This window comes from Rhea americana, unplaced genomic scaffold (genome assembly GCF_003343005.1).
Source record: "Rhea americana isolate MKP2758 unplaced genomic scaffold, rheAme1 scaffold_57, whole genome shotgun sequence".
Taxonomy (NCBI): Eukaryota; Metazoa; Chordata; class Aves; order Rheiformes; family Rheidae; genus Rhea; species Rhea americana.
Window position 1 is genome coordinate 669,322 of NW_028186723.1, and position 72,089 is coordinate 741,410.

The window sequence follows — 72,089 nt, forward strand, 5'->3', positions numbered from 1 at the left end:
TATAGTTTACTGAACTGTCTGTTACTCTTAGGATAACTTTGATCCAATAGTGCCAAAATACTCCCAGGTCACCTTTCACCAAAAACGGATGGCAGGACTCTTGGATCTTAGGAGCCTACACCAGCACTTCCTTTGCAATACAGTAGCAGTAGTAGTGTGYGCCTGAACAAGCCATTACCAATGTGCTGTGGTCACAGCCTTTATGTGATTGCTTTAGTCTGTAGTCCAATCAACACATTCACTATTTGTAAAACAACACTGGCTTATGGTTTAGGAACGGATATTCCTTCCTACAGGAAGGAATAGATGGAAAAGGTTCACTTTTAATATAGTTTGTGTATTTGTTTTAATATATTAATAGCAAACATTTAATAAGAATAGCTCTTAAGCATAATATCTCTGTTGGGGTAAATGTTTTAGGGGAATGACAGTGAGATTCATATGCAGAGATTCAAAGAGAACAAGGAATATACGGTTTCCTGAACATGGAGCAGTTAAATCTGAAATCTTACAATAAATGCTACAGTGAAAAGTAAGGCCAGATCCTCAGCTGCTATCCCAAGTTGACCACTGAAATCAATGAATAAATGGTCTATTAGAACCAAATATGAAGCGGTCCACCTTTGAAGAGYGATCACTAGAAGCAAGAGAAAGCCAGACATAAATTGGCAGATAATATTTATCTATACTGCCTACYGAATATCTGTAGTCATGCACATCTCATGTTCTGTAAAGATATTTACAGATCCAAGAGAGGCTCCTCTTACATATTCYATACGGGTTTTCTCCTAGTATCACTTAACATATTTCACTGCATGGAGAAGAAAGCAAGGTACCTGACCCAGTAAATCAGTAATGACAGAACTTTATGAAGTCTAGTCCAAAYGCAAGGTTAAAACTCTTGCACCATGCAGCTGGTGCCAGCACAGATTTCTGCTGACGCCAGTGGCTTGCCATCACTGTCATATGGGACTTGGTTCTTTGTAGGTGGGAGCACACTGAGCGTCTGTCAATGCCTTGAGGCAGGATCAACTATAGCTTGGATAAGGTGGTCTTAAAGTTTATTTAGGCCAGTGTTTAAGGTGAGAGCTAACTTTGGGCTTCTTAGTCTCTCAGGTCAGGGACGGAAAGACAAGGGAACAGTCTGAAGAAACTCAGGGGGTAAAGGTTATAAAGACACTAGAACCACAAGCCGAGTTGTGACTATTCCCTAAATGTTGGATTAGTTTTTAATTGAATTCTGTATCTATATTAAACAGATTACCTCCATCTCTCCCACTCTTTCTCTTTTCCTAATGCTTCAGTGAGACCACAAATTAGAATATCCCTAAACTGCTAAAGCTCTGAATTTAAAAGATGATGCTTTGTCATATTTGATACGCAGTGTTTAAATACAGTGGTAGCAGAAAGGAGATGGATAAGTATGTACTGAAGGTCTCCAATTACTAGCATCATCTGTTTCTAGGATAGAGATTTCTAAATAGCATTTCTCACCACCCACTTGTATACTCTGAATCCAAATACTAGTTTATATGCCTGTCAGCAGTAAAATAAGTAATTTCATTATCCACAAACAAGAGAAGCAATTATTTAGGGCTATCTTTGTAAGTATTAATTTATTCTCTCCAGTAATTTGTTGAAAAACTATTAATAAATGTTTAACATTTCTGTAGTTGTTTAAAGTTCAATTATTCACCATCCACTTAAAATATAGGGAAAATAACTATTAATAAGCAACGAATACTATTCAGAAAGCATTTTAGACATCATCATAACTGTTGTTCGATTATGGCTTCCTGTTCATTAATGTATTAAGATCCTAATTTATTGGTCTTGTGAAATTCTAATTACTGTATCTTACACAGAAATAACACTTAAGCATCTGCTTAACTCTAAGTCTTTAGGACATCTGCCAGGAGTGTTCACAATGCGGCTGAGCTGATAGCAGAATATTCAGCAACTAGAAAGACATCATCCTATTTAATGACTGTTGCTTAAGCAAGAAAGAGACATCAAACTCATTGTAAAGTATTAACAAAAGTAGAAATAATTAATACCCCTAATATTCTCAGTAATAGTATTAATCTCCAGGGAAACCATTTGGCAGAAGAAAAGATGCTTTATGCGAGTCCACAGCATCCTGTGAACAAACATTCGCTTTGCTCTGACATAGTTATCTATCAAAGGAGTCCTCAAAGCTCTCAGGATTTTCTCAAGTGTCTGAAACACCTCAAGCCAGCAAGGTTTTTGTGGAGGAGGAGTGAGGGAGAGGAAGGGGGCTAGGAAGTAGCTATTTGTCTTGGGAGAGATCTTTGGCTCCCTCTTCTTCTCCCTCACCTCTTCTCCCTCTCCCGTCATTGGCAGCAGCAGGATTTGCCAGCTCAGGCAAAACTGTTGCCTGATTTGCCTGCTACCTTGAGTTAGCTCATTAGTTTTGCATCTAAAAGATGCTTTGCTCACATAGGCAAAATTTTTAAGGACTCATGCTGACTAAACCAATAGATATCAGTGCATCAACCGGTACAAGATAACAAATGACATAACTCCATGCAATTAGCTTGATTTTGTGCTTGACTGCATTAAACAAGGTGATCAGTTTGGCATGAATCATACCTCTGCCGCTGGTGAAAGTCAGTGGCAAAGTTGTGGGTTGTAATGGGAGAACCATCAGGACTGTAGTGAGACTGGAGGCAAAGGTTAAAATCACAGACATTTCCTTTCACTAGCTGTGTTCTGTAGAAATTCACCTCTTCTGGTTTTTAATGTTGTTGTTGTCTCCAAACCATAGACAAGATAAATATTCTTGTCTTTGTTAATCTCAAAGCCTGGAAATCTGCATTGTCTGGAATAAGATAGTAGATAWATAGTTGAAACAGATCATCTAAACTCCTTAGAAGGGGCTCGTTAAAATAAGATTGTGTTTCAAGCCACCCATCCTGATTTTGCTGACATTTGGCAAGTCCAGTTTTCAAAACCAGTTATTTTACTCAGAGTGTATTTTGCTGAATAATGGCATGATTTATTTGGTTAACCTTACGCATCTCTGCTACAGGGGCACAGCCTATTAGCTTTCATTTTGGAAGTAGAAAAACATTCCTCTTATGCTTATTTCTCCCTACTTCTAAACATACAYAGTCTCCATAGAGGAGAAGACAAGTGCGTTAATTTCATTTAAAAGTATCTCATTTTTTTTTTTCTCTTTTCCTAGCCAGAATGCTATGGCCATACCTGTAAGAGCAAACAGAATCAATGGAAGCAAAAAAATACAGTTCACTAGATTTTCTTAAACTCTGTTCCTGTTGTTCAATCTCAGTCTCTCTGTGCAAGCTAACAATCAACCTGAAAACCATCATGTTGAATGTTCAGAAGAAAGATATTTTAAAAAGAGAGATATCTTTGGTTATTTCTTTAGCAACTGTTTCATAAACATGAAGTAAAAAGAGGAGAGCCAACATCATTCTCTTATTTCACTTGTGAGTTCTTACCATGAGCAAGAATATATTCCTTCAGCATTTCACAGGAAGGGTTGGACTTCACCAGTGTGATGAGCGGATCAAAACTTACATGCTGCCAATGCTGTATTTCAGCTCTTCTGACTCAAGCAGACTCCTGAAAATACAGRATAGTTCTCAAAAATAACTGCAGCAACAGCAACAAAATGCCTTAAACACAGGCATTCAAAATATAATACTTACTTTGATATGTGTAAAAAAATCTGCCTCTCTGCCTCTTATCCAGTTGTTTCTCCTGTTCCTGTCACACTCACTATCATGAGAGTAAAAAAAAATCTACTAGCATGCCAAAATTCATGCGACACTAGGCCTTGATTATGAATAACTCAGATTGCACATAGTGAGAATAAGCCAAAATGCCCTCRGAGTCGAGAAAGACTGGAACAGCTCCCAGAATGCCTGAGCAGCTGATATCAGGCAACACTTCCATAGGTAATTAGCACTCATCAGATCAAAGTAGGAAAACAGCCTGGAGTTATATAAAATACACAGAAATGGAAGATATTAATAGATCCTAGTATGTAGAGAAAAAAATTTAAAAGGAAGCTGGAAAGTTGATAAGCCAGGATACAGCTCAAAAACTACCCAACCTCCCACTGTGAGATCCCTGGTTGAGAGTGAAAACAGATCAGCGAGGTCAGGAAAGCACACGCACCTGTGGCTGCGAGTCGCAGCAATGAACGGGTCAAAGGGGCCAGCTCTCCGCGGAGAGCTCCCACAAAGCACACTGTCTCCACAGCTGGCTTTCCCTGCACTCAGGTCACGTCAACAGCAGGTGAAAGACTCAAGGAGCGTGACAATATAATGTGCCTCTTAAATATGGCTGTTAGGAACAGGCAGTAAGATTGAGATGGATGCACTGTGCACGTATGGGCATTTCACACCGCTGATAGGAATTGTCCATATCCACAACAGGGGCTTTCTACCCACACGGTGTCCCTTAACTCTGATTTCTGGCAATCATCTATTCATCTGCCTATCAGCCTGATGGAAAAAATTGGAATATTTTGCTATTGTACTGATGAACTCTGATTTAAAAGATTTGATACACATATAATCATACAAGATAGAGTTAATTTGCAGGTTCATACATTACAAAGCCAGAAGGGATGATGTGAACATCCAGTACAGCCTCCTTTATAGCACAGGCTAAAAGACCTGAACTGATTTCTGTTTTTATCAGTGCATTTCAAGTAAAGATGTGGTTTATTTACATCACACACCTCCCCATCTTTTATACATGTGAGTGTTATAATTTCATAGAAATTACTAAAGTGATGGCAGATTAACAAACCTATAATGAGACTGGATATCACTCTCACTCTTTTAAACCAACTCGATGTTAAACATACTGTAGGACTTTTAGTTTCTTTGCCAAGCTCCTATTGTGTGATCTGGGGAACAAATTGAAAAGCTAAGCCACAACTTAAGCAATTATCTTTGAAACTATTAATTAGCCTTCACTCCAGAAGAGCTGACCATCCCAAGATATTTGATAATACAGACTTTGTGCTTTAGAACCAGTGTAGGACATTTATTAAAAAAGGAAAGGTATGATTAAATCACCTTTTTTGGACTCTTTTTTTTTCCCAGTTTCAAAGAGCTCTGTTATGCATTTGTAACACACAAGAATTGCTTACCTATTTCTGGAACAGCTTGACTGCCCTGACAGAATACAGTTTGACCCCTTTCCCAGTTATCTTTCCATAAATGAATGTTCCACAAAATTCAACACTGTTTCCAAAAACATTACTGCAATGAATTAGATTAACTTATTCCTAGATTCATGCTTTTACAGTTCTTTTTATAGAGTCCCAAAGTTTACTTCATGTAACTAGATATGCACCAGTGTTGTAGAGCAACTAAGGAGAGATAAAACCAGCTGAAAAACTGCTGCCTCTTACCTATCTGTTTGATTCCCCATGATGGCTGAAACACAGATGGTAATTAATTAAAACACACTTTGTCAACAGGTCATATTATTCACTTTAAATATAGTACCTAGAAGGCAGTTCCTGATTCTACTGAAAGAAGAAACCTATATTTCAGCAAGATACTTTACTTTTTATTTCTTCACTAGATTCTCTCCTTTCCATTAAAATGACTGCAATGATTCAAACCACAAACACATCTACTGCAGAACCCTTTATAAAGTATGTTTATAAAACACAAGTCAGTTAAGCCTTTGCTATCACCATTTGAAAAGAATTTGAAAGATAATTGCTTTGTAAAGTGGTGAACAGAGAAGATAATTCCTCTGACCTCCCAATTGCTCTTCCTCATTTCCCTGTATGATCTTGAGCTCTTAGATACCTGAGTCTTGTCCTTTCATGTAATTAGGGAATTCGGAATGGTTTGCTTTTCAATTATTGCCTGCATATTAAATTATTCTTAAAACGGCACCATATCAAATAATCCCAATAGGGTTTGCACTCTGAAAATGAAGGGTGTTGTCACAATACACTTTCTTGTATTAGACACTGTCACAGCGCTCCGTTGTGTTGAGGTTCTGACTCTAAAGAGGCAAGAAATGCTCTAATTTGGTAATTTCAAGGAGAATTATTTGAGCATAGGGTAGGAGAGAAGGTCAGAGGCAACAGATAAACAGGAAAAAATAAGGACAATGAAACTTTAGTAACTAATTGATATAAGGAAAGGAATAAGAGTGGAGTTTTTGTTTAAAGCAAGACCAGGTGCCAAAAAAGAATTACCTTGTAGTTCATAATTCTGTATGCAGCAATTACTGAATGCAGCAGATGTTGTCTATGTGAATGCAGTATATACTTTCATTTAATCTTTTCCTGTGTTTTTTAGTACAGACATGGAACATCTGTGTATTTTTAATTGGTCAGGGCTCCCTTGAAACATGTATATCAAATCGTGAAAACTCACAGATGACAAGCAGCAAACCTCTCACAACAGCTCATCTTTTCCCCAAAGTATCATGACTGAAAGTGGTAAAAATGTATCTTTAAACTGCCCTTTGATTGAAAACAAACTTTAAAAGTCATGGGTATTTTAATAGAAGATGAACAAAATCTCTATTCAACGGAAAGTGTTCTCTGCTTTTTTAATTTAAAATGTTATCTAGTTTGTTCTTATTTTTATGAAAATCTAAAAAAGGGGAAAGAAATATGCAAAATAACAATGAAAACTATGTCTATAGAATATTTTCAAGGGTAAAAAATTATTTCTCACCCAGATCTACGGATCACCAGGTAACCAAAACACCACAACTAGCAGTCTAACCAACAAGCTACAGGTAATACTATTTTCTTTTGGAATTGCCTAATATCAACGCATAATGGAAAACATTTTTCTAACTTCCAACATACATCTATGGCCAGCTCATTACTACTCACCACTTCCCACATGCTCACCTTGCATTAGAACTTTTCTTAATTTAACTATGTCTTTTCTTTGGTGTTCACATAAACCTTCAATTCACTTCAACTGCTAACACTCTTACTGGGAATAGCCACCTATCTCTTCTCAGTTTCCATATCGTTGGGCTAAACAAGCCAAGCTTATATAGTCTCCTGAGACAGAGTCTTTCTAGCAACACTTATCTGTGCCTGTTTTACTCAGAATCCGTCTTTCCCGAACCCCGGTGACTGGCTTGTATGCTGCATTGCATTTGAAGTTTCAGCGCCAGCTCGACAAAGCAGAAATAAAAGAGAAGTCTTCCTTTATCACACTGGTGTTTGGTGGGCTATTTGAATATGATAGTCCCCTTCCAGTCGCCGTGAGGAAGTCTCTGTCACAGAAAGCACAACTGTGGGTGCTAACTGACCTGATCCCTGGCTTTCTCGGCAAAGCAGGACTAGCTTGTTAAAAAACAAGCAACACCCCCCTCCCCTACATCAAAAAGCTGTCTTATAATTCCTACAAGCCTTTCTTTTTCATTGTAGCTGACAAAATATCATGGAGGAGGAGACTGGAAGGAGTGCATTGCCAATGCCAGCTATGTTTGTTTGTACGTATGTATGCTGGAAAGGTTCCATTACTTAGGGACACCCATTTATTATGCTTGTAAGCATTAAGGTCTTGATTTAGCAAATTTAGGAAACACATGTTCAGATGTAGATATATATACCTGACATGCGCTGACTTCCACAGGCTGCCCCACCTGCTTAACTAAAGAACAAACAGACAAAGAAATCCTGGCTGCTCTTGAAACATGGTTATTTAATTTAACCTACTTGGGAGGCCATTATGGAGTCTAACATATTGCATTTGGTTAAATATCAGTCTTTCATAGCTGTGTGACTCTGTACCTTTGGGGAGAGATGCAAAGGAGATTTTTATTAGAGTTCTAGGTAGTCATGAAAAACTTTACTCTGACATCTATTGTAAGCATTTACCTAGTTTTCCACCAGCAGGAAAAATAAGTGCTTCCTTTTTCGATTGTTCACTGGTACCTACAAGAAAGATATGGGCTGATCAGGAGTACGCGATGGTGGATAGTGTGGATACAAGTCTGGATCTTTTATTTTCTTCACCAGCTTGCCTCAAAGAAAGAAAGGTCTAGAGGGTAATCATGGTATAGACAAGCCCCTTAGTGGGAGCTGAAGATAAAAGATGCAGTGTTTTTTACGTGTCTGCAGAGAGCTGGACAATAGTTCTTGAGTGAAGTACCCCATTTATTTCAATGAGGTGTTAACTCAAATACCTAGGGATAATAATGTGATGTCACCATGGTAAACTATTTCATTCTTCATGAAAGCAGATTTGAACAATTTATTGTGACATCTCATTTTTCTCTCAGACTGCAGTCTGTTTTATGCAGACTGTCTTGTTACTCCCTTCAGCTCTGTAGTACCTGAGTGCCTTCCTACACTGCAAGCAAGGCCTTCCTGCAAAGTCCAGTTCCTCTCCTTTCCCCTCCCCTGTGGTGGAGAACACATATCACACTGCCATGCCAGCTGTTAAGGCACTCCAGCTATGCCTGGCTGGTTTAGATTGTATCCTTGCATCATGCCCGTGGTCACATCAAATTTGCRTTCCCATTTGACAAATTAGCATATACTAAGCCTGTCTGCATTGCTGAGCCAGATACAGCATTGCAGCAGAGAGGAAATGGCTTCTTAACCCACCTCACAGCTGCAATCAGCCCTGTGAATGCTCCCAACCCCTCTCCTGGGAAGTCAAGTAGGTGGGCTGAAATCGCTTTCAGCAGTGTCGTGTTGGGCTCTGAGCACTGTAATGGGCACACAGTTATTCATGAATTCTCTGGCAGAAGTCAGTTCCTAACCACTTGCAACTTCCTAACCAGTTTCTCAGTTATGGCCGACTGTGCGAGTGCTTTCACTGCAAAGTCAAACAGCTCAATGCTAAAGGTGCTTTAGGCTGGGTTGAGTGCYCTAAGTCAGAGCAGAAGAGCTTGAAGAGTCATTTAACCCATCTTTGGTCTAGAATGACCAACTGGCAGAGAGTAGRTAGTACATTTTTTTTAGGTATTCTCAAGTGTTACTGACTAGCTGAATAYTTCTAGAGTGCCTTGGAGAACGGTCAAACAAATTAAAATAAACTGATTTCACTAGACTTTAAACTGACTTACTTTGTTTTACCTTGAAATGTCCACACGCTCTGCTCTCTCCACCCAATTGAATTGTGGCTGTTTGCTGAGCACAAGACATTATGGAAAGATGGTATGAAGCGCTGCCTATACTACATCTAGAGACTTGATTTATTATCACCTGTTTCCTCATCCTAGCAGATATGAGAATGTTCATATGTGGCCACAAGCCAAGTGGAGGCAGTAGTATGGGATCAAGACAAAACTAGCATGATCCTGGGAATGTATTTTACTACCCCTTCATAGACCAGATGTATTTTATATCTCCTTCRCTGTGCTAACGGAAGGAGCTGTCCCTCATCATGGAAAATGAGATCACCTAGAGAAGTCCAAGCACGGAGTACCTTTAAAATACAGCCTAAGTCATAGATACTGCAACCAAGCCTAAAGAACTCCATATAAGTTCAGTATGCTCCCTGCTGGAGGAGAAGGAGAAGTCAGGAAGCCAGCCCAATTCTCCTTGGCAATTCTGTATAAGGTACCCTGAAGAGTTTGTGGGAATGGCAGTTTTGAATGGACGGAGCTTAATTTGTGGGTTAAGCTCAGATGAATCGTACTAGTGTCTCTTCCACAGGCTGCTGCCTATTCTCAGATGGAGAGCTCTACTCCTGTCCTGTCCCTATGACAATATTGTATTTCTTTTCAGTGATAAAAATGAGAATATGTATTTTCAACAGTTCTTTTTTTCTCACTTGGCAGAAGCAGATAGGAAAGATAAGTCCACGTAAAAAAAGAGAGTAAGGTGTTACCCCTACAAGACCTTTGAGGGAAATGGCTTTTAGAAAGGCCACACTACACTCATTATTTGTCTCATTTTTTTCTCAAAGTCTAGCAAAGGGCTTGAATCAATAATAAGTTGCAAACAACAAGCTAGACAGGTTAAGTAGACTTAGAACTCTTGTCAAAATACATGACATTAATTAACATCATGAAAGCAAGTAATAATAATACCCCATAAAAACTGCATTACAAAGAAGATAGAATAACACAGGTCACTTTAACTTATTACAGAAAGGAAAAGAAGGGATAACATTTTTTTTCTGGTGAGAATTAGGAAACTAYGTCACTCAGTGTTTATTAAGTGGAGACAAGCATCTTAGGTCATGGACCTCAGGTGGGTCCAAATAGGCAAACCAGTGTACTCAGGTGAAGTTCCACTGAATAATAGTGGGAGCTACATGGATGCAGGATTTTGTTGGGCTAAATCCTGTTGTGATGCTTGGGTTTTGATGCTTCCCTTCATTCAGAAAATGAAATGTGTTTTGAAGTGGAGAGAGGCACATTTAAACTAGGCAGACTTGTGCCTGCCTCCCTTCCTTCCTCCCTTCCTTCTTTTCTTCGATATCCAGTGATCATGAACCAGCTGGAAGAAAGGGAATAAGGAGTGAGGGAGAGAGAGGAACCTCATGGTGGGTGAMGTTCTGCTGTCTTGTATACTGCCCTCAGTCCCACTGACTCCCTGAACACTTTATTCCACACAAAGCAAATGCAACAGTGTCAGAAGTTTCCCATGCCTGTGCCAGAGTTAAMTCCTGTCTGTGTTAGATTGACCTGTTTTGTGACCTATTGCTATGACCTTGTTGCYGATTTATAGCTTCTTGCCTAAGACAGTGCATGCAGTCATAAAAAGAGTTTTTTTCTTTTAAATTCCATACTGCTGCCTTTTATAGCTCCTCCTTGGATGTGTTGTTCAAATTTATGAAATAAAACAACTCCCAGGCTTCTCRACCCTTATATTTTTTTTCCTTTCACTATCTTTTTGTGCCATGTAGGAACCATAAAAGAAAAAAAGCCCAGAAAACTCTCCTACCAGTTCATGATGCACTGTAAGTACATTTTTATAGTAAGTTTAATGTTAATGAGCACCAATTATTCTTGGAAATTATCATAAAAGGCATAAAAAGGCTGATATTGTACATTTGATCTGCTCYGGAGGCCAGCTCCAAGGTGCAAGTGCATTTTTAAGAGAATCATACACAAATTCCCGCTGAGAGGGGAAAATAATTTCTGGGTACATGCTGCTTTTGTGGTTTGGGCATGCATTATACTTACAGGAGTGCCAAACCATTGCTTGGAATGCATGGTTTGAGAAGATGGAATTTGCATCCTATATGAAATAGGRTGTAATAAAAAATCACTTGATTCAGAAGTCTCCTAAAAACTATTACTGTAAAATCATTCTTGAATGATGAATATTGTCAGCAAATGAATAAGGAGCTAATCAGCCTCTCTTCTAGTGCTTAGTTGTGCAGACAAGGACTCCATATACAAAACAATTAGAGTGGCAGAATGTAAATGGGGCCRATAGTTCTTTTACTGCACTGCGGGCAATAAGAATTGTAATAATAATTCTAATTATTAGGCTCAGCAAGCATAATTTCTTGACGGTAATTTAGGCCACAGTGAAGTCAATGTGACTTTTCAGGGTTGTAAGAACCTGCTGAGCTGCTAATGTTTATGGGACAATCCCATAAACATGTTGTGAATTGCACTAACACGGTATCTTTTGGCCTAGCCTTAAAAGAACTTTGTAAGAAATATTTTGCTATTTAATTAGAACTCACAGTTCTCATGAGAGGCAGACAAGCATTAAACAACAGGTAATACACATACCAGTTCTGTCACTATATGCTTTGGTCACCATGGCAGTTAGCAGTCACATGGAAGCCTGTGCTGACAGCTTCATGCCTGCTGGTTTCTTTTAGAGAAAGCATCAGCATTTGCTATCCACCTGTACATCAGTGCAGTAGTTGAGCATTTTAATGTGTTCAATATTTGTTTACCACAACAACACCTTGGCAAGTGAAAATTTTGACCCTGTCTTGAAAATGGCAGGTGAAAGCAGAAGGTAGATGGATATTAATAACTGGACAGGTATCATGCAGTATGGTATCAGTACTAACAACCTGGCTTACTCCACCTTGGTCTGTGTTTGTGGGATCACAACTTAAATCTCCTTGAATATATCAGATGATGTATTTAAATCAAATATCATTGCACTTAGAGATATTAAGTTAATTTGTCAGGAAACAGGAATTAACTCACCCTTCTGTCAGCCTGGCTGTCTCTTTTTGTTGTGTGTTTCTTCAAGTAACCTTAGACCTCAGGTAAAGAACACAAGGCAGGAATCTACAGGGAGATCCTGCCACTTGTTTTTGCTCATTCTACTGCAACGGGACACAAACAATGGATTTGAGGGGGACCGGACAAGTTCACAGAAGAAAAATCCATTGAGGGTGACTATGAACATCAAAAACACATCTAACTTGAGAAGGCTTTGAGCCAAAAATTGCTAGAGGCTGGACAAATACTAGAGAGAAATACCAGGCTGAAAATTGCTAGAGGCTGGATGAATACTAGAGAGAAATACCATATATGCTCCCCCTGGTCTTTGGGCACTGCTGCAGATATGCTACATGGATACTGCTCTCACACAGCGCAGCCACATAGTCCAAAATGTTTACGGGTTCTTGAAAAACAACTGTACGGTCCRCTGGGCTCTTCAGTCAGTTTTATGTCACACAACAAGATATCTTATTTGTGGCTATAAGAACAACCTGTGATCAGAAAAGGTCATGGCTTTTTCTATAGGGCCATGGCTAGGAACAGGTAAATCCTTCTGGCTCGTTGCTGTCCTGGACCTTAAGATGTTATCATAGAAGTTTAAGAGCCTGAAGAGCTTGTGGTCCTTCCAGGAAGACGTGGAGAGATTTTGCTTATGTCATGTAGTCCTGCAGGCAATCTGTCAGAAGAGATTTTTAGAAGTGTGATTCTCTTAAAACAAGTATGAACTGATAATAAGTTTGTACCTTAGAAAGATACAAATGATTAATAGAAATGATGGATTCTCATTGATTTTTTTTAAAAAAATCCTCTCTTGCTGAGGTGTCTGGCATAAGGTGTGAAAAATAGCACCCTTTCCTGTGTCAGCAAATGCTGTGTGTGATGCTGAAAGACAGCCAGCCCTCTRCCTCCCCATTTCCCTCTTAATGATCAGTGGAAAGCCCTGTCCTGGCCTGTCAAGCACTGCATTATATTCTTAACACTCAGAATGGGGCTGCCATTTCAGACAATGTGCTAATATCTTTGTCAAGTCTTTCTAGTTCACTATTTTTAATCCTTTTATTGATACAGAAACAGGATTCTTCAGAGCAACAGATGAACCACTTTGAGAAATGCTGTTTACAGAGAGTGCTGCTAGGATTTTCTCTGATCTTGTCTGTTTCTTTTTCTTCAGAAGTCATTTTGTTTGTTAATTATCATCATCTGGACATGAAAACAGGATATACCCTGCAGTTAGAAAATACTAAAAACAAAGGAATTGCTACATTCATATGTATTTTCCCATATTTATTTATTTTTTCCTATAAAAGTGGAAGTATTCTGAGTGGGGATTTTTGAAAACATAAGGCRAAAACCCTGAAAAACCTAGCATAAATCGTTAAACTTCTGTAACTGTGATCTGGCTTTATTTTCATTTTGGAAATTTCTAGTCAGGCTGAACTATGGCTTGAATTGTTTCTTTAACTGTATCAACACTTTTGGAACACATCATTTCTGAAAAGCTGATTTCTGCTGCCCACGAATTTTGTGGTCACAGTGTAGTTCCGTGGGGCCCTATTAACCTATTTCCTCATAGACTTAACAAACCAAGTTTAGAGGCTATATACATTGATAAGCAATGCCTCTCTCCCATTTTTTCAGTGGAAGAACTCTCCCAGGATGAGAGACAACAAGAGTTAGGTCTTCCATGCAAACTTCTTTGGGTTCTGTATATTCTAGTCCCAGGAACAGAGGTGAAAGGAAAGGGCTGAGACTATATTCAGTGGCATGGCTGTAGTGTAGGAAGGCACACCTGAGCTATCTTTAAATGACTAMTATTACTAAAGTCACAGTAAAAAGATTCAGCATGACCTGTTAGATTCAACAGAGAACTGGTATTTAGCCATTAGTTTGGGCTGAACTTTAAGATACCAAAGTTCCTTGCTATTGAATCTAAGCAAACTAGTTTAAAGTAATTTAAGAATGTCTCCTCCAGTATCCAGGGTATCCAGTGATACCCTTTTCTACAACAGGGACCCGAATTTAGATATCTGTGCACCYCCAGTCTTGATATATCTGGCCACCCTCAGGCAGTTATCCTTATAATACTCCTGTCAGGTTGGCAGGCACTATTAGTGTTGTTTTAAAGTTGGAATATTAAGGCTCTGTGTCACCTCACACTTCAATGGAAAAGCTTGGAAATAAACCAGCCTCACCCAATATTTGACAAATTTACCATCTGCTGGGAAACCCTTTCCCATGAAAGTCCCATGCTTAACTGTGAATGCCACAGGAAGTGCAGGAAGACTGCATAACATGGGCTGGTATATGGTGACCAAGCCRGAATGATTGCAGGACAGGTGGCTTCACTTGCCTCCCCAAAATATTTTACTTCTCCATGAGTCATTTAGAAGATATTATCAGATACTTAGGCCATCCMMMMAAAAAAAAAAAAAAAATCATTTCCYCATTTAAAGTAGCGACATTTAATTATAAATGAGAAATGTAAATAACTTTGAAATATYTCCAGCTCTGAGAAGCTTCTTTAACATCCAGAATTAGCTGCCAGATTTGTGAAATGATATATCAGATAGTCATTTCTCTCCAAACAGGAAAGTAGGCACCAATAAATCTCTGAACTAAGCACTGACAGGCACAGGCAGGATGCCCTTAAACAGAGTACTTACGGCCAGCAAAATCCAGCTCTGTGCCCTGCAAGAGGTTCTCTTTGCAGATTTTTGCACCACAGCAAGTTTTCTTGTGACTTCCACAGTCCAACAGCTATGCCATAGGAGACTTCTGTCAGGAGAATACAACCCTTGCCTCTGCCATGGGAAACTCTCTCACTTTATATACCATTCAGTATCTGACAGATATACATTTGCATGGGCAGGCAATGCATAGGCACCAGAACTTGTCAAAACCATGTGATTTCAAAACCTGCAGCCTTCTAACTGTATCTCCCAGGCTCTACCTCACAGCAAACAGCTCAGATACAAGTTAGTACTGCAGCAGGGAACTGCACTGTGCCATGTGCCTGTAACCGCCTTGGTTTCTTTGGGCAGATCTGCACTCTCTCACCTAGTATGCATACATCCTCTGTTTTACAGGCACCGACTGCTCTGCTATTAAACGTACATTACACACTGGTCTCCCAGACTCAAGATTTGTCATGAATAAAAAGCCATTTGTGGCTGGCTGTTCTTTAAGTACTTTCAACAGGAACAATTCAGACAATATTGCCCTGGGGAAGAATGTTCCCAGGTGCAAGAAGTATTATATATATATATTATATAGAAAATCAAATTCAGTAAYGTATAGAAGGAAGAATTGAATCCCCAGTGGAACCACTGAGAGATTGGTATTATCTACCTGGGAAAGGGATTTATCCTTTGAATTTTTAGATTTCATTTGTAATATACTTTACAAAGATTATAAAAATATGTTCACTTTATTTTCAAGGTCCATGGAAAAACGAACATTTGAAGTCATAAAATTATTTTTTTTTATTTTATTTTTTTTTTTAAGGATAGACTTATTTATTGTGCACAGGCATACAGTGAATCRTGATTCAGTTTCTTCTTAATTTCAAATTCCACATATGAGAGCCTATTCTGCAAAATGGATTAGACTGTAATCAAATGTATCATGTTCATTGTTCACCCATGCCACAACCATAGCAATGATTGTATTAACAAGATGATGAGATTCTGTATGTCCCATAATGAATGGCAGGAATGTAACAAAACCCAGTAAGAATTAATCTTTAAATCCAAATATATTGCTCATAGCAGGTTTTTTTTTTTGTTTTTTGTTTTTTTGTTTTTTTTTGGAATGCTTGGGTGCAGTGCAGGAGTCTGGTTTAGTGTTGGAACTCATAGTCTTCTCGTTTGGCTTTGGTAACAAGTCATCCTTTACGATCAGATTCATAAATGTATTTAACCTACTTAGGCTGTAGAATTTTCCATCTGTGATTAGGGCTTGTAATAATTTGTGATCTCATGAAAGAAACAAAATTCCATTGACTTCAAACAAGAAATCTGCAGTGATTTCAATAAGCTTTGCTTCTGACACTCAACGAGGAAAGAATTGTGTATTTATCATAATCCTTCCTCCTCATTATTTCTTCAGTCAAAAGCACAAATAACTTCTCTTACACACTGCTGTTAGGAATATTTTGCCGGTTACTGATACAATCTGTAAGAAGGCAATAGTGTTTCAGAAATGTTTTCCTACTTTTTCCTAGTTTTAATCCTTTCTACTAGCAGTGTAGGAAAAAAACAGCATAGAAGCAYTCTGGGGTGATGGAGGAGCATAGACTGGATCTAATATACTTCATGAGAATGCACACAACGCAGTGTCTATGCACTATATTTATGAAATAGCGGCAGTTTTGTGCCCTGCAGCTGGAATTGAACAGTGACGAGGAAATCGAGACTGATGTTAGGTTTGTGAGGAGAAGGGGTGCGGAGAGGTTTTCAGTGACCTGCACCAATTGAAACCACGCTCATAAGGTTACTTTGGCTGCACTGTGGCTTTTATAAAACAAGTCTGCTTTTAGTTTTTCTCTTAATGACCAAGCGTGAAATTATCACCACCAAGATTGGTATAAATTGATTCTTTGTTAATATCAACAGAGAGACTCACAGACCTCATTAGCAGAGCTCAGTTAGGCAAAGTCAGTGGCCAGATTTTCAGAAGCTTTTGGCACTTTGGATGTTCATATTCAGTCGAATGCCTGAAAGAGAGCAAAGAGCCTTTGAAAATGTGATTGCAGCTGGGCAGAAAGGCTGAGCTGGAGAACAGCCCTTTCAGGCATATTGAAACTTGCCTTGTTGCCATCAGGACTGGGCATGTACAGCAGATAATTGGCACATTCTAGACACGAAAGCTTTCAAATTAGCACTTCCCTTGAGATCTGAAATGACACACATACAGGCAAAATAACAGATAGAAATAACATACAGAGAAACTTTTCTGTGCTTGCCCTGGACACATTTTAACAACTCTCTTTTAAGCTTAGGAGAAATTGTCATGTACTTCTTGCGTCCAAACAATGACACCTCACGACTTCCTGCTGAGTACACAACTCACAGCACTAAGTAACATTTTATCACCATTTGACAGTTGTAAGCTCATGGAGCTTAGCTCTTCTAACTCGCCTCTTAATACCAGCTGCCCTCTACACTTTGCCAAGCYGCTTGCAAGCGTGCTGACAGGCTAGGCTTCTACCATGGACAGGAAACATCCGATCTGCCCTTTCAGAAAGAACCTACCTAACTGTAGGGAAACACAAGATTTTTCAGGAAAAAAAAAAGATTAGAAAAGGAAATTATGCCTGGCTAAAGAGTAATTGCTAGTTCTTGCATTTCCTGAATTTTATTGTAACTCCTCGTATTATTCTTTTGTTATTTATTCTTATCTAAACRGAGTGAGGCAGGATTGCTGAAAGGACAGATAACATTACCTTGTCCTTCTAAAAGACTAGTTTAGATATAGCTCTACTTAATCATCACTTTAAACTGTTCCCAATAATTTGCTTTTTTAGAAGCCTATTAGGAATACCAGCATCAAACTTAAGGAACACAGACTAAGGGTGCATTGCCTACAGGACAGATAAAAAGCCCAATTTTGAAAAAATAAAATAGAAAGCGGTAACAAGAAGAAACAGAGGAATAACAGAGAAAACTGATGGTTGGTAGAGCCCATCAGGCCTTGGCAGGTTGACCATGCAGGGGARGGGATTCAGACTCAATCTGGGATACGGAGAGAGAGATACCTGTCTCCCATTTTCCTCCATGAAAGGACAAGGAATGGAAATTACCAAATTTCTATCACAACACTTGAAATAGAAGACTGATGAACAAAATGATTTGAGTAGCTGAACTAAAGTCAATAGTTACTGCAAGAACTGGCAAAATTCATCAAAATTCATCAAAATTAGTACATCAGGCCTTCAAAAAAATTTTTTTAACTGCTCGATTGTCTTTAATACTGTTGTAGATATCACCTAGTGGCATAAACATTATTAAGTCACCGGACAGAAAAGCACATATTGCATAGCGTACAATGGATAACTAAATCTTTCTGTACCCTGGACAACCTCTCCAAAGAATATATAAATATATAATTGACTAAACATATTATCTGGCTTCTCCTTGAGGCTGCACAAGTGTTTTTTTTTTTTCCTCTTTCATTTCACAGATCATGTTCCAGATGCCCTCTTGGGAGGGCATGATATTAGCTTTACAGCTTTTATATAAAACATTTGTCTCAGAACAAATATGGCCAGAACAATAGCATCAATACTCTTGAACTGCCACACGAATATTATCTTCATACTTAATATTCTCATATTCTTAATAGTTACTATTCTTAATATTCATATACCAGTGTGAGGTGATCTGTGCTGAAGACCCATACACATCGCAACAGATCCTGGAAAGAGACCAGTAACTTTTAAAGAGATATTGTCTATAGAGCCATCATATGCCAAAGACTTGAAGTTGTTGCTGACCTCAGATGAGTATAAAGCCATGATATAGAGGTACAGAAGCTCTGTGCTTGCATGGATGTCTTGATGCATCCAGTTTCCAACAGGGAGCATTTGCATCTGTCTCATTTTGTTTAACTCCTGAAGTACAAAGTAAACATCCAGTCTCCCGGAAACCAAAAGAARAACTTGTTGATTTTTTCTGATAATAAATAGTCAACAAAGGAAACAAAGAAAATGAAACATTGTGTTGGGTAGATACGTGAAATTCATCTCTCTCCAATAAGGCATAACAGAGTTTTGTAAGAAAAAATCTAGTATAACCTGTGATGATTTTGTAGAAGGAATGACAGGAAGATTAACATTCAGTTTAATGCTAATTGCATCATTGAGATTGGCTAAATTTTTGATTCTGAGCAGGAATAAAAACCCCATCTGGAAGAAGCAAAAATCTCAGGATCTTTTCTGGTGAGACTTCAAATCCAAATAGCATAAAATTGCAAGATCATCTGTCAAACTAAAAAGTCCAGAATATCTTTAGCTAAAATAATAGAAGTTTGAATGTGGAAGTTCAGTTCCAAGAGATAAAGCCAGAACTATTTGCATTTGAARTAGAAATTTAATTTGAAATCTGAAACATAACATTTTTAAAAACAAAGTAATTAGCTGATAGAGAATAAACTACCACAGTTGGGTTTTCTGTTTTTTGAAATCCTCCTTTCAAGACCACATGCATTTTGAGAAGATGATAAGCTGTTGCCAAACCAAGTCTACTCAGCCCAGTAGGAGAGTAGACTCATTTTGGAAGGAGAAATAGGACAAAATTTGGTGGCAATTTTTTCCCAGACTTTCATATTGCATGTTCTGATGGTTCTTTTTGACCCATAATCTGTGCAGTTACCAGTGGCTCGGGTGCAGGACTGGATAAGAGGCCTTTTTGTTTATTTGTTCTTTGTAGAAGAAAGTGATTACAAGCTGCATAGCTATTACCAGTATAGTGTGGAGTACCAGTACAGAGAAAGTCTGGTGCCCATAAACTGGTGCTTTGTTTCTATAATTATGTTCACAAATTCTTTGGAGGTGGAGTTGCTTAAAAGTGAGCCTTTCATTCAGCTTCAGTCATCCCTTATTTGACTAAATCTGCGTTTCTGCAGCAAACCTCTCCCAAACCTCCTATTCTTGGATGCTAAGCCTACAGGTAATATAAATCTCCACATCACTCTCTGCTTCTTGGTAACCTGTAAAACTAAGAAACAAGAGAGGCCTCACAAGGGGATAAAGCTGTACTCCTATACAGGCCAGCAGCACACTGGTCTTTATTCCTAGCCATGCCTTGCCATTATATGTTGCATCACTTCTGGACAAATCATACCATCTATTTTTGCTTTAGTTTGTCCATCTGTACAAATGGGAAATGCACTGTTCTCCTTGGCACTTCAAACTCTATTGAATAAAAAAGCAAAAAGCAAAAAAAACCCAAACTTTCCTTAAGAGTTTGCTATGATTCATTATCTGACATCCAACATTTGAAGCACCAGACACAGGAAATAAATGTTACATAATATAAGCAATGTTCATAGAATAATTTTAGAAAACTTGACTTACTGAGTGAAAGTAAAAATTAAAGATTTTAATCACTGATCATAAGAATACAATTTTGAGAGGAAAAGGTTCTGCATTTATCACCAGTCCCTACTAGCATCCATCATTCAAGAGGGAGTATTTAATTTTGCCTTATTTATGTTTTTCTGGTATTTGTGAATGATGCAACTAGTGTCAAAAGTATTCCATGGAACAAGTTCCAGCCAGCAAACTGGCAGAGAAATGAAGGAGATTCTCCACACGACAGTCCCTACTCACTGTGTAATCTCTAGACAAGTCTTATCATAAGTTTTCCCTAGATTCCACTTAAATTCCTATCAGCTCAGTAGGAAAGGTCTTCAAAACCTTCTGACTCATGGAGAAAAATCTGTGCTAGCTGACCAGAGTGCCAGCAATTTCTTCCTTCTGTTTGCCTCTTCTTGAGAGGCAACCACCCAAAACAACCAGTGTCCAGAACATCTGTTCATAAGATTGGGGAGGAAAGGGAGAGAGGAAAGAAAGAAAAGATCTTCAGAGCTGGGGCAGAGAGATGGTCAAGGTATAGCATCCTTCAGTGCAAGCAGCCTGTGTGCCAAGGAGAGCATGAATTAAGACCTAATCCAACATCCACCAAAGTGGAATATCTCTTCTGATTTCAACAGAGTCAGATCTTTACATCTTTCTGTGATAGTACTATTTAATTTATGAAAGCCTTTTGTCAGAGGGGAAGCATTGCAGGAATRCATGGAAAGCTGGTAGTAGGATCAGAGGGACAATATGCCTCATTTGCCTCTGATTTTTACTAAATCCTTGAAGTGAACATAATCCAATAAAATGAAACTCAATCCCCTGCCTGGCCCAAACATGCAGCATGGAAAAGATCTGCATACACACTTGCTGGCAAGACATGCAGCACTCTCTGCAAACAAAGGACTACTTTTTTTTCCTCCTCTATGCAAAATGAAGTCCCACAACAGCTGTGGAACCACCTGCAACATCCTTCCCTTCTCAGGGGAGGGCAGATTATTTGGGACTCAAAGGTTTACCCAGGCTACTCAGAGCCCATCGTGAGGCAGCAACAGACTTCAGTGAGAAAGATTCCCTTTCCGCCGGCAGCAAGAGATGCTGAGATGCTATTCAGGACAGATCAGGCCCCTAGAAAACTTTCTACCCTGGAGAATGATGGACCCTGTCTGAATTCTAATCTCAGCAAAATAGGAGATTTTTTTTTCTTTTTCTGTTTTGAGCTGTTAGTGCTTACAAAGTTTCATCAAAGGACATGTTGCAACCTGGGGAGGTTACAGTGGCCATTGCCATGGTTTCTGTCTCCACCACTAGCCTCTGTCCATGGGAAAGTGAAGTATTAGCAGGCAAGCTCACTAGCTCTTCTTGCTACCAGTTGCCATCATCACTGAGCTGCTTAAAGTCTTTCCCTCCTCAGAAAAGCCCCCATCCCTCAGACACAGACATTGCAATGCTGAGGGAACATAAATCCTCTCATTCCCTTTTGCCAACATCCCCTCCTTCGGGTCCCTTTGCTGATGAACCCTAGTTATAAGTGCCACTTCTTCACCTAAAACATTCAGCCTTCCTCGAGCAGGATCTTAGGGTCTCTGCTAAAGTCTCTGCTCCCCACAGAAACAGTCAACCTACCTCTTTCCCAGCCAAAACCCCAATGAAGCTCCTTCCTGCTTAAAAACTGCACTTCTGTGGTAGATGGGGCTGATTTAGCACTTTCAGAAAGCTGCAAGCTTCCATAAGGTTGTACATAGCCTATTACGGGCTTCTTTCTTCCTTTTATTGTTACCTGAAATGGTTCACTGAAAGATAAATGATTTTACAGATCAGCATTCTGACTGATCAGTAACAAAAATCAAATAATGAGATGCAGCTGGGCTGCTGTAGTTGTACTGCAAAATACTTGGTTTGGGATTTCTAATTCTTTCTTGAAAGATAGACCCGAGTCTGGAATCCCACTGAAGTTAAACAATCCATTTCTAAAATGAAATTGTTCCAATAAGCTGATCTTCCCTCACTGATCTGCAAGGACTCAGACAAAGCTCTACAGATGGGGAAACTGAGACTTCAAAGACTAAATGACTTTGCAAAGACACAGAGCAACTCAGTGACATCTTGGAGCAAATCAGGTAGTTTAGCCTAATTTCAGGTGGCACATGCAGAGTTATGAGAAGATAAGGACTCTCTTGAGTCAGCTTGCACTTACGACTGATTTCCTCCAAGAAGATATTTGGCTTTATTTCTTTTCAGAGCCAAAAACAGAGAAAAAAAGCTTTTAATCGCTGTAATAATTCCATTTAATCAGACTAGGTTCTGGGCTTATTTCTTCAACAGCAATGAATTAACCTAATCACAACTTGATTTGACTAGGAGCTTTGCTTCTATAATATTAAGTTTCGCAGGAGATCATTACTTAAAGTCTCCGTGCCTGTTACAGCCTTGCTGACTGAAAAGGAAGGAAGGGTTGAAAACAGAGGTCTTAAGTTCAAAACCTCTGGCTGAATTCTGTGTGAGGTACCAYGTGCAGACTTTGCTATCTTATCTTCTGACTGTGCATATTTTGATAAGTGCTATGAATTGTCCTTTGAAGCACATAGACTCATTCTGATTACACAAGCTTAAAACAAGCAAACAAACTCAGTATTACCTAACTGGACCATCTAAAGAGGAAAGAGGAAGAAAATCATTTCCCCGAATGAGGCRGGCCTTTTTCTACAGTAACATAGTTTAAGTAGTGATGATATTCCCTATATATCCTTTGCTGGGTGATAAATTCAGACAATGGCTTTGTATCCTTTTGACTGGCTACTTTGAAATACACTTGATTACAATTAGCTCTGGGTTGAAAGTGGAAAATCACAGGTATGACACAGACTGGTTAACGTGAAATCAAATGAAACAGTAATATTAGAGCAAATTTAAACTCATAGTCCAATATCACTAGCAGTCATGGCTAAAGTTTTTCCTGAAACCATATGGTATCTGCCATGAGAATGTGAAGAATTACTGTTCTTAGCCACATAACTGTCTGAAGTATGGCAGATGGAGGGAAACAGTATATGTGCCAGCATATCTAATCAGCCCAGGCATTCTTAATTCCTCTGTTGTTTTTAAAATGCCACACTTTCTAAATCTGATCCAGTGTCCACAGAAATGAATAGGAAATTTTCTGTTGACTCAGTAACTGCTGGCCTAAAACCCACAGCAGAGTAAGAAAATATTTGGATGCTACTTGCATAGTTGCTAACAAGATACAGGCAAGAGAAAGSATGTGGATCAACAGTAAGGTACAAACTGGCCATTAACTACTCACAGGTTTACTGTGGGACTGTGAAGTGAATATTTCTAACTGGAAAAAAATGGGGATATTCTTGAGTRTTCTTCCACTGATACACATACACATTTAGAGCTAGTTTCCTGTTCTTTTTCTCCTACTCTCATATTATATCACAAAACATTTCTTTTTCTCTCCCAGGTGAAGCTCCTTTTTCTGTTCCCATGTTGTTTTCTTTTCTCCGTCCTGTGCTCATACATGCGAACATATTGCAAGGCATTAGCCTGTGCCAAGAGTCCCACTCCTCTTGTTTCCACATCAGTTGCTTGCTGAGATGCTGTGCCTCATCCTCTCCCAGCTCTTCCCTTCCTATGGAAAATGCAGGCATCAGCAGGAACCTGAGTGGAGAGTCCACCCATTTGCCATGGGGCCTATAATAGCATCGCAGGAGCAAAACTTCCTCCGTGCAAGTGGAGCACTTGTTGCTTTGCTGCTGTTGCAATGACTCACTGCAACGGCAAAAGATGTGGGTGCAGCTGAGCTGCGAAGTCAGAGTTCATTTTCCTCTGCTTTGGGAAGGTGGCAGCAGACTGTGTAGGAAACCTCTGCCCCAGGTCAGCGTAGASAGTGATAATGGTTCCTGATCATGTTGGAATGGGGAGAGATCCACTCCCTCTGTCTATCCATCAGAGAGAGGCAAGGAAATAGCTGCCAAACAGCCTTCACACAGCCCAGTGTAATCAGTCGCCTCCCCTGGTCCCTGCCTCAGGCTGGCCTGAGCTAATCCATGGAGAGGTGTTAGTGACCTACCCATGACTTGTGCTTGTGCTTCCTCAAACAAGYTGCTGGACTGCTGAGCAAAGCAAGCATTGCCATCTTCTCCTGTTTAGCGCAGAGATGCAAGTATGCRGGTAATTAAATGACTCGGATGAGGTGATGCAGGAAGTTTGAGGCAAGACTGGTAATACAATCCTAAACATTTTCATTCAACATCATGGGGTCTCTTATACTTGACTAGGTGAGGCATTTAAAATAAAATCAAACTGGATTCTGTGGCTGTGAGTCACCTGGTTCTAGAGATGAGTAGTTAAAATAACTGCTCCTTTTCATTGCTGTATGCTCAGGCATATCTAGATGTTTGAAACAGAACATCTAATATTTCCAGGAAAAAACAGTTATTTTTGTGGTACCTCCCTCTTAGTCTGAGAAATGTTCCTGAGAATATTGGTCATGAGAGGTTTGCCCAGTTGTCCAACCTCGAGTTATTACCCCAAGCAAGACCAGAGTAGGCATCCTCTGAACCTGTCTTTCACTAAGGGAGAAAGAAAGACACAGTTTAAGCCTTGAAAGTGCAGTTTTTATAAAAAGAGACAGAATCCCCACCCACCCTGCACAAATACAATTMAGACTGCAGAGGTAGCAGAAGACTCACTCAGCCAGGTATACATTGCTCCTTACTCAGGGCTAACACCTAGGTTTSTAAATGTTTAAAATATGTAATTCCTACATGAGATGATGATCAATGTTTTTGATTTGGTAGCTTCATAGCCTTTTTTCAAGAGGGAAGATTTTTGCTTCTCTGTCCACAGTTTCCACACCCTTCCAAGAGCACACGGGCGTGTTTACATGGTGTCTGGGCAGATGACTGCGCTGCTGCCTATCTGTTCTTCCCCTGACACACTGGGCCTGGCTGAATAGTTTACCCTTTAGAAATATTATTGCCAAACTGATAATTGCACCTTTAATCTCTCTTAGCCTTTGGCAAGCTTTGAATCCAAGTCCATGCTTTTGGCTTAAGTTTAGGCATTAATAGAGGGCTCTGCCTTGGAAAAATGGGTAGGAACCATCCCACCTTCTAATCTGGGCTAACATGATAGTGCAGGACAGTACGTAAAAGCTGGAAAACGTGTTCAAGGCAAGGGTGAAATGCTTCCTCCACTCTTGGAGGATTCAGCTTTTTCTGTCCTATGTAATGACTCCTAAAATGTGCTTTCCGAATCAATTCCAAAAAAATCAGGCATACTAATATACGTGCTGATGTAGGTTAGTTTTGAGTTTACATACGGACTGTGAATAACCCTATTTAAAACTAACAGCCCCTTCCTTCCTTCCTGTGTGGCTAAACACAGCCTGTGTTTAGCCTGTGTGGCTACTCCCCATGTAACTAAATACAAAAAAATAACACACACACACACAAAAAACATCTTGAGAAACCTCAGCCTGCCCCCCAAAGACCACAGCTGAGACAGAATTTAGCTCACTGTTGTGTCTTGGTGCTCAGAATGCTGAATAGTATGATCTTAAAACCTATCTGCATAAAATAAAATATATTTCCCAATGGTGATTTATTTTTGCAGTCCTTTTTAAGCTAACTTGTTGGTTTTGTTTGACTTTCTSTCCTCCATAATTTCAACCACATTCATAATCCACTCAACATATGGTATAATCTGAGAAAATTCACAGTCAGGGAATCATTAGAGTAAGCAGAATGAGACACATTGCCTATTTAGCTTTATATATTGCCTACAGGAATTGCTTTTGCTTCCAGGGAAACAAACTCTACTTAGCATGTAGATATTCAATTATTAAACGTAGCAACTCACAAGAAAAAGTTGTTCCTTTCTGTCCCCTGGGGATAAGTAGTTTATGAYTTCAAGAACAATGGTAAATACCCCAAAGCCTAAATTTTAGATGGTGTTATTAAATCTACAGCTTTGCAAGTCAGTACAGGATTCCTACTTGTTTAGCCAACTGTGGCATTTTATGCACTGAGATGTTAGACGATGGGCARACACACTCAAGAAAGGAAGGAATGAAAATAYTGAAGAAGGTAGAAATATTTTACTAATAGGCTGAGAATTTTTATTTTTATTTTTTATTCCTTTGGTCACTTGTTTAAAAGTTGTCTACATCAGTCATTGCCAACACACATAGTCCAAAGGCTATTTTAGAAGTGTGTGATTCAGATGGGATGCATGACTTGAAGGAACTGTGGGAGTCACCCCTGTGTTCATGGTAGCTGTGTGTTAAATAGACCCTGGTGCAGCTGTGTCCACAGAACCTCCACTGCAGAGAACACTCGGCGCTACCAGCAGCAAAACGTAGTGTTRGGGTCCACTTAAAAGCCCTTCTGAAAAATCCTGAGACCTCACTGAACAGCAGAGCAGTATTAATTTTACACTCAAACWGAAAATTATTCATACTTTTGAGATTCAGTTCATTAAAACTGTTAAAACTCACACTTCATTTTCAMTGAAATAAGGAGTAGATAGAGGAAAGCTTTCTTAAAAACTATCACATAGGAGACAAACTGCTCTACCTGGAAAAATGAGTACTCYGAATAATGGAAGAGCTTCATCATTGTATTCTTGACTGCACACTGTGCATTATCAAAAATTGAACTGCGCGTTCTTGGTAACTTCTTTTAGCTAATTTACTTCTTGAGAGGACATTTAGAATTTATTGTACAGGGATCATCCTTGCATTTCAGATAACACAATACAAGATATCTGAGTAACATAAGAAAGCTGATAACACTATGAAACTGTCAAGGAGACGTATTTAATGTCAAAAGGAAAAAACAGTATTTTTCTGTCATAGAGTTTCTTGGGAAAAAGCAAAGCAAAAGAAATAAATTATCTATTGGTTGGGAAGAGTTCAGATCTTAAAGATATACCTTAAGCATCASCTCTAGGGATATCACTCACTCAATTCCTTTGGCAGCCAAGCAGTGATATCTCATTCTTGGGAAAAAAAAGGAGGGGGGGAGAATTATGGAAGTGATCAATGAAATGCAGCCCTGTAGTGGCAGGAGTCCAGAACATTGAGTTCTATGTACAAGACAGAAGTGAGGGCACTGGTGCTCAGCAGTGGACGAGGGAGAGAGGGATGATGGAGGACTTTTAATTATTTCACTCAGAAGAGAGGCCGGTAAAAAACTTCCTTCACATCAGCGATGTTAGATTTTTTTCTGTCAATTTAAAAAGAATATATTATATTTGTTAAGCCTCTTTTTATTAATCAAGAAGTAAACAGCATCTAACTACAACATAGCTAATGGCAATAACCAGTAAATCACAGTAGTGGTCAGGATAACACAGCTGTCATGAAAATAAAGATGGTTTCTGTGCTGAGGAAAGATGTATTTCTAGATGTCATCTTGTAAGCGAAGGTTCTGGAAGAATCATGAAATGAATAAGTGAATGATGAATAGTGTCTCTGCTCGTCAACTTSAGTTAGGTAATGGGAGACTGAAGAAAGAAACAAGTGTTGAGGAAGTGCTATGAGGTTTGAAGAAGAGGTTGTGGAAATGATATGATGTTCTGAGACCTTTTGGAAATAAGGGTAGAGAGAACACGGCTGACAGACAGCAATATGTTGGTCCTGCCGCTGTAGACCTGCCCTTTTGTATGCCTGTACATGCTGGACCTGGAAATAACAAAGTTCTCAGAGTTGAGCCCGAGCTACCACAACATGCTTAATGCCAGAGACTTGAGTGATACTAGCCCAGACATAGCACTGTAGCGTACACGACTACAAGCATCTGAACACTCACAGCTGGCCAGATAGCTCTGTGTGAGGAGGTATCAACATCCACCATGAAAATGTGGCTGCAGTGTATTGAATAGATGGCACCCATGTAGCCAGCTATTGGCCTAGATGGCTTAAAGAGAGTCGGTCCAGACACACGTGGCTATTGCCGGCTAGGAGATCCTACCCAGGAGAAGGAAATCCAGGTTTCCAACGCAGACAGGACCCAGTATTTCACACAAGGCGTAAAAAGACTCATCAAGTGGCAGATGGATTTCTTTTGGAACAGATCAAGAAACAGACACATTCACCACTTTTCAGTACCCAGACAGTGTTGCTGATGGAGTAGTGTATTTCATRACTAGAGTTTAAATATAAGTTGCAGACTGCACTGTTAACATCAGGCAAAACTGGAATAAAAATGGCTAYGCAGGACTGTTAAATCTGATTCTAATTAAGCTAGGTGGAGGGTGTATAGTGACAGATGTTTATCATAACCTAATGCTTAATTATACACACAAGGAATACCATAAGTTATCTATATCTGTTGTTTTAAAAACTAATTCCTATGACTCAGGAAAGACCTGGATACCATCATGGAAAGCTGAAATAAAATCTCTGCTCAGGGTGCAAGTGACTTATCAGAGAATAATATTAGGAGAAAAAGTAATGGAAATATTGTATAGCTTTGWAATGTATTCAAATATACAACAAAACAAAACTCTATCAACCTTGAAATCTTCGAATTCTTCCCTTTCTAGAGAAAAGAAATACCTGTTTTCTTAATGGTGTGCAGTATGGTGCAGTGGAAGTTATCTTGCAGTGCAGGAGATATTCTTTAAGGAACAAATAGAATTTGAAAGATCAATAAATGAAAAGGAAACAAAAAACAACAACAAAAATACATGCAAAAAAMCTCCCAAATGGAGCCTTAAATATACATTTTGAATAAGACAACTCTCTGGCTGTTTTTGTATTAATGGAATTTTAAAGCAAAGTCCTTCTAGCACGGGGCAGAAACTGTAAATGATAAATCAGATRTCCCCTTAACTGCTTTAATTCCAAGACATTTTGCATTTTCTGCTCAGATCACAGTTGAGCACCTATTTGTGTGTGCACTGGTGATACACCTCTACAGGGGAAGTGGAAGGGGCTAAACGAATAATCCAAATTAAATAAGACAAAAGCTATTTATCAGCCTGGCAGTCTTTTATCTGGCTTTTGTTGGGCAGTACAGAGCTGATCTCTGCGGGAAGGAACCCTCCAGGAAAACATCTGAGTAGTAGTGTTTCTCTGATACACTTTCTGATTATCAGAAAGATGGGCATCGCTGTACGCTAGGTCTTGCCAGCTTTCTTTACCCTTGATCAGTGAGGTATCAGAGTAATGCTGGAGGCTCTTCAGTACCTCTTTGTTTCCTCTGTTTTAAACAGTTAATATATCGGTTCCCTACATTAAAAACCCATGAAGCGCCATGACAGCCATCCTCCTCTGACAACGACCCATTACCTGGTATAAAGCATGAGAGATTTTGAGGCAAAGCGTTCACCGACCCTATGTCTGACACCGTCTCCGGCCGTTGTTGGGAAATGTGGCACACCTTTCCTCTTCAGAAAGGGTTCCCTAGCCCTCATCAATCTTTTCTTTCTAAGAGAAATCCATGAAAAGGACAGGAGGGAACAAAGAAATCAAAACAAAAAATCCTGCTGCATGAGGAGGTTAGCTCCAAATAAGACTCGGAGATTCCATGAAGTCCACAGGTTTTCACTATTAGTTTCACAGCGAAGGCTTTCATTGGAGATCCTGTCTCAAACCTTAAGAAAGAGGAGAATAGTGRGGTTTAGTGAAGATAAAATATCCTGTTATATGAAATAACAGAGAACTAAGTAAAGTTCTTAAGTCCTTTAAATCCACTAAAGTGCTGCATTARAGCCTGCAGTCTGTGGAACAGCTAAGCTTATCCATGAACACTTTCCTGAACGAGGTCCTTAAGGAACTTAGAAACGTACAGGGAAAGCAGCACTGGTAATGTGGAAGTTTATAAGCCACCGAAGTATCACTAAGGAGTCCTAGCAAAAGAAAATTAAAGTGTGCCTGCCATCTCCTTCTGCATCTGTACTGAAGCGCTAAGTCTTGGGTTCCTGGAGTCATAGAATAAGTGATCTATGTAATCAAGCTTTTCATAACATGAATAATAGTATTTTCACTTAAAAATGACCAAGTTACAGCTTGGAGYATCTGACTATAGTTTGCCTGAATTGGCAGGAAATTAACACCAAATCTGGGCAGCTCCCGAGTGCCAAGAGCGCTCTCCAGATCACAGTGATCGCAGAGCATCATGGACATGATTTCCCTCTGACTACAGCTTGCCTGAGGCCCATCAGTGCTGTTGCACTTCACRTATTTCTACTCTTCATTCAGGGAGACTCTGGGTTTGTCTCTGAGGAGGCGACAGGATAATATTTATGGACAGAAAGCTCTCAGGCAGAGGGACAAGCCAAAGTACTCATATTTTCAGCAGAGCTTAATGACTTGGATTCAAAGCTGTTTTAACTGTGGCTACCTGACCTTCACTGAGCTCAGAGAACAGCCAGAGCTAGTTTCCTTCCGCCTGTACGAGGGGGAGGGAAGGACCCTTTTCTGCGGGGTTCTGTGCCCTGTGGTGAGGTGTAACCCTTCTGGTTTAGCCCTGAATATTCTCCTCCTGTCTGTACCAAAATGGAATGTTGGAATTTCCTCATCTTTCCCCCATAAGCCTTTACTTTTTTTAAAACTAAACAAAACTAATTAATTAAACTAGTTACTGGAATGAGCATTAGCTTACAACCAATGTGCAATCAAACCAAGAGACCAGAATTAAATGTACAGCTAGGTATTTCTAGGTCAGTGTATCTTCTGCCAGTACTCTTGATGGGAAAAAACAGAGATAAGGTTTCAACAGCTTTTATTCTTGCTCCCTTTGAGGAAAATATAAGAGGAATATTTTGCCATAGCTGTGGTCATGCAGCCCCATAATTAGAATTTTCTTCTACTTCTTGATCTCCGACATTTTGGAGATAACTTGGTGGCCCACATCCAACTATATCTGTCAGTCAAATAGTACACTCCTTTGTATGTCAATTAAGGTAATGTATGCAAAAAAAAACCCAAGTCATGCAGAAAATCTAGGTCATTATAATGCTTTAAGTCAAGGTTAGATGATTAAGTCAATCTAATGGTTCTGTCCTAATGGGAAAATTGTTATTTCTTAGAAAGCCAACAATGACATAGGGAAAGATCAAGCAGAGCAGAATGTCCTTCTTTTCACTCCCATTTAATTAAATATACACCTATTTTTAGGCACTAGCACGGGGAATGTTATAGGCTTTCATAATGCTGTATAGTCATAAAAGCATCCTGGTAATATTTTGTTTCTCCTGATGCTTAGAAACCAACACCTTTTGATAGAAGCATATGACTAGAAGCTCATTTTAAACATGATGATGGATCTAAACAATTAAATGGCACCACATTTCTTCTTCAGAGGTATTTCCCAGACATAGATCACATAGGAATTGGTTCAATTGATTGTCATGGTAGCTAGGTGTAAAGCAGACCTTTCATCCTGTGGAACTGTTTGTAACTTCGAAACGGTTTCTGAATCCAAATAGAATATGGTGGCTGGAACAACAATATCTCATTCTTTTTTTCAAAAGCAAGATGTTTTCTTAAAATATTTTGCATTTTTCAAAAGATGTTTGAGATGAGTTTCTATTTTGATAACTTCAAAAAATTATTTACAATAATTTACATTATGATACATTACAATTTTCTTAAATTACCAACAATTTAACATTGATATTTTTGTTCAGGTAACAGCTAGAAAATGTTGCCAATCAATTTTTGTTGCTGTATTTTTTTGGATTCAAGAACCTATTGAAATTGGCACATTCCTATGGAAAGTTTCTGTTCTGATGAGTCAGCACTTTTTATGCAAAATGTTTCATTGCAGAATCCCCCTCCTGCAAAAACAGTAGCCTTTACAGGACTTCAAAAGTGAATAGCTAATTATTTTTTCTCATTATTTTTCAATATTACTGCTGCCCTTGCATTTCTATTTTCCTTCTAAAATTTGAACTAGCAATGCAATGAGAAAAGTTTTTCTGAGGTTTCACACCTTACTGTGAGCAGAAATCTATGAAGAAGAAACAAAACAAAAAATACCAAAMAATTATTAAGCAAATATGCATTTCAGGTTCACATTCCCCAATTCAGATTAAAATCAGAGGTTACTTACTCCTTAATAAACCTTATCTTGACATGTTCAGTCCGTTTTTTTTTCTAATCATGTTGAAACCCTTACAATAACAGACTCCTGTTTGGATTTCCAGGATATGCTGATTTCAGCAGCCAAAGAGTTTTTATTTAATTTTGTCGTAATTCTGGATAGAACTTGAAACCATGAAGGTATGAAAAAAAAGTTTTAAAAAGATAAATTATTTAGAGGCTAGTATATATTATAATAATTTGATCCTTTATTTTGTATACTGACCAATGTATTAAAGTTCAACCACATTTGATTGGATCTGATGTTTAAGAAGACTAATTTTCCCTCTGGAAGATTTAGAGATTGAAGTTTTTACAAACATGTTATTTAGAGAGGAGGTTTATGCTAGATGGTCACCATAGTCCTTCTGGCCCTATAGTCTCTATATATCTAAGTAAATACAGTGGAATAAAGATAAATACTTAAGGAATAAGTAAACATGGGTCCAATAAAACTCATTTATTTTAGTTGCAAAAGCAATGCTAGGCTCTGAAATATGTAGCTTGAACCTGTCCCTAACTACAACAACAAAAAAGATAAAAGTTTCAGCAAGATTATATTAACCTAAAATCCTTCAATAGGTGTACAGAGAGGCACTTACACAAAAGGAGATAGATAAACCACTGTTTCTTTTAGTTTGATTATTTTTAGAGAATATTGAGGAATGTATATAGAGATAGAAAGAATGTTTACATCCTACTTTTATTCATGGAAAACTCCTCATCACTATTTTCCATGTTCTTCATAATTAACAAAAAGCAAAGTTGTTTTCAAAGAGACTTTAAGGGCCTAGTCCTGTATTGTAGCCTCTACGTTTTCCTGGGGTCTGCTCATGTTGAGTGGTTGAATAAAAGGCAAGACCATAAAGAAAAGAAGGTTAAGAAACCTAATCATGATCTCTAAGTAAGACTGTACCAATGAGGAAAGGAATAGTTACTTTTCCAAGGACATGGTGAAGCGGTCGACCCTGGAGGTCTTTAAGGACAGACTAGGTGAGTGTCAGGCAGCAACGATACAGGCACAGCTGGTGCTRTCTGAGGACAAGGGGAATGCCCTAGATGACCTCTTGAGACCACTTCTGGCCTGATTTCAGATTTTGTCTACTAGAGACGATCAGGAGGTAAGTTAGCTCATCAGAGTGAAATTCAGAAAACTCTCTTGGTAGCATAGCCCTCCTGGGCAGGAAAAGCCAACGAACTCTTGTCATTTGCAGCTTCTTAGGCAGATTTCTTCCTGCCTAATTGCAGTTACAGGTATTTGTATGAATTGAATTTCTTTTCAGTTTAAATCTCTCATAGGTTCGTCTGTAGGGAGTTTTATTTTGGACCTTAATATTATAGATGGAAGATTAAAGACTTGTGGTTTTGCTTTTGTATTTATCATCTCTTCTTAAACAACACTGTTGCCGTGTTCCTGTGATGTACTTCACTTCCACAAGCTGCTTCAAGGGCACGAGGGAAGACTCCAATCTGAGCACAGAACTGATGTTTGTGGCTATACGCAGATTAAAGTTAAATGTCAAAGTACGGAGGCAAGTACACTAAAGGGTAGGTATTAAAAAATAACAACTTAGAAAAGAAATTGCGCGGAGCAGGTGAACAGTTTCATTGAAATTCCCTTTGTGCTGAAATGTGGACTGTTGCCCTTTGCTCCAGGAGAAAACAGAAAACATTAGAGAGGAAAAAAAATTAGAGATTTTTCAATTTTATAATAACCAAAGTCAGAAAAAAATAGCTGAATGTTCTTCCCCCTTGGAGCTACTATTAATGCAGCAGATGAGAAGTTATTTCTATGCCTATCACATAAAAAWTATCAATAGGGAAAAAAATCCATCTGTATTATAAAGTTTTAAATAATATTTGATGGGACAGCCTGTGAATTTTGGCACAAATAAACAGAAAATMGGTTCCCAGTGATGATCCTTTCCTTTGTTTTGTAGTATTGAATAAAAGCAGTTAAGGAACACAGAAACAGAGAGATAAGAAAGTAGTGAATTGTTYGGTAGAAGGTGAGGTAAGAGAGAAATGCTCAAAAAGCAGAGAAAGTCTTGCTCCAAAGATCAAACTATAACCAGAACATGAAAAATCTGGATCAAATGAAATCAAGAATTTCAGTAACATCTCAGAAACATTGATTTAAGTATGCTTGCGAAACCTGTTGTTCCTCAAATATTCCCGAGCACATCTCATTGTAATTCTTCTGGGCAAAAGAAACTTTTCAGAAGCTCTATTTAGCTGTTCCTCCAACATTAAMCAAACAGTTCTGCAATAGGAGTTACAAAAGTTGAGGAGCCTCTAGCCAGCACTGGGGCAAAAAGKTGGCTGCTAGAGCAGTAGGGTGCTAGTATCTCTCTTTGCTAAGTGCCTACTCTCAACATRTGACAGAAGGGAGCCTTGCACTCAAGAGACTTGCCTGGCTTTAAGGAGAGGGGGTTCTTCTTGCTGCTCTGGCACAGCATCACTTCGAGAAATTCGGCATGGGTAATTTAATCTCATTGTCTCATTTTCCCCATCTGGGAAAYACGATTAATGATTTTTATTTTATTTATCTTGAATATTCAGACTAAAACTCTGCAAGACAGAGGCATTATTTCTCTTTGGTATTGCTAACTTCAGCAATATGAAATTCAGAACTTCYGGTTTTTGAACTTTTACAGTATCTTTCAGCTTTTCATTGTGGAAAAAAAGGCTTGGAACTCACTTGTTTTTCATAAAAGAACTGCTATACAACCATACAGCTTCTGAGGCTGGGGATTTGAAAGACACACAATGTTACATTGCCAGTAATAAAACCACAGTAGGTTTGCTCTATGTTTATGCATCATAAGTGGATTTAACCTACTATAAGGCTTGAAAGTGCTATTGTAAAAAGCTACTAGGAAGCTATCAAGTCCAGCTTTGCAGTGATGAAATGCTTGTTCCTAAACCTCTGCTTGTCCCTCCCTCTGTCTCAGCCTCACTGTAACACAAGGGCAGCCTGTAYGCAGCTGAACATTTAGGAAAAAAAGAAGTGCTTTGGATCAAGAGGTTCTGCCACACCTTTGTGCGATAGAAAAACACTTGCGTTGCTMCATCCACTGTCCTTTGGAGTCAAAGAGGCATGTTACCCTCTAGCTTTCAGACAAGAACCATTTCCAAGTGGATTCCTGTACCAAGTGTTCAAAGTACAAACTTCAAATAGAATTAAGACTACTGAGATCTTGGAATGCCCATGATTACCACTACATGAGAAGATGGATTTCCTGTCGCCATGCTATGAGAATCATAAATAACAAGATTAACTTTTYTTTTTGTCTATCTCAAGGCAAAGGAAGAAAGGTCATTCTAAAGTTATCTTCAACAGGATGCAACCGTACAAACACCTTGTGYAAATTAAAGAAAATAGCCCTGAAAAAGACTGGTTAGAATCAAGAAACCTCATTTATAGTTATTGGAGGATTATTGGATTGGTTTATAGTGCTGTTGATCCATTCTGCACTATAAATCTCCCAGACGTACTGATCAAGACAAAAATTAAGCACAAGACTTATGGCTYGTAGATAAATAGTCTAATTAATAGGGTTCAGAAATAATGTAGCTGGATAATTTGTGACTTTTCTCACCACAAACTGTAGCAGCAGCTAAGGCTTCAGTTATTTCCTGGTATACGGACCTTGTTTCAGCTGAAGGATTCATCTGATGCACATCAGAACACACAGCTTTAAGTGAGTTGTAAAGTCACAACATTAAACACTACAACCAGATGCAATGGCAACAGAAGTTATTTTATGGAAAACTATACAGCTGCTGCAGTCAATAGAAAGTGATTGGCATCTCCAAGGAGCATTTCATTCTACCCCAAGACAGTAGAAGTCTATGCAGTCTTTTGGAGGTCTCCACCTATCCACCAGACCTCATGGCTAGATAATCAGTTAAACTTAGTTTCTATATGCTCAACATGAACTGAATCCCAATATTAGGTTCTAAATTTTATGTTCTGCTCCTGACCTAATAAATATCTCAGGTTTATTTTTAGGTAATTTCTTAGTACTTAGTTTTGACGTTCAGATGTCTAGAGTTATAACRATGTTTTCTCTGATAAATGATGACAAACTATAAAAACAACACAGTGTCTGACTCCATTCTTGTTTCATTTTTACACTTGGTATATTTTCCTTTAAAATGTTATGTAAGACTAATGGCTATGGCGCTGAAACTCTTCTATATAATGATGCTTTAATAATAATTAGGCTTTTGATGGGAACTGCTTTTTCTATCACACTCTGCACTGAGTTGCAACTGAGACTATTGGAAATGTCTGGCAAAAACAGTCAAAGAAKAGGCCAGCTGCAGAATAGTGTATTGGCCGAATGTTACCACCCGAAGGAAAGCCTGCTTGAATTAATTGTTTATTATGTTTTACAAACAAAACATTTCTAAAAGAAAAGACATAGGTAACTGTTACGTTGGCTTTGAGGATAATACTTTTCTAGGACATACAAAGCACAAGTCCRTATTCTTGGTCTGAAGCATGGACTTGCAGTTGAATATTCTAAGCAAATACTTGAATCCTGAGGCTATTTGCTTTCTGTGATCTCTTCTATTTCAAAAAGAAATTCCATCTTAGGTCAAGCTGGGAAAAGATCAGCTTTTCCTGCAAAGAATTCCAGTACATCAAAACATTCCTAACCAATTCTAGCTCTAACGGCATCTCTTGACCTTTCATGAATTAACTGGCTCCATTCCGATTCTTCAGCTGTGTAAAAGGTCATTACAATTCAATTAGGTCAACCAGCTCAGAATTCCCCGGGAGCAGGGGAAAATTAAAATACTACAAAGGCATTCCTGTAAAATGAATCACTGACCCTTTGTGAATATTGCCAGTAAAAGCATTAGTTAGTTGTAACAGTGATTTTTGAYTGGGGGGGAGAAGGGACATTTGTCCCTTGATCTCCAAATTAAGACAGTTAGCTCATTTCCTATATAGTAACGAAGGAGAGTAAGTAGTGCTCAGTACAGCACTAGAACCAAGAATTTGATCCTATCACTAGGTAGGCAGGAATTTATGGTCACTATGACCACCTTTCATATAACATAAGCCGCAGATCTGTGGAAATAGCTGGTACGGTTAACTTAACCTTCTGCAGGATATAGCAGAATGTAAATTTACAGCATACCTAATACTTCCATAGGAAGCTATCTCTTTTTTTTTACCATGGAGAATAGCATGCATAGAGGGTCAATGTTCTGTTAGTTCACACATTAATGTATCTTTTCTAATACAGTTTCTTAATACAACCTGTACATTTCTGTCTAGTTGATGATAAGAGCAAATTGTCARTTCTAGTGCTTATTTATTTATTTATTTCTCCAGGAAAAATGAAAGCCAAGGGAAAATAATCCTCCACATTTGAGCTGAYTGAAAGTTCTGGGAAAACAATTCTTGTGTTAGTAATTTGTCAATGTCACCCACCATTTTCCATTGTAGCCTGGATCACTTAATACATAATCTTTCCTCAAAATGATGCTAAGAACCAAATTAGCACTCTGCTAGCCATATGTTGAGAAATAATAAACATCTCCTTACCCATTTCTCAGTGCTCAGTTCCCAAAATGCTATGTTCCAGCCAAGTATTTCCAGAATGATATTACAAACTGTGTGCCACTGAGGTCAGCTGTTTGAGAAGAGAGATCTTTGATATAGAGTGTCCTTCCCTGAGCTGATTCAACATGTGGAACCTCTCCAGCCAGGACCCTTCGCTAGAGGTGAAAGAACCCAAGGTTTTCACCAGTCAAGCCACAGCRTCTTTCAGCATAACTGAGACATAATAACATAAGAACGGCCACAAAACATGAGACCATGAGATCACTTACTAGTCAATAGTCTGTCCTCCTCATGGATTTCAAAGAATTCAATAATAGACGAAAAGCAAAGACAAAAATTCAGTTTTCTTCAGAGACGGAACTACTTTCCGTGTCTTTATGAGCCTGCTACAGGGACTTGATTATTTTTTCTGGAGTGTTTCTTTTAAGAACATTTGTTTTGTTTGTGTATTTCTCTGCTTCCACTCTTGGAACTCACTTTCACTGACACAAGATGTGCAGCAACCTCCAAGTGAAAGATTGATTAAAAGCATTGTGCAGTATACTATTCTAGAAACTAATGATCCATATAAAATTCTCCTTATACCTCATCTTTTTTATAAATTAATAAATGAATCATGTTATTCAAGGACCATAATGGTTGTCTTCTTTTCAAGTTATCCCAAGCAAGAAAAGTCATGTAATTTAAAGTCATCAGTAATTTAAAGCAACTTAATTTCTAAAGAGTAATCCATCTTCAGCTTTCAGGTTGTCAGCAAGCAACCTGCAGTGTGATTAAAGCATGTCAAAAAAATTGGATGCCTCACAAACAACCTCTGACATTGGCCACTTTAGGAGAAAGAGTCATGATCCTGACTGGTTTCTTATTTACTGGGGGAAGACCAACAAAAGGCGCACAGTGATTATTTTTTGTGTGCCTGTGCGTGTGCACCTAGTGCAATATCTGTCCTCATTTCRTGCTCTCTGTAGTCTTGGATGTCCTTTACTGACTACACACTATCAATAACATTTCCCCTTGGAACTCAAATCAAAATTTCTTTGGATTTGTCTACTGTTCAGGCCCTTCAACGTCTCTGTTTTGCTGTGAATAGTAAGCGCCTCCACAGAAGCAGGTCCATCATGAAGAGGAAGGTGATCTGGCTCACAGCAGACAGATTTGGCATCTTCACATAGAGTACGTTTGCTTGACATTTCCAGTCCAGCTCCAGATGAAAGACGTTCACCTGACTACGTTTTTTTGGAAGCTTTCATTCTCTGCTTTCTACAGTCTTCTACTCAGCCCTGCCTTTTGGAAGGAATTGATAATGAGAAGAGAGCAGAACTTGGAGGGTAGAAAACCCTGAAGTTGCATGAATTGGTTTTTGTGAGGTGAGCTCATGATGAAAAGCTACGATAGAGAAGAGAGATTATCCTTGGAGAGCTAGAATGGTTGAGGGAATTAAATATGAATCAGTATATTTGATTTTCTTCTCATGCATCTAAACAGCACAACAGCTTGAAGAGACCCAAACAGCCTGGAATAAAGGGGAGACAATCTCAGCCACAACAGGGATGGCGTGTGGATGGTTCTCTGGGAGTAATAGGGAGAATCAAGCCCTGTTTCAGATAAATGAATCCAGCATAAAGTCATGAAACACAGAGAAGAAAGGAAACAAGAAACTGAATCAGGAAACAGATCTGCTTCTAAGTTTGCTTCTGACCAGTAAGATTCACTGGCCATGGTCAGATTGCTTCATTTTTCTGTACATCTATTTCCCTTTCTCTATTTTTGCTTTTGATTTTGACTTGTCCTTTAGGATAGTAGAATAGTGGAAGACTTGCTTTCAGTACTTTTGTATAGTAATTAGCATACAAGGATGCTCAGGATTATAATGACAGCAATAAAGGGTTCAGTTTTATTCTGTGATGGATCTTGTCTAAACCCTCATTCCATCTCATAAACTCATGACTTTGCCTTTCTGTGTAATAGAGTGCCATGTAAGAGTTAAAGGAATCTTTGCTTGTTTATTTCAATGGAGCTTTCGTTTCAAATTACATTGCCAAAAGTTACAATATCTAACCCCAGCAACACTGTTATTTCTAAGCTTACTAGCTTTTCATAAATGGATTGAAACAAAAGTATATATGTTTAATTTAAAAGATGATGTATGAAAATATTTGAATTAATTTTTGAAGATAGAGTAATAAAACTGGTCTAAAAATATTTCATATGAGATTTGTATTATTAAGCCACTTTTTATCAGTTAAATGTTTTGCTACTTGTGTTACTACAAAAATAGAAAAATAAAATGAAAAAAAATCCTTAGCAACTTGCCAAGTTTTTAATTACAAGATTTTAGGGCTGGAATTCTTTGCTCTGTTTTTTACTATATTTAGCACGTGAATGGCTATTTAATCTTTCTTTCCCAAGTTCTCTTCTACCCTTATATTTAGAAACAGAAAACACACTGCTCTGTGTTTTTTTCTTCCTTCTATATTTATGCTAATAATCAAGAATGTATGGAAACTGAAAGGCATGGAAGAATTTGTGGTGATTTTTATAAGGTAGTACAAACTTTAGATAATTCCGGACATAAACCCAAAATTATAGAGCAGCAAGATTTCCAAATCAAAGCTTTTGTTAAGAAATGCTGAAATGAAGATTATCTCTGGGATGTTAATTGAGTCTCTTTATGCATTAAACAACATACATTATCTGATACAATCTTTGAATGCACAGTTTTAATCTCAGGCAACTTGTCACAAGCCGTTGGCTCTCTGTACCTGTTTAAGAGCACACAATACCTACTTACCTGCAAAAAAAATGCCCTTGGGCTTCTATAGGCTGTAGTATTTGTATCGTTGACATTCAAAGGCCACAGGATCAGAGCTTTTGAAGAGCAGCAGGCATGCCATTCAAAGTTATGAGAAAACTTACCATGAAATAGCAWAGCACTGTCTATCATGGAGCCTTTTCATACCACCTGTCTTTGCTTGCTGACCAGAGATGAAAATTCTTACTGAACTACTCTTTCATAAGCCAGTATTCTCCATTGGTCAATCCACAGCAGCTAAATGTGATGACTCAGCCACAGTAGGATCAGTTCTGCAAGATGTTTATACTGGTTTGAAATCCGTATAGCAGGCTGCATGCAGAATGGGTTTGATTTGGGATGAAATGCATCTGAATGTAGGAGAAATACAGTCTGTTTAMGATGTAACAACTCCTAAGCAGCTTTTTGACAGAATCACTAAATTTTATCTGGACCAGAAGAAAAAGAGAGATGAAATTGAAAGAAGGCAAACAGTAACTAGTCTCATAACCGGTTCCAAACAGAAAAATAAATTGTTAGTACCATCAACTTAGCTGGATTGAACAGTGATAAGAAAAACTTTCAGGAGGAGATGGAGACTTTACAATAAGATACCTAAGCCGAAGTCATCCTTTAGGTTCAGCTGCATAAAAGGTCTCACTATTCTGCACTGCTAGATCTGTAGAATCTAGGGGCTTATTTTTCTCACTTCATCCCACATGAACTCAGATAAGACAYGGGATAGGAACACGTTCAGTAGAAAACACACCAGAATTACTATGTCAAAATAAAATGTTGTTTTGGCCTCATTTTCAAAGCAGTTCGGCAACGTATATTCACATTTCAAAACTGTTGGTGAACATTGTCCTTGTAAGTCCAAAGTATCTGGCTTTTTAGAGGTGTGTGGATTTGCATGGAAATCGTAGGGGACCACCATCAATTCAGGAATCTCTAGGGGAGCGCGTAATCCACAAGGTTTCTATAAGCATTTGGTGCGTGAGAGGCAATATTCAAAGATGCTGCAGTTGGTTACTCAAACATTTTAATGAGAAACAGATTCTCCATATAGAAGCAAAGTCTGCTGAGTAAGAATGAAAGATTTCAGAAGAGCACCCCAGTGACTCCTCTACTCAGTTACCAGGTCACTGCCTGTAACTGACTTACACTCCGGACAAAAATTGCTTTACAATGAAGTGATATTGGCTTACACCACAACCACTTTTTGGGGGGAGAGGAAGGAGAAATAGATTTAGCCATGAATTCTTGATGCTTCATAATATTTTAGGTACATGCCAGGGGAAAAAAACTAATACATAAGCAGATGTAGTAAATAGCTCTGTTTTTATATTCAGTTAGCTCTGAAGCAGTGCAAAGCGATATAACTGCATCAAAATTTTTTATCCACTATTAAGTTAGGTTGATTCAAGCTTATCTCCTTATTACAATTCACAAGTTAAAATACATATTGAATAACCAAGCATATGTTTTCAGTTATCCTCCTTCTTGAAGAGGAAGTTAGTCAGACAAGCTTGTGAGGTGAAATAAATAGAAAGTACATTTAGAACATAGAGCCTTTCCTGTGAATACTTGATGGGAAATTGGTATTTTTCCATACAGAAGCTGCTTACAAAGTCAAGGTCTTGTTTATAGATTGTAAAATATTCATGTAAACATAATAATCTCAGAGCTATATTTTTAAACATTTGATCCTTTTACAATATGGGGAAAAAAAAGACTACATGAAAGGTTTTCATTAGTGTTGGAAACCTCTCAGTTCTCAGAGCACACAAAAACGTTGGTCTGGTTTTTCTGCTATTCATTCTGCATTAAATCCTAGCAGCAATATATTTCTATTATTTCCTCTTAAGACATAAGCTGTAATATTGATTTCTGACCAYGGTTCTATTATTATTTATATGTGACACATTAACAATTTCATGAATTCAGTAGTCTGRGATGTGTAAATGTCCTTTGAGCTTGATACAAATCCCACTGAAGATGGTAAAAAAGTATCTTTGTATTTTAGTGGAGTTTGGCTTATGCCAATGGCTGATGCCTTTCCAGAACAAATTTAAGCTTCCCTGCTACCCTCTTCATGAACCTGTATATTATCAACGATTACTGAAAGAAGAGCATCTAGAAAGTCTGTGTTGTGTTCTCCTAATTTATACTATTATTCAATGCACTGAAAGTGAGTAACCCTGACAGAACCCTGACCCAGCAGCGTTAGAAGGAAAYGTGAACTTGGGATAATGTGGGGAAGCAGCATAGAGGAACGTGTACATTTTACTGCACACGCTCAGAATGAGTCAAAATCCAGGCTTGGGGCAGTGGAGGCTCTATAGGGGCAGAAAGCAACCTATCCTTCCCAAAATATGTATGATGTTAGCTACTGCAAGAACATGAAAGAACAGATAGTGTATGTTCTTACACATGATGCTCTGATGCTTCAGAARACAGTGACTGAAACAACTCCTTTCTTAAACAAAATTAGGGCAGGTAGAGGAAATAACAAATATCCTTAAAGAAAGTAATCTCTGACTTTTACTGAATGCCCAGGACGGCTCAGGGAGCTCACATATTGTGAAGCTTTTGGCTTAATTGTTAATATTACCCAGAAAAGACTGTGTGTAATGCTACTACACCAGAGACTGAAGCAAGCTGGAGATAAACTTGCCTCCCTCTGCTCAGAAGGTTGCTTTCTTCTCTAAAAGCATACATTGTAGATATGTCTTTGAATACTTAACATCTACTCTTCTATTGCAGCAAGAAAACTTCAATTTGCAAGGAAGAGGTTATTACCTTAGTGTGCATGTCAGGCTATAAAATCATGTTCAGATCTTAGTATTTTGAGCTGATTTAGCTTATGCTGCAGCCTGATTTGGGAAAGATCTAATCTTCAAGAGAAAGTAAACTCTAACAACTTCAGTTCTGCTGGAATGGTCTTCTGAAGGAGCCCTGAAGTTGCRCTCAGAAGACGATGGAAGATAACTTTAAGAAAATGTGGCACTTTGCATGACTGAGCACCTCCACTGTCTTAGCTTGCTACCAACTATTGAGACAGAACAAAGTTAAATCAGTAAGATACTGTGTCCAGGGCCATGCCAGACTACTTTAAGGCACAGCTTTAGAGACTTTTTGCTCCTCTTTAAACACAAAAAATTAAATTTTCCTCTTTCTCCTGTATTAGGCCTGCTCTTTTTCTGCATCTTTTCAAATGCACTAATTGAGCTTGAAGGATTCTATAAATCATCTAATTGAGAACCAATTTACATAAAAAGTGTTATAGCAAAACCAGTTGGTTAGGTAATATCCTGAGGCAGTGCCCAGGATGAGCAGCAGTCAGAGCTCCCTAGATGATCATTACAGCTCAAGAAAGGTTAGGGAAAAATTATTCTGCTACAGACAGTAAACAAGGATCAAAGTGGTTTATATTTCAACCATAATAGGAAGTGATGAGGGAGATAAGATGAGGCACATTTCTACCTTCCAAGTTTGAGCAAAATGCAGTACAACTGAGAGTAGGTAAAGTCTACGTCATCAAATATCAAAAGTAGTCAGTGAAATCCCAAACATTTAATATCAGCATGACTGTTCAAAAATGGCTGATCCCTGTTACCAACAAGATCTGCTTTCAAAGTTAGGTATACCTTCCAAAAAATGCTAGGAAATTTATGATTCAACAATGAACTCTTAATTGCTTCCTATTTATGTTGATCTGTTTTCCTGGAAATACAATTAATTCTCTATGGTGAGCCTTTAAGAATGAAATGAATTGTAGTGCTTGCTCACTTTGGCAATATGAACACTTTTAGTTTATGCTTAATTAGGATTTAAACAGTATCAACTTGTCCTTGTTGCAAGAAGGTAACTGTGCTTAAACTTCAATTACTTCTAAATTTAAAAATCGATTGCAAATAAAATGTCCTGCAGCTGATGCTAAAGAGATTAGAAAGACCAGAATACATCCACATGAGAAGCTAGTCATGTCAACACAATCGCAGCAAGCAGCTGCCATAAGGTAGGTAATTCTGCTGTAATGCAATATTAAGGCCTTTATCTAATCAAAGATTGAGGGCTAAGACTGTCAAAAACTAAAAGAAGCCTCAAAAAGTAGCGTTTATTTTTTTTTCTACATGGCTTTATCTTGTGAAGGATAAATAAAGCACTTTACTTTGAAAAGGATATAGTTTGAACACTTGACAATTCACGTTTTTCCTATAAATCCATTTATAGTGAGATAACAGAACAGCTGAAATACAGCCATCATTTGCAAATGATTTCAAGGTTTGAAATAACAAGCTCTTTTTCTCCGTTTTCATCACAGTACTTTCTGGATACATTAGTGGAAAGCGGGCCTCCAATGCGCTAAGAACTGCATAAACGCACAGTGAGACAGTGTCCTTTCAAGGCAGTAAGGCATACAACTGGCAGGGCCTGCGGGAAACTTAGGGAATGAACGCTGGTTTCCAGGGTTTTGGTTCTAGATCCTTACCCCACTAAGTGTGCAGTGTAAGGGACTTCAGACCTCTGCTGGGAAAGTTGCACAGTATGAGGTTGAAGAAACAAAGGTATCACTAGACTGTAGAGAGAACTGTGTTTTTCTTGGGAACTTCTCTGAGTGGAAATGCAGGAACACAGAAATATTCAGAAATTAATCTGGGCTGAAACAATTCCCACCTGTAACCTCTGTATGGAAAAAAGGGAAGACAAAGAGGCCTTCTTGTCCCAGGTACCAAAATACCCAAGGAAGCCTCCTCACAGCCACGGAAACGCTGTCATTTTCTAAGGACTTTTTCCATACCCTCCATTTGGAGGTTTGACTTTCATGTCACCATGATAGAAATCAGTAGTAAATGTATAACCATACATAAAACACAGATAAACTAAAGTGAGCTGAAAAGAGGGAGCAGAGCTTAAATGCGTAAGCAGATACCATTCTGCAATCTTAGCTGCCATACCCTGGTTCTCTGACCTACATTAATATCCTTACAGTCTAGTTCCTGTCAAAGTAGATGTAGGGAAAAAACAGAAAGCACTGTGAGAACTGAGCAGCCTGTACTGTAAAGCATCATGTCTACAACATTCGTGGAAATAAATGCACAGTTAACCATAGCACGTACTATAATAAACAGCAAGACAGACACTACATTGACATTACCTGACCATCCTGACCATTTAACTTTTCAGGGTAGGAGAAAGAGCACTCATGGCTGATGGCTGTCTTCCCTCTGATTCACATCTCTGGCCTGCCTTCTTCTCAGAAGCACTTCCTTTTTTTTTTTTTTTTTTTTTTTTTTTTTTTTTTTTTTTTTTTTTTTTTTTTGAGACTGAAGGAAACGACACATGGCACCTGCAAAAAGACCATTCAATAAAGCAATGCTAGTGGCACTAGCACTTATCTGTGGTGATACATCACAGAATATCCCATTAGCGTGCTGTTCCCAAAGGAAAGATAGGCCCTCTATCAACCTCTATTTTTTTATCTTCCCTTTTATTTATTTACAAGTGTACCCACTGCCACCTCTTTCAACTTTTCTTTTCTTTCTAGGAAGTGTTCACTTTAATACTCTACCAAAGCTCATAAAGGCTATTAATGAAGGAGCCTACTCCAGCAAGCTGGGAGAAATTCTCAGAATACCTCTAATTGTCCCAAGTATGTGGAGGAATAATCTCATTGTTACAAAAATTTGAGGCTTGGATACACATGCAGGCAGAGCYACTGCTTTATGCATCTTCTGGGGTCCTTTGTCCTTTCTTGGTGTTCTTGTGCGAAGGATTCCACTGACGAGTGCTGGGGCTGAATCCTAGGGAAGGCTGCACGAAGTACACCTCTAAACAAAGAAAACTTCTCATTCTCTTCCTCATCTCTGCCCAGCCACAGCTGTAACCCGGACTCTCTCTGACATAAACCCAGGTGTCCTCAGTAAGTATTTATTCATCCTTCACTGAGGTACATCTCCCACTGAGGCACCATTACCTCTACATTCAATTCTCTCATTGAATGTCCTAAAATGAAGCACAGCCTGACATCCTATATAATGTGTGAGACTGAAATAAGAATGTTATTTCCTTTACTCTTGTGTGACACAGGTGTAAAAAACCTTATTCCTTCCTATGGCTTGATCATTGGAACCTGATCAAGCATCACTCAAATTTTTGGATGACGTGTTAGAGGCTGCAGACTGTGTGGGACAAAAAAATATCTGGAGAAGATAAGAGAAATGGCCTCAAAATAATTAAGGATAGTATTTACATTTCATCATCCCCAATATTTGTGTAATATCATACATTTTAAATCTCTCAAGGGTAAGAAATACATATTTTTTTAGAAACCAGGCACATAAGTCCATATCTACACAACAGAGCCCAGTCTCTGCAAAGATGTATTAATTGCATCCTGGTCTTGTGGAGAAGAGACCTCGATATATACGCAAGGGTCTATGGTGCCAGACCAGGATTTGCAGAATGGGATCCCTGATACAGTGAGGAGAGGATGTATTTGYGTCTGCCATCCATCACAGGGAAAGTGGAAGTGAGTGTGGCAAAAAACTCAGGCAAACAGCATCTTGGAGCTGGCTTGTAAGGAGTCAGGCTGGCTCAATGTCTGCTATTACTGAGTCATAAGATTAGGGCACAACAAGAAAGAGGGAATGCTCGGTATTAGTTGAGATGAAGCAGCAGGTAGAGGAGGGGCAGAAGAGTTATTTGATCACCCACCAGGCATCTAATAGCAGAGCATAATTGTTTTTAGATTACACACCTGATCAGTCGCCACACAGCTTGCTCTGCCCAGGAGGAATTCCAAAATAGATGTTGTTTTCACAAGGATTCCCGTGCTCAGATATACTCCTTCCTCTCTGCAGTTAAACAACCAGTTGTTCTTCCTTTTATCATAATACATTTCTCTGGCAAATTTAGTCAAATGACTTTTTATATCCCTTATTCAATTTGGCATGCACACTCAGTAAAAATAACACCATAACAGAACTAGCTAGTCAAACATGACGTAGCGCTTAGTCCTAACACCGTTATCAGGAGACTTCTGCAGCATTCACAACCCTTCTATGCTGTGTTTCTACATTTTTCAGCATGGTGATCGTTAATTGAGCTCAACGATTTTTAATACTACTGAAATATAAATAGTAGTACTGTGAAAAAATGAGAAATGCTTTCCCCCAGGAACTGTGAAAGTAGTTCTGTTACAACAGCTGTCTTGGCATTTTATACCACTGCCTGCATCTTTAGAGTTTGACTACCTTCCATGCTAAACCAATACCACAGTTATACCAAGAAGGGCAAAATCTCAGTAGTTTTARCAGAGTCAAAAATACAGAAAAACCCGAGCTTTTTTCTGTACTCTTCCAAATTGAGATTTATTATTATTATTATTAATATTATTATTATCATTATTATTATTATTTTAATGCTGGCAATGTTCAAAGAGTTCTATTGTGATACAATTTTTGGCAGTGATGTGGAGGACCATGTTGAGAGCTCTTCATAGTTGCATTTATAGAAAGCAAGGAGTGTTACTTCTTCAGAATAAAACCTTCTCATCAAGCCTTACAGTATCTGAAGCACTAAGAATTACTAGTCAGATTTGCACAGCAGTGTATCCCTAATTTTCTTTGAAGGCCAGAAAATTATTCTGCCAGAAGAAGGCAGGACATTTTGTTTACCTTGTAGTATTTTGGGCTTGACTAAAAGTAGCTGAGATCTGATCAACAGTGTTTTTTTTAATCAAAGTTGAAGCTTTCTACAGAAGCTACAGGCAAATTAAACATCTACTATCCTATATATAGTGTATATATATACTATGTAGAGATTATTACTATAAACTAATTTTTCAACTAAATCTTCCTATAAGGTACCTCTCTAACCAGGCTTTACAGAACAAAGAAGTTCCAGTGAGAAGGAAATAGGCATCCACTGAGCAATGAAAATTGCTGTATCACTCTACTCCCTCAGCTAAAGCTCAACATTATATTAAATTCCATCTTCCTACTTTAACATAACATTTGATACCACATGTTTCTCTCAGAATGATCATCCACGGCACTGCACATCTCTCAGACACGAGTTGTCTTGAACCTTAGGAATTCTCCAAAAACAGAATTTATTTGAGCACTCAGAGAGAATTCCACTCACAAGGGAAGTTGGCATAAGAGAGTTGTGAACTGATTTCCATTGAAGCCATTAGATAAGCTTTAATTCACTTCACCAGGCTTTGGGTAAGTTTTTGTCCAATTCCCCTTTTTTCTCTCCTAGTGGCTCTGACAATCACAGTCTAAGCCCATCACATAGAGAATGAGATGATTATTTATTTATTTCACAATGATATTTCTTGATATTTCAGCTGCTCTTACTGGCTCCCATGTTCAGAAAAGTTTGAATTTCCTGGTACCTCTGGAAAAGTGATATTTCTCTTGATTTCTGAGGATAGCTCTGGCTGTTTTCTCGTTAGGCTCACAGCAAGCAATAAATGAAACAGGTGACTGGCACTGAGCTTTCAGTTCTGATGGGATCTCTGCTACACAGTGAGCTATAGCTGTAATGTTAAGTATGTGTATTTGGGTGAGAAATAAAGATATAAGATAAGTCAAGTATCAGAACTCGACTGACTTAGTTGATGAAAGTCAYGATTCAGTTATGATCTTACATAAAGCAAGAAGATACATATTTAGTGGATTCTTCTTTTGTTCAAAACATTTTCTCACTGGTTTAAATCATACAGTCCTGTATCTTTTCCACAACATACCATCATAGTTTTTAGTAACAAAGGTTTACTCAAAAGGCCAAATCTGAGTCTATTGAAGTGAATATATATTTTGCTATTATCTCCAGCGGATAGTGAATTGGACAGTAGAACTGGATGGATGTACTGTTCAATGCAGACAAGAGCAGGTTCTTTACCCTACATATTTACAATCAGATTTGGAGTTATTTTGTACACCTTTGACAGATACGTATTCCACTAGCATTACAAACATCTGTTAGGCATAAATAGAATATTTCATAGAGATTGTGTTCATAATTAAACTGCAATTGTCGGCAGAGTTTCTGGCAGCCATTGTGACTCTGATGCTTCTTTAAGAAAATTATACGAGCCTGAGTGCTGAGAACAAGAACTCTGGAATCCTTGATAGAGTTCTTAAGATCTAACGCGTTTGTTTTATGCCTGCAGGGAGAACTATGTCATTGGAGATAATTATTACGTGCCATTAAAAAAGGGCCCTTCTTATATATGTTAGTGATAAATCCTTAATAATATACCAAGAGAGTCTAAATCAGGCATATCTAATATGAGCAATAAAAAGATGGGAATGCTTCTAAGAACATTCCATCGAGATTCAGTAAAGTAGCTGTCCTCAAATACTAAAAGACATTCTCATACTGTTGAAAATCAAGACATGTATCTCTCACGTGTGCTGTTTGAATCTCAGAGCTGTCTTAGCACACACAACTTAGGCTACTTACCTCTCTACATTATTTCTATCTGTGTGCATATTTAAATATTTTCTTTCTTCATCTTAGCTCACAGATAACACCTGGAATGATTTATTTATTATTTATGATCTTAATACATATTCATTTTATTCTCTGTCCTGTCCAGGCACATTATTTGTTAATATAGTTCAGCTCATTGCAAGATCTTCTAGTCTTTGGAGATGTCTCATGATTTGCTTGACTTTAACTCTTGGGTGTTTCTTTCCTCTGTACAATTATCATTTTTCCCCACACCTGAAAACATGAAGGTCTCATCCCACTCTAATTTTATGCTTCAGTCCTGCCAGTAATGTGCCAGAATCCACTGAACTGAGGTGGGATACTAGGGGACAGCAATTCTGATTCTGATAATATTTTTATATGAATGAAATATCCTTAGCTTGAACTGAGTTGCTCCTGCTTTACTCTTGTTTAAGTGAGAATAGAATCAGGCCTAATTGTGGGCTAATCCTAAACCTGTCTCAAGACCTTTCTGTCAAAAACATCCAAACATTAACAATATATATTCAGCATCATTAGGCTAAAGCTCGCTCCTGTTCTAGGAAGCTCAGTCATCTAAAGAGCTTTTGATCTCTACTTTCACCAATAACAGGGATATGAGATTTCACATATATAAAGCCTAGAAGAAACTATCCTTCTCTGGTGGTTTGAACTATGCCATTATTCTCACATCAGGAGAGAAATCCAGAATTCAAGGTTCAAAGCAGAAACCCTAACTCCTGGTTCAGGGATTCCTATGTTTATAGATTATTCGTTCAAGTAAGCCTGTAACCTCAACAGGATTTTGGGCTCATCATCTTCTGTTTTTGCTTATATTCAACATTACCCAAAACAGTTATTTTCAAAGTGAAGGTCACAACTGCAAAACATTTGGAAACAACAGTCCTTTCTTCTCCCTTCTGCAGGGGAGGCTGAATGGCCTTTATATACTGCAGGCTCCCTGTACTTACTGTTCTTTCCTTTTTGTTGTTTTTTTTTTTCCTCTGTCTCTCTCCAAGGAATCATGTGAATCCATATTGTACGGAGAAATGGGCTCAGACTAGAACATCGTGTAAACCTGTGCTGAGACACTGCTGAACCCTGTGGTTAAGGATGTCCATACCCTACACACTAGGCACTAGTAAACAGGCAATTAAGGTTCCCAGTGAAGGCTTGCAAACAATATAATGTAACTATACCTTTATTACATTGATCAAATGTAATCAGGCTGCTGCAGTTACAGGATAAACGAAAATCTATCCAGTTTGTTGAAATAAGATCTTTACATGGCATAATGGACRTTAATTACACTGTGTTCATTAAATTAGTCACTTCTAATTAAGCTGACATAGAAGGAGTGCTTTTTATATTCAGCTATTGTCTAGGCTAGGGAATTATACTAAGCCAAACGGATAGAGCCTTATGGTAAATCAGTGGGACTTTGCAAACTCACCACAAGGGAGATACTTGCCATTCAAATGCAGATTTCCTTATTTGCAATCTCATGCACGATTACTCTGTCACAAAGGTATCTAAAAGGGTAGAATTAACATAAAGGTTTTTTTGCTGCTCACACAGGAATTTCACATGCATAAATTATTGTGGTTAATACTGGGCAATGTAGGCTGCACTGCCTGGAGGCAGGCAGTGTTCTTCGAGAAGAATATGGGTTTTACCAAAGACCTCTGACTATCAGCTACTTTTCTCCTACATTTCTATCACAGGAAGTCAACTTACCACCTTTACCAACTTACTATCTTTACAAACTTTACCATCTACTCTTCAAAACCGAAGGGTAAAAAGGAGACTCCATAAAAGCGTTACTAGGAGGCTCTAAAGTATTTGTTACGTGTATTTGTTTTGGAGAGTTRTCTCAGGAGCTACTCATCCTCAGTCCACCTGAAGGTCCTAGAAAAAGACTGCAGAAAGATTTGACAGATTATTAAACAGCCTCCTGACTATGTGCTAACACTGTGTTAAGTGGTTTCATGAGTGCAAGACCCATAGGGCCAGTCCAGGCCAGAAACTAGTTTCCCTGTGTGGGCAGACAGACAGTGAGATCTTGGGAGGAGTCCCTGCAAACTAGGTCTTATGCAGAAATAGCAAGTCTCCCTGCTCCCTTTCTTGTAAACCACCTTCCTCTGCTCAGACAGTTCTGATTTTTGTTGTTGCCATAAATATTCTTCTTCAATAGAGACCTTTCTGCCAACAGTGCATCCAAGCCTAGACCCTCCAGCACTAATGAGAATAAATAAAAGCCAGGAAATCAAGATCTGTCCTCACACTTGACATATTTTCTCTGTATATTTCCAATTTTCTTCACACCCTACCTTTCCCAATTCCTATCTGGTTATGTCTATGTAGACTATGGCTATCCAGGGTTTTCTGCCCTAGGACCACCTCTCCTCTRCCTTAAGTGCAAAGAGATGCTGTCAGTGACTGGAATTTCTATGTGCTTCTGTAATATAATAATGACCTGRGATTCCATATGCATTTGGGCTCAAAGGTAGGATATAAATTTTACAAAGAGAGCTGCTGTAAGAATGAAAACAATTCTTAGCAGATATTTTATTTAACAGAAGATACCAGTATTCTTCAGCTGCTCTGTTTCAATGTATCAGCTGATCAGCACTGGTAAATAAAACAATGACACAGTAGCTGGGCTAATACTTTTTAAGTATCCTCAAAGAGAGACTTGGACAACAGATACTACTGGAAAACTGCACTGTAACAGAGATTCATACATCAATCACAAAACCGAAACAGCACTGAATAGGTTAGAGTTCAACCTTAAATAGATTTTATGAGTGGAAATACAAAATTATTTGAAACTCAAGAGAAAATTATTTGAAATTCAAGAGGATTATAATGCAAACACTGTCGAAACCTTGTCCAGTGGCAGTAGAGTACTGACTGGAGCTTGACAGAGATGAAATACCTGGGTAGATGTTACAAGACAGAAAGGATTCTGCAAGCTTGAGCCTTATTAGCAACGAGCTGATACCATACAAGTTTAACAAGTGTTATTCTGAGACAGAAGAATGCTATGAAGAATAAACAGAGAAAATCATCCCTTTATATTACAAGTTGGCCTGTGTACTTGCATGAGGAGACATACACAAAGGTTATCTCATCCTCTGCGCAGCACACATTCTGGGTAAGTGCTTGGCTACCTGCAGAAATCCAATAAATAAAAGACTGCTGTAGGAAGCATGGTTCCTCTCTCCCCTGTAATTCCYAGCATTTCACTACATGCTGAGGTGTGAAAATCAAGTCAAGTCAGTCCTTTCATGGGCACTCACTGACTAGGAGGGGGAACGGCGGAGGGAAGGGCAGCAAATTGGTGGAACGGAAAAAAAAATAGTAACAGCAGAAGTGAGATGAATGAAATGATTTGGATCTTCTGTCCCATTATTTGCTCCGAAACTCTAAAGCCTCTTGTATTCTTGCAAGCCCCTAAAATGACCATGAAAAAAGTGTTTGCTCAACTCAATGACAAAGGTAAAGTGGGATCTATTATCCAAAAGGATGTCTGCTGAAATAGGGAGTCTTACTGTGTGTGAATCTGGATGTACTTTTACAAAAACATCATCACTAAAATCTCATTCCTAAGCTGATAGCCTCTTAAATTAAGTTATAGTTTCTCTGCCTTTGTTGATATTTTAAGAAATTACTTRTTAAGCACATAAACTAGACATACTTAATTATACTACATTTGATGGCAGTCAGTTTTCATTTTAGCATAATTTTTTGAATATGTCCTATTTTCCTCTTATTAATGAACCTCCTAWATATCTTTTTCAGGTATAATATCCTATTATCACAGTTGTAGTTGTTTGCCCATCTACCCATCCTGCTAATGATAAAAGCCTTAATTATCAGGGAAGGACTATCTGAATCCCTTGGTATTAATGTTTCATATCACATTTTAAATAGGGGATTTTTCACCTTTGGAAAACCTAAAGAACTAGAGATATTGTTGATTTCACTCAGCTAATGATGATAAGGGACAGGATATATGTTCACTTAAACTGAAAAAAAAAAGAATCTCATTAGTTTTGATGATGTAGCAAAGAAGTAACGACCCTAATGGGATCTTATTACATGGCTGAAAAGTGAATTAACTTTGGCATAACCATATCGAGTGAATTACTCTCATGATCTGTTTCCTAACCCTTACTGGTGATCTCATAACAATGCTCTCACAATCTGGGAGTATGCAGGAGAGCATAAACTGATTTTGCTTTTCAAACTCCAAACTTCAGACTCAAAGCAAATCACCTATTTTCCCCTTCACCAAAATTTAGTTTTCCTGATCCTGAGGTATAGGGATTATGTGCCTTATTACACATCTCCTTGCTGTAAGATACGTAGTGTAGAGAAGCCCATGTGTTGGGCAAAGTAATGCCAATGAACAGTCCAGCACTTCCATGCTGACTCAAAGTGTTTGATTACAACATGTTAAGCTTGCATTTATGCAAGTAAGTCATGATACAGATAGATTTGTTGAAACTGAGGGGCTCAGGTCAGTCTCTTGAACAGAGAGCTGTCAAGAACTGCTGTGATAACAACCACAGCAGCAGCTGCAGAAAACACGCACAAGTCAGAGCCCACATGGAAGTGGTTGTTGAATTCYTTACCCCAGGTGCACACATATCCCCTGCTTTTTATGGGTAGGAAGAAGTGCTGTTAGCCAGCTGGTTAAAAAAAATAGACATTAAGAAGAGTCTGAAGCAGTGACGCGCATTATCTGAGCAGCGCAGGTYTGAAAATGCTAGTATTTTTCACAGGGCCCTGCTTACCTATCTGGGAACAACAGAACGGGCAGCAGTCATTTGAAAGTGCAAGGAGCTGCTGTTTTCACTGAAGAGCTGAATGAATCTCAARCCTTTTATAATAGCAGCAAACTCAACCTGATGCCACAACGGAGCTCTAGTGATAAAATCTGCTTTCTCTTTTGGTCAGTTTTCCTGCTCCTAGAATATTTCCAACAASATCTCCTTCTTGAGGGAAACAGTGAGACCCATCACTATATATTCACTGAAGCAGATTCTCCTAAAGGTAATGAAACAACATTTGGCACCTCAAGCTACATAAAGGATGAAAATATCTATAACAGAGTCTTTTGTCTGAACTGTGTGCTGATCTTCGCTAATGATACCTTTGGCATGTGCTATAGTGTAGTGTGTTTCTACTGTAGTGTGCTCATGTTTGTCTCACAGCCCCATCAGAGAAGGCAACTGAGTTTCTTCAGGGCTCAGAGTTGCTGAATGAATTGGACAACAGAGACCAAAGGGCATTTTCAGTCAGGTTTCCTGGCCTAGAGTTATGGAATGAATCTAATTTGTTACTGTTTGAGCAAAACTGGGAGGTGGATGGGTTTGTTCAGCCTGGGTGGGACTGAGAGAGGACCTATTTGCAGTCTTCAACTACTTGAACATGGTGATAGCGAAAATAGAGCCTGAAGGACACAGTGAAAGGAAAAGAGGCAGGGGTCAGTTCTGGGCTCCTCTGTACAAGAGAGGCACGGAGCTACTGGAGAGAGTCCATATGCAGAACCTTACACATTTGGGAGATGATCTTGGTTTTCACCCTCTCACTGTAACAAAAATAACAAAATTGTATCAGCAGGATGGATATTAAAGAAGGAAGAAGAAAGGTTTCATGCCTTAAGACAACCGTGGTCATTCASATCTCATGCATCTCATGCATGAGATCCAGCTCATATGATACTCTGACATACTGTAAATACTGTGGTGTATTTCTATTCAATTAACAGCTTAGTCATGGTTGTGGAATCTTTACATTTAAAAATGGAAATTCTGAAAAACATATTCCATGCCCAGTATCAAACTATGGAGTAAATCACTCATTCTATAGTACTCTCTCATTTACTCACACTAAGGATTTCTCTAACAAATACTGCCTCTAAAAATGTTTTCTCCTATACAGTCCTATTCTTAGTTTTTAAAAAATGGCGTTTCAGTGGTTCTTTAAAAATGGTGTTTCAGTGGTTCTACAAAGGTTAGGTTATTTGCTAGATTCTCTGGGGAAATTAAACATCTCCTACTTAATTGCCACATTCCACATCCATATTCTTTCCATGCTTCTAATTCTCCAGGTTTGCACTCAGCTCCCACTGACAGCCCTGTGAAAGCCTTGATCCATTTCAAGGAGAGTTTGATGGATTCTAGGTGAAGTTTAGATAGCCTGAGTGTCCTTCAGCTACTGCCTGGCAGAAATAATTCCCTCCATACCGGAGCAAGTGTTTTCTTGCTTGATGAAGCCTGTTCACAGGGGGAATCTTATCAATGTGTACAAGTACCTGAAGGGAAGGTGTCAAGGGGATAGGGACAAACTCTTTGCAGTTGCCCCATGTGACWGGACAAGAGGCAATGGGCAGAAATTGAAGCACAGGAAGTTCTGCCTGAACGTGAAGGGGGAATTTCTTCCCTGTGAGAGTGACGGAGCCCTGGAACAGGTTGCCCAGAGAGGTTGTGGAGTCTCCTTCTCYGGAAGATCTTCAAGGCCCGCCTGGACGCAACCCTGTCTAGCATGCTGTAGGTGACCCTGCTGAGCAGGGAGGTTGGACTAGATGATCTCCAGAGGTCCCTTCCAACCTTACTGATTCTATGATTCTAAGAACGACAACCAAGTAGAGATTAGGTTTTGGGAGGTTTGCTGTTTAGTACACTCAACAACTGAAAAAAAAAAAGAGAACATTTTTCAAAGATGTCAACATAATTCAGAAGACTGGTAGAACTCAGGCTCCTGAGTCACTTAGATTTCCTTGAAAAAATGTTACTCATTATATATATATATATATAGAGAGAGAGAGAGAGAGAGGGACCATCCAAGAATCTCTTAATGCTTTACATAGAGAGACAAATTCATCTTGTGTACATTAGCAGAGCAGCAAAGACATGGAAATACAAGGGAACCTAGAGGAAGAATCACATGCTTTTTTCCCCAGCTCAAGTTTGCTAGGGGCTCTAAAGAACTAATAATCCTGTGTGCAAAACTACACTACAAAACAGAGGGAAATAATGTGAACAGCGCCTTTTCCCCGGTATCAAGTCAGATGAGGATTTGTCCTGGAAGATCTAATCCTTATTTTGGTGGCAGTTATGTGCTTTCTTCTCTGTTATTTAGCCATCTTGTCTATATTATTTAATTGTCATTGACTAGGCTCATTATAAAAAATCCAAATGATGAAGCTATTCTCAGTAGCCTGAAGAGGCCAATTTTAGTGTCAAATGCTGCATTGCCAGGAATGCTTCACAAGATTTGGTCTATATTTTTTTCTTTATTTGTGTTCCTTTGCTTTGGGCTGTCTCCTAGTGCACTTCACAAAACCTGCCCCCACCTCTCTTCGTGCTCACAGTCTTCAAGGGTCTAGACCTCCTTTCAAACATTTTCTCTTATCTTTCTTTGTATGCGAGTCACCTGACCATTCCAGCTGACTCATTTTTGAACACCCTCTAATTTTCTCGTCTCTTTGTACTCTTATCAGGCCTATCTGACCTGAACAGAATTTGCTTAGGTTTAACACTAATGCAGTAGTATTTTTATTGCCATTACTATTTTTCTGCTCTGCAGTATGTTCTTTTTTTGCAGCCCTGGATCTGATTTAAGCCTTTTTAGACTGACCTGTGAAACACTCATTTGCTGATTCACTTCTTCAAATGTTATCTATCTTATCCATCCTAACCATCCAGTATGCAGTGTGCACCTACCTGGGGATTTATTCCAAATGATTAAGTTGATTTTCCTGGGATCTCTCAAATATTCCTCACTTGGTTTATATCTTTCTCCATTTTTGCTATTGTCTTCAAATGTCCAACAGTTTTTTTTTTTTAAAAAAACAATTTTGCTGAAGTCTCCTTATCATCTTAGTTGTTCTGGTCTTTGATGCTCAAGGATGCTTGGTAATTTGTGTGAATTTACCTATAAAATTCTATCTGGATAGGAGTTTTATCCTATTATTTGCCCTACATAAATCATCAGCAATAGTAGGGCCAATAGCTGACTTCATGGCATTTTTGATACTTTACTTTTTATGGGTCCGTGCTGCTGACAGTCCAGATATTTAGCTTGATAGATTAGCATTATTCAAAACTTTTCTGTTCTTAAGAGAGTTTTAAATAACTCTTCYGTTTCAGGAATGAAACACAGAAATCAGTAATAAAATGTAGTTTTCTTTAAAGGTTAGACACTGCCTATGGACTTGATTCCTTCCACAGGTCATGGTCTCTAAGACTCCAAGGTTTCCCAGTTTTAAAGCCCAAAATTTATTTAGCCTTTTCCAATAACCATTTTGTCTTCTAGGAGAAAATATTTGGGAGATAATTTAAAAATCCAGATATCCTGAGGAGTTTGTATAGCTTTGATCTTCCTCCTTAGRTTCACTGTATTTCTCTAGAGCATTTAACCTTTATTGTTATGGGTTCCTTGTTTTCCATATGCCTTGACGGTCTCATTGCTATGATTGAACTAATTTAGCAAAGCTTCATATTCCTTGCACAAACCCCTGCAGCGCAGGGAAATTATTACTGTTCCTAATGAGATACAAGGATCCTGGGACTTTCCCTCTTTAGCCAATCAGAGCTGGAGCTCGAGATGAACTCTAATAGCAGCCCCATTCCTTTATCATAAAGCAATTTTTCCTTCAGAGAGATGACAAACAAGCTTTCAGGTGCAYGAACCAATAACTCTGCCCATCACAGGGCTTCTGTATGACCATAAAGCAGGAAGATCACCTGAGTCGCTTTGAAGGCCTATAATATGYATAATATGAGTATAATATGAAGCAAAAATGTTAAGACAGTGCTGAAAAGTATTTGATGGGTGCATTGTACCAGCTGGAATAAAATTTATCAAATTATTGTTTTATCAAAATTCATGCTTCAGGATATAAACTGAAATCTTTCCTTTGATCAGTTTATATTCTGCATCATAAAGAGTGACAGACCTTATGATTTTATTCTAACTAGAATAATCGGTGACATGTTTTTTCATCTTCTGCAATTTTTCATCTTCTTTTGCAGCAAACGGTATTTATTGGACATTCTCACAGATTAAACAAACTATTTTTTTTTTGTGGTTTGGAAATTCCCTTATTTTGACAGAGACTACATTCCTGCATGGCAGCAGAACAGACATCTGTCTGGTCCTCCCCCGAGAAAAGGAAAGACTACAAGGAAATTTCCACGTCAGTTTTCCAAATAAAATAGTATCCAAATTTCAGAATTCACCAGTACAAGGTCAAATAATGGATCAAATTCTGCTGTATTTAGATATCTAGGCATTTTAGAAGCATCCAATCTCTTTTCATCTCCTTTCAAGGGTGCTCTTAGAAACGTGAAAGATGTAGGAATCTTCAAGTCCTCATGAAGTAAGCAGGATAAAAAGTAGGATCGTATATTCAGCAAGTGCAAACTAGCAGAGATTCATTGGACCTTATTTGACTAAAGCTGGGAACTTCAGTAGAGCTACTCTAGTCTATGCTACCTGAAGTTTTGGCCCTGCACAGAGTGGATGTATTAACAATGTCATTTACTTGCTTGCACCTCAGGTCCCATTTATCTGCTGACTAGCACAGAACAAATCACAGGAGCACAAAAGGCAACCATAGTATCTTGCCAAAGCCCAGAACACTTTTGCCTATTTTTCTGAATAAATGGTTCAGTTTGAAGGCCTGGGTTGGTCAAGGGACATTCTCCGAAAGTGTTTGGAGAAAGGTATAAAAATCTGACAACTAACTCACAACAACTAGCTATTAGAATTAGTGTGGACTAAAAAGGATAAAGATAAAAGATACAGATTTGYGTTGATATTTCCTTACCAAAGTCCTAGAAGGCTGAAGGTCCATGCATGTGGTGAGATCACAAGCCTGACCAGTTGGTACTTGTTCTCTTTGCAGTCGCATGACCATATTGCTTGTGTTGCCTGTACAGGCAGAGACAGTTCCCTGTATTGAACCTCAGTTTGTTACACCTTAAACTCTTACCAAGTTTAAAATCAAGGGTGGGTAGTCCCCCCAGTTTATGAGCCACACATCAAAATACATCAAATCAAAAGACTTGAACCACCTACCTGTAAAAACTGAAACTCCAAATGCAAAAGGATGACAGCAGTTTCTCAGGGGTCCCACTGCTCCACTGCTGGGCGACGCCACCCTGGGGACCCTGTTGGCCTCCTCATCCGTTCTGATTCACTTTTATTTAGAGACTGCAGTACTTGGCAGCCACCATGTCGAAGGAGCCTCACTGCCATTCATGTGATATAACCATCAAATTGAGCCATAGCTGACCCTGGTGATCCGCGAGCCACTGCCTGGCCACCTAGAGCCTAAATAGGAAAAACGTACCAAGACGTATGCAGAAAAAGTGTTATTATTACCCCACTATCCAAACGGGGAATTGAGATAGAGAAGGGTTATGGTTATTAGGAAAGCAGAGGCAGTAGCTTCTAGTGCTCTGACCTATGTCAGAGCTAATTAGTCTAGGCAGAGTGCTGAACGGGCATAGCTTTCTGCACCCATGAAGTCTCTCAGYGCAGCACTGCATTGGCTAGATGGAGTCACAGACTGAAACTTGAAATTCAAACTCCACTAAGCTAAGGATGTTCTTTTTCTCCATGAAAAAGTAGATCACATCCACAAATTGAGTGCTTCTAATAAAAATTTTGGGCTGGATCACTTCTACAGCGCCACTGGTTTCAGGCAACATCTGCTTTGCAAAGCAGTACTGGATCGTGCAAGGTAAAGGAAAATTCTTGCTATACACGTGAACTTCCATGCTCCCACTGTCTATAWCTGGAAGCCATTCAGTCTGCTCCATGTTCAGTTTTTGACTGACAAACACTTTCTTGCAACTGGTGAACAGAATGAAACCTGCAGAAATCAAAGGAAAGGTTAGAAAAAACAATTCATTTCAGAGTAATGGAAATAAAAYGTAATATAGTTCCAAAATCAAATCTTTTCAACCACCCCTATTTGTTTCTCATCTACCTCAAGTAATAATGAATAAAAAAGAAACAGACAGGAACCCTACCCTTCCTCACAAAAAAAGAATCAAAATCATCCACTGTGCTCACATAACTAGCAAACATAAACTGATGTAAAGGAACAGCAGCGACCATTTATTTTCTTCTAGACATGTATTTTCTTGCAATGGAAGCCAATTAGTGTTGTTCTCTGAAGAAACATGAAAACATCAGAGGGAACAATTTTTGTCTGAAGAGAAACAAACAAGGTGGAAATATATTTTGATCTAGAAAGACATCTTAATGTGCTTCCAAAAAAATGGAGAGAGAGAGAGAAAAAAAAAAAGAGAAAGAGAGAAGGAGAAACTGCTGTGGCTTTCCAGACAAACATAATGCAAGTTTACTCTTGSAAATGCTGGGGTTCTGATTTTTTCCATTAATATAATCTCCTGCTGAAAACATTYTGCTTCAGACATTGTCTTCCTTTGCCAAAAATTTCCAACTTAATTATTTGCTTTAAACACTAAAGAAAAGTTGCTTTTAAAGAATTTTTCAAAAATATTATTGTTGTCTGTTAAGCTCATAAATGTATGTGGGAAGAAGAGATTATTTTTCTTAAATGTTTTTCTAATTCTTGAAGGAAGATTGCTGTGCCATCTTCTCTCTTCAGAAGTCAACTGTTTATATTATAGCAGCCTCATGGATAAATGGGACAGTGTTCTGGGAAAACCTTTAGATCCTGCCTTGGGAAGTAAAAAGCATGCTGTGGCTCTGTTGTGGAACGTACCTGCCCCTGCGTAAACACCTAATATGACCTGACCCAGCCAGGCAACTCTGTCAGCTTTCAAGGGGCTGAATGGAAGTCAGAATAATCAGGTAAAGAGCAYACCTGTGCAAATAAGCATTTGAGATGACATCCAATCAAAGAAAAAGCTGAAACCAGCTCTCGTAAACTAAGGCAGAAGCACCACCACAAAAATCAGTGCACCRAGCGGTACGGCACTGGTGACCAGAACCTCACGTGGAGCTCTCTCGCCGCAGTGAGGTGGAAAGTTGAGACCGTTAACGCTACAAAAGGCGTCACGCTTTTCATAAAGGTCCAGGGGGTTTTCTTAACGTTTAGGCCCAAATTCCAGTTTGGACAATGTGACAAATGCTGTCAAAAAAGAAGAAAAATCAAGCAAACAATGTAAGCAAACCTGATCTGCCAAGTGAAAGATGACCAAGCACTTTTCCAGAGACAGGCCCAGTTGTCATAAAACACAATTTATTCAGTTTAGCATAAAAGCATAGGGCAGGCACTAAATCCTCAGGGTACCACTAAGCAATTAGAGAAGAGCAGGGACAGAAAAGTCCAGAAGTCCACTTCCAAGCAGTGAARTTAGCATGTCTTACAGAGTTACCACCGTGCATCTGAAAATTATAACCACACTCAGGAAACTCAGTAACTGGCTGCATGTTTTCCTCCTACTATCCTGCTGAGAGAGAATAAAATGGGTGAATTAATCTTGCTGTTCCTGGACAATTTTGATTTTTTTTCATGATTATTTTATTTGTCTAGGTCTTTAAACAGTATTTAACTGTCCTTTTTTTTGGTTACAGAGAATCTCTGCTGATTTACATGCTTGGACTACCTTGTCCATTGCAGAAGTCCTTTGTTTTGGAAAACCTTAGACTTAAAAAGCAGATTATGTCAGTAAAAAAAGGCTTGTATTCTATGATTCTATGAATCAGTATAAAACTRGCTAAAGTCAAACAAGGCTAGTGGMTTTCTTGCTGCTACAGAGAAGCCTTGACATCAGTGGCATGGGTAATTTTATTCAGGAGATCATTCTTTCTCATAGCGCTACTGTCAAATAATTGAACGAAATATCTGCTCGGTATTGCTTTAAATACATGATCTAAAGCTCCCTGGAGTCAATAGACACCTTTTTACGGAACTGCTTGTCTTTGGAGCAAAGCTTTTGTACACCCATCAGTATACTATTATTTTAGTTCAATTGTTTTGATGTCACCTATATAAATGTATTTACTATAATCTTAAGAGACCATACATCAAGTCTCCCAACTGAAATGTCTTCATACTTAACCTGATTTTGATAATCCTATATTTGTATTTCAAGATTTCCCTTTTGCTTGGCCAACACAAACGACTATTTCCCAACCTCTCATCTGTACTTGTAGTCCCTTTTCTAGCTTGATTTGGTAAYAATATTTTAGAAGTGATGAGGTCTTTCCAATAATTTATTTCCAAAACAAAGGTCATGGGAAAAAAAATTCTTATACTTGAGTGTAGCCACAGCAAAGTGTAGTMTGGGCCAGAGCTAAACATCTTTGAATGGTAAGGGAGGCAGATTAAACACATGGGACTGTCCAGAGACATTTACTCATATGGTAGTGCTTTAAATAAAAGTGAATTAATGACACATCTTCATGAAATGTTTCCTGTGTGCCCAGAAATCCTAACAAGAGATATGCACATAGCCACATTTCAGGCACTCATCTTGGGTGACTAGTGTCCCAAGATACCCAATTTAGTTGATTTAGAAGGGCAAKTTTCTCCAGAGAGCAATTCGGAGCAGGTGCTGTAGTGATGGCAGTATTTCTCATAGCGTTAAGGGGGAACTGGATCATGGCAGTTTAATATGTTACACCTAAATATAAAATATCTGTATTTGCTTGGTGCAATCAGAGATTGAAAGCATATACTGTGCTATTAGATGCTGAACATATTAAGGCACCTCAAGCTGTTATCTCTGAGACTGAACAAGATGGTAACAGAATGAGAACAGCAAAGGAAAGGAGAAACAGAAACAGTAAGGCTAGAGAAAACAAGCCAGGATGCCACGTATGTAAACACTTCTTAGGGCCTCTGCAACATTCCTTATGTGCATTCTGCACTGGTTCAGCAGTGTCTGTGTTCATTAAAACCACGCGGAGTTTATGAAGAGCTAAAGCAGCACAGCAGAATCATCCTGTGAATACTCTAAGCTGCTGTATACAGCACACARCAGAGATGCAAAGAGTTAATGTGCAAGGCACATTAATAGTAATAAAAGCCCATACAACTCACAGCATGATATTTTAATTAACTAACAGAAAATATACAAGAGATTGATATTAAAGGTCTATGCCAAATTCTCCTTTAACTCAATGCACTTCCATAAAGGAATCGTCAGGGATACAGTTTTAATCTCAGCATGATCTGATCATGATGGGACTTTCCTCATCATTTTTGTGCTCCTTATGTATTTCCGGGCTTCAGTCAGAATCATAATGAAAACTTCTGAGCACCGCAAAAGAGTCTGTTTTTATGGTATTTCTGTCTGGGAGCACARACACTGGAAATCTTTTGAGAAAGCATGTTGTGAAATTGCTGGAAGGGTTTTGGAAACCCAAAGGATTAAGAGAGCCTGAATAAAGTTGCACACTGGTGGCTATTCATGCAAGTCAGACATGAATGTTAAATCTCTCCAACCATTCCAAATAATTAATAATGTCTGTTTCTACACTAATTCCAGTGGAAGTAGATCTATGGGGCAAAACAGTTGGTGCTGAGGACCTCACATTCAGATTGTGCTAATTTGGGGGGTTTTACYTCTGAGCAGCTCCCCAACAGTTCAGAAGGGTGTGTTCTGAAATTGCTCTGCAACGCAAACTGAAGCATGGCAASTGGGGGGACAAGCATGGCAAATAAGAACAAAACAATGAGGACATTTGCTTCAAAAGCACATTTCTGATCCAAGAAAAGATGTCAGTGTAGACATGCCTGAAGGTGCTTAATATTTGGATACCAGTGGAATCTCACATTTGAATAATGCTTTGTATTTTCAAGGTGTTTTATAGATATTCATTATAGTCAATTAGAAAATGGACTTTTACTAGCAAAAAAATAAATCAAAAYATCCTAAATTCCAAAACATTCTGCCCAACTTTTCATGTAAAAATATTAAACACTATTTTTTTCAAGAAAGAAAAATAAAGCTATTTTGATTCTGGCTTTCTTGGCTCTTTGTACTGTGCTCCGCTGATCTACCCAACTAAGAGCCTGAATCTTAGCTCTGTGCAGACCATGCTTGGAAAAGCAGTATCCATCTGGTAGGTTCAGAAACACCATAAAAAGATTAAGCCACACGATTTTCTATCATTTTCATTTCTAATCTTAGAAAGAATCCAGAGAAGAAAAAGCCTTCACTTTCGTGGAAGAAGTTTAATGCCTGCTCGACATGCATTACTGTGCCTGACACAGGCTAAGACTCTCTAGAGCTTGTAATCACTCTTCATTGCCTGCCTAATGAGGCAGACTCAATAGCTAGGTGTTATACTAGACTCGTGACTTCATCTAATCAGAAACCAAATAAGGGCAAAACACTGGCTGACTAATAAGTTCTGCTTATTCTCTCTTACAGATCTGTCCAAGAAGTAAGCAAACAACCTGAGGAATTCCTCATCAAGTGCAGGCTTCATTTAATGGTCAATAAAAAAAAAACAGTCAGGAACATAGATTTAGTAGCTATACAACCTCCAACTCCTTGTATGCCGCATGCCCATTCAGCACACATTGAATTTTGAGAATAGCATGACACCCCCAAAAAACAGYTTTTCCCTTCTGAACTAAAGGAGAGTCAACGTTACCATCAGAAGTATCAGCTGACACACATCCAAAATATTTGCATTTCGTCCAGTAGAAAGACACACGCAGCCAGTAGAGTAATATAATCCAGTGTGTTCAAATAACTGGGAGCTACCAGCTGAGCACCCAGAGACAAATACCTCTGAACTGAAGAGTCATTCAGGGTCAGCAGCACACTCAAAAGAGTTTGATACATCCATTTCTGTATATCTGTATGAGAACAATAAGCTGCGAGAGACTTTCTTTGCCAAAGGCTTTACTGTGCAACACTGATACATGTAATCAGGGCTATTTGRTTCAAACTTCCACTTCCTCAAGACTCACGTGAGAAACATACCCATTTGTCACAATATGACATATTTGATGAAATAAGAAAGGCAGGGCTGAAATCTTTGTACAGTGGTTATTTTTAACTAGAGAATAACTCAAAGTACAAAGGAAGAAGACACAAGAAAAGGAAATCATACAGATACTGTCAGGAGCATGTCAAAGCTGCAATGCCTGTGACAAGAAGATCAGCACAAGGCTCTTTTATTCCATATGCTTCCTCTTCAAGTCTTATCAGTCATAATAATTTTTAAATATSTGATTTCAAAGTTACCTAAAGATTAATTATCTTTATCTATAAAAACTCAAGAAAAGGACCACTGATGTCTTTCCATGGATGGCAATGGTCACTAGAGCAGATTCTTAGTGGTGAGAATTATTGGGAAAATGTAACAAATCTGGCCATGCTGCTACTGGTTTGATGTTTCAGCGACCAGATGATGCTTATTATCCTCCTACTAAAAGCAACAGAAAAGACATTYCAGAGAAACTAATATTAACCCAGATATGAAAGCCTTCCTAATTATTTTGCATTTCAAATGGTTTAACTTTTAACACTAGCTATTCTTCCCTTCTTTTTTTGGGTATAGAGATATTTTTTGATGAAGCCCTTTCCCTGTCTTTTTCTGCTGGTAACGAAGTTGGCATTAGTTATCCTCTTTCAAGAAAACATTAGTCAAAACATGCTGCTGAAGCTGCTATTGTTGATCTCTCTTATGTGTATGAACATATTTTCTTGAAGACAAAGACAGACACATACCCAGAGAGTGAGGAGGGAAAACAGCAAAGTAAAATATGCAGCTGCATACCTTTGCTTGAAGTCTCGTGTCACTGAAAGCTGGGTTCAGTACACATCTTAATCAGCTGCCTAGAGCCTGGTAAACTTACCCTGATATCAGACTAGTTAAGATATAGCTGCCTCTCTGGTAGCAGACTGAGAGTAGTATAGCCAAAGATATGCTCTTGTTTGGTCAGTCCACATCYTTTCCTTTAGTAAAAGGCAGTGAGGAAAGAGAAGAAACAGACTTGAGGAAACAAAGAGCACACACAGACAGGTATGCACCAAAGTGAAGGTAAGTTATGTTCCAGGTGAGAAATATTAATTTCCTTGTGGCACACTTTGTTCAGGGTTTCTCTGAAGGCCAGCGAAATAGAGCTGAGCAATACTCTAAAAGACGCKGTGGTCTCTAGCTGGCAAGGAGGACAGGAAGGTGGTGTAGGTTACTTCTTTTTATCTGTTTGCTCTGTTGGCCTTAACAAACTAAAAATCTCAGAAAAAGTGTTTTCTGCATCCTCTACTCAGCTCATATTTCTTTCTGATACTTCTGTTTAGCTTAGAGATTCCTACTCTTCTATCAGCAGGAGCTGAGCTGAGTGGTGAGTTGGTACTAGCAGACTTTATGTTTGGATTATCTTCACCTTTCCATCTTTATTTTTAAGCTAAGTTTATAAATAATTTACAGTTGTACTTATTTTATCTTAACCAACATAAAATGTCAAGTCTGTGCTCCACAGACAATAGATATATTTCCTTTTTGAAACTTTTACACAAAGCTTTTACTTTGTAATTCTCATTTCTTTCTTTACACTCTCCTTATGCTAAAAATAAAATCAGTGATGTAATGTATTTAATCTGTATAACTACAGTTATTGATGTAGCATCTGAAGAGAATTGATCACCAGATTTACATCCTTTCCTCCATTAAATTAACTAGTCTTCCATGACCATAGTCTCTAGAGACAAACCTCATGAAGAAATATATTCTCTATTAATTCTATACAGAAAAATCAATTCGGTGTCACAGAATTTAGTGTTAAAGTTCATCTTAATCAAATTTGCACAAAATCCAAATCTTTTATTTGCCATGATAACATTTTAYGCTGCGTTCACCAGTGGAATGAGAAAATGGAAGCAGAATGATAGCTGAACCAAGCTAAGGTTAAACACTTCCTCAACACACGCAGTCATTCTGTTTTATTTCCTGTCCATTCCTTCTGATTTAATGTGGGGGATATCTGTGGTTTCCTGGTGCACAGCCAGCGTATTTCATCCCATGCATCACAGCATCCGGAAATGCACGTTGTCAGGGACAGTCACTGGGCATGTCAGCAGAGATATAGATACAAATGACCTTTGATAATATTCAAGGGGTCTCCAGTACTCACCACTGTCATTAACTGCAGTGACATTTATGACTGCTTTGTTATACTGTAAAGCATGATACTCTCTTGATTAGGTTTCTAACTATGAGTTTAGCAGGCTAATTTATGGAACATGTATTTGAAAATAACACCCTTGAAGCTTTCTTAGTAATGTTGATATTACATTAGCTATAAGGACATATAAGGACTGCATAGACTTATTCTAAATTCCAGGCAAGCAGAATCATTTTTCTTTTTGCTTCAGCTGAGCAACCAATTCTCCATAACATGCTTTCAATGACACTTAATGATTATCTGAAGCAGGGTGGATAGTTCTTCAATTAGATTTCAGACTTCTAGGCTGTCCAGAAATTTTTCATTTTCATGGCAACATTTTCAAGTTGTGAGGCAGGCTTCCCTGCAAACCAACACTCAGATTTTGAAGCCATAGCCTCCAGTAGATTTGAAAGTGCAAATAAAATGGGACTGCAGCTGCCCACACTTAGATTAGCTGAAGCCAATCACAAAACTACAGCCCAAGGAGTGCTGCAGTAGTAATGATGGTGAGACTCAAGTGCTTAGCTAAGTATTCTGTCCCATTAGATTGCTTTTTCTCAGGCCTATCTTTCTTCCTGCCCTTTCTATTTTTCCCAGTTGACCTAAACCAGAATGTGAAAACAAACAGTACTCTTGTGGGAGAAAAAACATTTAATTCTGTGATGTTCAAGTAAGTTTCAGGTTAAACTATCCCTCAATGCCCCAGAATGCATCCCAATTAATCTAGGGAAAAATCTTACATGAACATGAAATAACTAAATATACAGAGAGCTGCTAAATCACTTCCAAGTTGCAGCTGATATTACTGTCTTTGCAAAATCTACACAAAGGCCTTCAGAGAAGTATGAGGAAAGTAAGATAAGGTGTAAACATTATACATGCAGACAGCCAAGGTCATACTGAAGTGTTTTCCTATTTTTCTATTTTTTCATGTTCTGTGAAAAACAATATGCCTCTCARTCATGTCATATTGTACATTAAGCTGCATAGCAGTAGCTTTGCACTGTATGTCCCTGATGTTCTTTGAAGAAGCCAAAGACCTGGACAGAATCGAAAATGACAGATTCCACTAGAAAGAACTGAACTAGAAACTGTAAACCAGATCTACTTTCTTCAGTTGAAAAAAACAGTAGGCTTACTCCCTTATTTTTCTTTAGGACTAGGGTCAGCTCTTTAGAAGGACAACAGATTGGACTAGTTGAGGCATCCGGTTTGTACCAAGTACCAGAGAGCGAGCAGTTAGCTCCAGTGGAACTGAAGAGCATTTGAAAAATCTGGGCGACTTACGTCTGTGGAAAAGAGAATGGTTCTTCTTCTTCCGTCTTGATGTACGAAGGAGGGCAAACCAATAAAATAATTGTAGAAAAGAAAATAACAGTTTACATATACAAATTTCAGCAGTCTGTACTGCCCTTAAAACACAGAATCTGTTGACCAAGATGACATTTCTGTTGTAGGTTTAACAGTAACAATATAATAATCAAGTTCCACTGGAACCAAGAGATGAGGGCATAGTTTTCATATTATACATCAAAGCAATCTGGAAAACATCATCTTTCCTTCCTAATCATTTTATCCTGCCTCCCCAGTTACCATGAAATACACTAGAACAAGAGCTGAGAGGGAAAGTATTTTCTCACCCATAGAAAAATCACAAGATCTTGAAACTTCTCCTCCAGATTCCAGACAAAAGAGAAAAGACATGACAATTTTTAGAAACTGAAAATCCAAGAAAAGCTTAGATCAGATTTTGATTAATTTCATACTCTGTTCTCCTTTAAATACAAAAAGCTATTCTTTTTCAAATACAAAGAAGTTCTAAAACAAAAATCAAAGAAAAAAAAGTTCTTCTGAGATTAAAAAAAAAAAAAAAAAATCTTTGTTTAGTGCGTCAGAATCAGGCTTTGGGTAATTTCCATGCCAGTTTACTGAAAGAACTGGCACATGAAATTGAAGGCAAGGTGCCTCAAGATCCGTTGTAAGTTTGTTACAAAATGGGATTTTTCAGCTGAAAGTGACAGAGTAGTGGAGACATCTTGATGCAGATCGATCTGAGAATGCCCCTGTGATGCTACGATGAGAAAAGCTGATGAAAACCTACAAGACTGTTCTGCCACCCGAAGTGTACGGTGGTGTGCACAGATGTTCTGTAGATCCTTGTAAACTAGACATCTATCAAATGGTTGCCTATGATTGCTGGAAATGCACTCAGTGGCTTCAGGAGATCCAAGCCCACACTTACGTAGCAAAGTTTATCCATGTTTCAAATGGAAAATGTTAACCTCAGCTCTTTTCTGAAGCTGATCAAACTTCAGTAAATCAGTATTTTCTGATATACAAATGTCCTCAAATCTCTGCTTAGCTCTTATACAAGCCTCTCTAGATACAGTCCTTTGAAATTGTATTTGTTTGCTCCAGTGACAATTTCAGATCAATTCAGTTTCAGTTGACTCAYCATTTACATGGGAAAGTGAGCCTGAAGAACAACAGAGACATCCAGAAGAGGATAATACCTTATTAATTAAACAGGAGTTCAGCAGACTTCAAACAGAAGGCAAAAGACAATTTCATTGAAATCCTTGCAGTAATGAAATACAAAYGGCTAAAAAGCATGTGTTACCATGAAATTCCAACTCTGATTTTCTGCTCTAGCAGCCACCCTGTGGTTTTAGCCTTATAGCTGGAGCCTTTTGGCAAAGACCTGGGGAAGCCAGGGAATATGCTGGTCTGCCTAGGGAAGGGCAATAAATGACTGTGGAAATGAGGGATAACAACAAGCCCTGCATAATATGCACAACGCAAACATAACTTAGGCAGCAACAAGAACTTTTATGGCATCACACATTCACAAGCACTTCTGATAGCAGAGAAACGGTGAAGAGGCCACACGTACATAGGTGAGATCATCCTGTTCAACCTAGCATTTTCTTCTCAGCCTGAATGCTCTTAATCCCTTCCCCTTTCACAACCTATGTTTCTTGTGTCAATTCTTCCAACACATCTTGTGCGTCTCAGAACTGTGCAGTACTCTGACTGAGGACGCAGGAGATAAACGCCCTGTAATGGCTTACTAGATGTGCTAACCGACTGTGAAGCACAGCTGACAGCACTGAGACTGAATTTGCTTTGGAAATTCCATTCCTTAGCATCAGTTCTTCAGAAGTTTGACAGCCATTTGGAAATGAAGTTTTACTTGTTGGGTCTGTCCTGACCATCCAAGACTGACAGACTGTGGTAAATTCCAGTCAAAAYGAAACAATTCTGACAAAATGATTGTCATTTCTGAAATCAAAGTGAAGGCAAAACACGTTGGACACATCTTATTGTAAAAAATCCTAGTCCTCATTTCTCTGAAGTGTCCTTTATCCTATGCTCTGGAGAGCCATTTACATTGGGGAACAGAATATCCTCTTGTCAAGTAAATACCTTTTTTGCCATTCCATTCAAAATGAGTCCAAATTTAGTCMAGTTATAAGACTGAAAAAGTAAGCAATTTAAGTTTGTTCTCCAGAAACTCCAGTTTTAGCCACTCTAATCTTCAAGGSTTTCACCCTTCTTAAGCACTGGTCTAACACTCTGCTTACCACCTCAGGACCTGATGAAATCTAACACACCAACAATTCTTTGTAGTTTGCTTTTAAAAGCAAGTTATGAAAGAGAGTGCACATTTAATAATGCAGGTTGTGTTACAAATTGGCAGGAATTAATTTGCTAAAGGAAGTTTACAAAATGTAAGCATTCTTGTCG